This window comes from Anolis carolinensis, chromosome 1 (genome assembly GCF_035594765.1).
Source record: "Anolis carolinensis isolate JA03-04 chromosome 1, rAnoCar3.1.pri, whole genome shotgun sequence".
NCBI lineage: Eukaryota > Metazoa > Chordata > Lepidosauria > Squamata > Dactyloidae > Anolis > Anolis carolinensis.
In genome coordinates, this window is record NC_085841.1 from 126,958,677 (window position 1) to 127,030,765 (window position 72,089).

General features: G+C 40.8%; 2 protein-coding genes across 2 annotated transcripts; one reads left to right on the forward strand and one right to left on the reverse strand.

The window, feature by feature from the left end:
• Nucleotides 1-43,745: 43,745 nt before the first annotated feature.
• Nucleotides 43,746-48,042, reverse strand: LOC134299399 (uncharacterized). The gene has a single exon (XM_062982164.1). It carries the CDS (start codon nt 47,595-47,597, stop codon nt 45,069-45,071), a length of 2,529 nt encoding a protein of 842 aa, XP_062838234.1. The 5' UTR covers nt 47,598-48,042; the 3' UTR covers nt 43,746-45,068.
• Nucleotides 48,028-58,153, forward strand: LOC134299404 (uncharacterized). Its single transcript, XM_062982168.1, has 2 exons — nt 48,028-48,177; nt 55,605-58,153. Exon 2 carries the CDS (start codon nt 55,996-55,998, stop codon nt 57,775-57,777), a length of 1,782 nt encoding a protein of 593 aa, XP_062838238.1. The 5' UTR covers nt 48,028-48,177; nt 55,605-55,995; the 3' UTR covers nt 57,778-58,153.
• Nucleotides 58,154-72,089: the final 13,936 nt, after the last annotated feature.

Sequence of the window (72,089 nt, forward strand, 5' to 3'; positions counted from 1 at the left end):
GCTTGATGAGGCATATCACAAAATGATTTTAAAACCTGCTTATTGAGAAGTAGATTCCAGACAGTTGTTATATTTCTTTCTTAAGAAAATGTAGACAGAAAAGTGCAGATAGTCTATCCTTGTCGAGACTAAACTGGAGCCATCTCAGTACAGATCACTTTATGTTGGTTAGCGGGTGGGTGTAATGTGTTGTTTTCTATGGCACATGAATAGGGTGTGGTTTAGTATAACAATAAAGCAAGGGTTATGAAGGAAGCAGTTTAGTCTAATAAGTTTCTCTAGTTTTGAAATGTAATTTATACAAAATGGCTATCCATCTGATATATTTCAGGACTCTCTATAGTTCTGATTTTGTTGATAGATTAATTAGTTATAAAGAATTTTTAATTTGCAAAGAAAAAAAATATCACTCAATGCACCATTTAGCCAAAGGTCTAAAAATCCCCAAAATCCCACCTACAACCTCTCCAACAACGTGCCCTGTGCCCTTCTCCAAATGCCTGCCTGCAGAAAAAAGTCTTGACCTTCTATCTCCAACTGCTGGCATTTCCCACCTTCCCGGATCTCTTTTTTTTTCATCTTGGAGGGTCGGGGGTGAAAGAGGATCCAGGAGGAAGAGGAAGAGAAAGGAGAAGGAGAGGAGAGGAAGATTGCGAGGGCAGCAGAGTGTGGTCGCCATTTTGCTACCGTCATTGTCTCTTTCACTCCGATCACGGCTGGTAAGGGTCTGCATGGAATGACAGCTGCTGTTGCAGACTATTGTTGCTTTATTCCTTGACTTAGTTCACCATCAGGCCACTGCATGTTCCAATCCTCACCATCGCTATTGAATAGCTTGGAGGGTTTCCAACTTCAAGGCCAACCATCGCCCAGTGGTCAACTCCAGCTTATCGGCTATTACCTACCATCACCCCTGCTCCTGAGAGGCCACCTCGCCGGACTGGGAGGTGGCCTCCATCAGGGACTGCACCTATAGCCAAGTTGGGGACTGCTGCTGGTTATTGAGGGTGGCTTCCTGCACCATACCAGCTAGTGCTGCCACCATCTTTTCTCCCCTTTTTTGTTCTTTCCTGTCCCCTGTTAATTGTTTTTAGTTGTCTCCTGTATGGCTAGGAACACAAGGAAATGTTTTGTTTCCACAGGGAGTCTGAGGGGGGTTTGAGGGTCAGGGGAGGGGGACTTTTACATTGGTTTGTGGTTGGGGTTGGAGGAGATAAGATAGTTGTCTATTACCAGTGCAGAACAACGTCTGTATGGATCTGAGGTGGGAGGGTCTTTTTCCCATGAGTTAAGGTTGGTTAAATTTTAGTTGGTATTTGGAAAGTGTAAGTTGGGTTGAGTATGTGGACTGTTATTTGTGGTTGTTACTACTGGAAAGGTAACAATCATCAATTGATATCACAGGGTAAGATCATAGAGAGTTAAAGGAAAGTGAGATACTGAAGAGTTCCGTGTTAGAAAGCTGCGGAAGGTTCTGCAAAGGTCCTGATTGGTTATGATATAGGGGGCATCTGGATAGGTTGGAAAATGAAAGGTTTACTGGAAACTCATGGGAAAATGACCTACCCCAGTTGTGCAAAATTTGGGGGAAATCATTCAATCTTGTCTTATTACAACTGAAGACATTGAATGAGAAGATAGATCACTTATTCAAAGGAATATCCCTTATTCTGAAACATCCAATATGTTGTGAGTTTTCAGAGAAAGTAGATACTGGGTTTTCTAATCATACAGAAGATGTTTGCGCTTCTGATACAGATGAGAAGGAGGGGGGAAACAAGAGCAACCCTCTGGGAGGGCTATGACAGAAACTAGGGAATACCGAAGAGAAGAAGAGTCGTTTTGGGACATTGGGGGACAACTGAGGCCCGGGCTTGGGAATATGGCTCAGGGCTCACAGAAGGACCTTACAAAGACACCATCTGAGTCTGCAACGTGTCTACCACCTATCACAACTCATTGCCTGTTATCTTCAAACAAATTGGCGTTTGAAATCGCAGACTCGACTCGAAATAGACCCCTGGGGCTCAAGAAAAGCGGTCCAGAAGTCCCTGGCCCAAATATTATTGAGGAGCCTTTCAGAAATTAATATTGAGTCTCTAAATTGGCTGCATAGAGACTTCCAATCATATGACCGCTCTACACATCTTTTGTGCTCTTGACCCTTGCCCCTCTTGGTTAATCAAACTGACCAAAGGAAGTTTGGTAATTTAGTTCGAGAGGATAATAAATTCCTCATTGGAGCATGGGATTTTTCCAACTAGCCTGAAACAGGTAATAACTATGCCCATATTAAAAAAGGCATCCCTTGATTCCTCCATTCTTAACAACTATAGGCTGATTTCCAACCTCCCTTTTTTGGACAAGGGGTTGGAGCAGGTGGTTGCTTCTCAGCTCCAGGGATTCTTGTAAGATACCGATTTTCTAGACCATTCGCAATCTGGTTTCAGGCCTGAACACAGTACTGAGACGGCTTTGGTCACCTTGGTGGATGACCTCCGCAGAGAGCTAGATAGGGGGAGTGTGCCCCTTCTGGTTCTCTTGGACATCTCAGCGGCTTTTGATACCATCAACCATGGTATCTTTCTGGGACAACTTTCCGGGATGGGTTTTGGAGGTACTGTGCTCCAGTGGTCCTGGTCCTTCTTGGAGGGCTGTTCCCAGTTGGTGAAGCTGGGGGATATCTGCTCGGACCCCTGGCCATTGACCTGTGGGGTCCTGCAAGGTTCCATTTTATCCCCCATGCTTTTTAACATCTACATGACACCACTGGGCGAGGTCATCTGGAGTTTTGGAGTTTGGTGCCATCTCTACACAGATGACACTCAACTCTACTACTTGTGCACCAGCTGCGACCTTATCTCATGAAGTCTGACTTGGCCACGGTGGTCCATGCCTTAGTCACCTCTAGACTGGACTATTGCAATGCACTCTATGTGGGGTTGTCCTTGAAGATGGCCCGGAAACTACAATTAGTCCAAGGTTCAGCAGCCAGGTTGCTAATGGGAGCGAATTACAACTCCTCTGTTTAAGGAGCTCAACTTGCTGTCGATTATTTTCCAGTCCCAATTCAAGGTGCAGGTTCTTACCTATAAAACCCTAAATGGTTTGGGACCTGGCTACCTTCATGACCGTGTTTCTCCCTATGAACCTGTACAATCTCTTCGTTCATCCGGGGAGGCCCTTCTCTCGCTCCCGCCTCCATCGCAGGCTCAGTTGGCAGGGACGAGGGAGTGGGCCTTCTCAGTAGTGTCCCCCCGGATCTGGAACTCCCTCCCTAGGGAGATCAGGCAGGCACCCACCTGCTTTTCTTTTAAAAAGCAGCAGAAATCCTGGCTTTTTCACTGCGCATTTGAATAATTCAGTCCCCATGTTGATATAGAGGTTCTTCAGATCCTTGTGGTGATGTGGAGGTTCTGCTGATAGTCACCAGTCACCAGTCATATGTAAAGCATAAAGACACTGCATTAATATTTTTATAGTGAAAACTGTGATTTTTTTAAATAGCTGATTAGTTCTATGATTTATTAATGTAGTTTCATGGACTGGGAAGAAAGATTAGTTCAGTATGGTTATTAGGATTCCCTCTATAGGACTGGAAAAGGTCAGCACTGGGTCTTTATTTCCTCTTGAGGTAGAGTCAAAAGGAGTTTGAAGATTCACAATGGGAGTACAAGTGGATTTTAGGCTTTGTTTTCTTCTTATTCAACAGGGTGTCAAAATTACTGGCCCAGGGCAAGTGATTAAAAAAATGGACTGTGCTCCATAAAGAAGCTGAAACAGAAACCTAGACCATGATCTTTTTTTCTTGGAACACTTACATTATATTTGCCACTTGACAGAATCTCTATTACCAACAGTGCTGTGAAATTCAAAGAAGCAGAAATGGAAGGTGAAAGGGAGAAATGTGTCAAGAGGAAGGTGTGTCAAGCCAACCCTTGTTGGGACTGCCTTCCATTTGGAAATCAATGTCCTCACTGTGAAAGAACACGTGGATAAAGAATAAATCTCTACAGTCACCTATGGACCCATCACCAAGACCCTACACTTGGAAAGAAATCCTACGCAGCCACAAGAGATAGCCTATGATGATTATTTCTGCCCACTTTACTGGGGCTTTCGAAAAGACCTTCAGGCTTCACAAAAACATGATTATTTCATGTTACTCAGTGGTAGTATGCTATGGAGAAATGCTTTTTATAACACTGGAAATTTAGCTTTTATTCTGAGCATAGTAGTAGCTATTAGGGTTGTGATTTCAGTGCGAAAGTAATCGGATGTCAAAGTTTAGCACTACCAAAGAGAGTTCCAATGTTCATGTGCATGTCCACCTCAACCTGTAGAATTTGAAACTTTTGGAGCCATTGCTTCTAATGGCTTAGATGTCTTCTTAAGTATGGCTCAGCTGAAATTCCCACTTCAAGTCAAGCAAGCACTACTGGGAAGCAAAGCCTAACTTTTAGATTTGCCTCTCAGCCAACCATGGCTTCTGTTGGAGGGAGGTGAGGAGTTCTTGGCATGAACATCCACCATTACCCTTTAAAAAGCTGACCACATGGCAGCAATCCCCTTTGCTCCTAGGGAAGGGATGGTGGAGGGTGGCTGCGGCTAGTTGCTTGACAAGGCAGGGTGGGAGGCAGGCAGGCCAGGAGTATAGTGGAGAAAGGAGAAGGGAGAAGGGAGAAGGAAGGGAAGATATTGGGAGAGAGAGAAAAATAAAAAAGATATTGTAGCAGGAGGAGAGGGAAAAGTAATCTCCTCCTCTGCTGGGCAGCACAAATGGGGTTTGCTTGGTTGATGGGTGCTGGCTGGGGTTTTTATTCCAAGAAGCATTCCTTTTTCACCCAAATCTACAATGTAAGTTAAGGGGAGGGAGGGCCATTGCCAATTGGTTGACATCAATATATCAGCTTGTAAAATCATACATTCAAACATGTTCCAGCCTGTGGAAAAAACCTGTTGTTTCTTTGATTTCTCCATATCATTATTACCTTTTCCTATTGTTTTAAAACATCTATTCCAAACCACTCTCCTGTTAGGGGCCACTGATTCCTGTGTCCTGCTCACTTCAAAGGATCAGTCTGAACGCAGATCAGAGATAGCTGCTCTCAAATCCAATCTTTATTGAAGAACACATGACTTTGGAAAAGTCAAGAATGACCCAATGTTTACATACAATCATTTTTATCACCTCTGATGCTACGTAACACCACACGTAAATATCATCATCAATTCCCACCCCCAATATCACATTACTACCATTTTCACACACTAGACCAATTATAATTGTTTATATTTTCAACCCCAAGTTCCCAGGCATATTCTATCTTCTTCTGCCAGGTGCTTCTAGGATTGTTTATGTTATGACTCCCAGTTCAGGGCTTGGTAATTCAGCCCTGTAACTGGGTTCCATGACATGGTGCCCTCCTTTTCTTCGTCCTCCTCTTCGGTTCTTCTTTCATCACAAATCTGAAACAAACCAAACAATAATTCTATGTGTCCATTTTGTCCAAAGTACCCCTATACTTTTTCAGTAAGCTACGATGGAATACAGGGTGTATTTTCCCTAAACTTTTTGGCAATGCCAACTGGAAAGTCACCTCGTTGATAACACCCTGTATTCTGAATGGTCCAATATATTTAGGGCCCAATTTTTTCGAAGGTAGCCCCAATTTGATGTTTTGGGTACTTAACCATACTAGATCTCCTTTCTCCAATTTATCGCCTTCCACCCTTTTTCTGTCTGCGAACGTTTTATACTTTTTGTGTGCTTCCTTTAATGATGCAGTCACTTGATCCCAGCATTCTAACATTTGATTTTTCCATTTCCCTGCCCCTGTTTCCTCATTCTCTGTCCATTTTGGCAACTGGGGCAGAGGTTGTATTTCATACCCGTAAACTATTTCAAAGGGAGTTTTATTTGTTGCTGAATGTATAGTCGAATTAAAAGCTAGTTCTGCAAAAGCCAACCACCTAGACCAGTCATTTTGTCTCATGTTAGAATACATTCGAAGGAATGCTGAGTACTGCTGAGTACGTTCCACTGCTCCGTTTGTCATGGGGTGGAAAGCAGAACTTAGACTCCTTTCTGCTCCCAGCATTTCCAAAAAATTTTCCCAAAATCTGGCTGTGAATTGAACTCCTCTGTCACTGACCACTCTACTGGGACATCCATGAAGTTTGTAAATATGATTTATGTATAATTCAGCTAGTTTCTCCGCTGATGGTAATTTCGTCAGTGGTATAAAGTGGGCCTGTTTAGAAAATAAATCTAATACTGTCCAAATATAACGATGTCCTTTGCTGACCGGCAGTTCCCCTACAAAGTCCATAGCTACACATTCCCAAGGTCTGGTAGGTTCCACTACTGTTTGTAACAATCCCATTGGCTTCCCTCCTCTCGATTTATTTCTGGCACAATCATCACATTGAACAACATGATTCTTTATATCCTTCCTCATTCCTGGCCACCAACAATGTTTTGCTATTGCCTTTGTTGTTTTTGTGATTCCCGGATGACCAGCGCTCTGGTTATTGTGAAAACGCTCCAAAATTTTAATCCTTAATATTGCTGGGATATATAGTTTCTTGTTCACGAACCAAAACCCCCTCTTCTGCTCCCCCTTTTCCGAATTGGATGCGATCCACTGATCTCCCTCATAAGACTGTTTCAGTTCTTTTCCCCAATTATTTTCCCCGTCGAGTTCAAGAATAGCAGTGTTCTCTTTTTGTGTTTGCGCTCTTGTCCTGACCGCTAAACCCCATTGTTTATCAGAGAATATTGTCCCCTCTTTTGCTGCGGCCAGGCTTTCGTGTTGAGGCATGCGTGAAAGAGCATCTGCCAAGACATTTTGCTTTCCCTGGAAAAACTTTAATTGGAAGTCGAACCTGCTGAAGTACTGCGCCCATCTAATTTGTTTGGGGGACAATTTTCGAGGAGATTTTAAATACTGGAGATTCTTATGGTCAGACCAAATTTCAAATGGGATTCCGCTCCCTTCGAGGAAGTGTCGCCAGCATTCTAAGGCTTTTAATATGGCTAATGCCTCTTTTTCCCATATGGGCCAATATTTTTCAGTTTCACTGAACTTCCGGGACAAATATCCACAAGGTTTTAAGTTCCCATTTTGATCCTTTTGCAATAGTACTGCCCCGTATGCACAGTCTGAAGCATCGCAATGGATTATGAAAGGGCTTTTGATATCGGGGTGTTTTAGGATGGGTTCTTCTGTGAAGCATCCTTTTAGGGTTTCAAATGCCTTTTGGCATTCCGGCGTCCAACTCAGTTTGGCGCCAGGAGCTTTCACTTTGGCTGTCTCCCCTTTTCCTTTTGTTTTTAAAAGTTCAGTAAGTGGCGCGGTTATTTGTGCGAAGCCTTTTATAAAGGATCGATAAAAATTTGCAAATCCCAGAAACGATTGCAACTGCCTCCTTGTTTGAGGTACTCCCCATTCTTTTAGGTCTGATACTTTAGACGGGTCCATAGCTAATCCTTCTGGAGATATCCGATATCCCAGAAAGTCAATTTGAGTCTTATTAAATTCACACTTGGATAATTTTGCATACAGCTTCGCTTCCCTTAGTCTTTGTAAAACTTCCCGGACCAATTCTACGTGCTTTTCTTTATCTTCAGTTACGATCAAGATATCATCAAGAAATATGAATACCCCTCGATATAATAATGGGTGCAGTATTTCATTTATGAGCTGCATAAAGCAACCGCCGCCATTTTTTAATCCGAATGGCAAAATTTTATATTCAAAATGGCCGAATGCGCAGGAAAATGCAGTTTTCCAAGTATCCTCAGGTTTGATTCTTAATTTATGATATGCTTCAATTAAATCAAGTTTAGTAAATATGCTCCCTTTCTTCAATACGGTAATTAGATCCTTCACTAAGGGCATAGGGTATTTATTGTCCTTAGTAATTGCATTTAAATTTCTATAGTCAATGCACAATCTTAGGGAGTTGTCTTTCTTTCTCCTAAATAACACTGGGGCTCCGAGAGGAGAATTGGATGGCTTAATGAAGCCTCGCGCCAGGTTCTTATCAATATATTTCCTCAATTCCTCCTTCTCCTGAACAGACATGGGATATACTTTTGGTTTCGGTAAGGTTGCTCCTGGGGTTATTTCAATTTCTACTTCTACATTCCTCTTGGGGGGTAATTTACTCGCCTCTTTCTGATTGAAAACATCCACAAAGTCTCTGTATTCCGGCGGCAATAGCTGTGGGTCTATTTCGCCTGCTTCATCTCCCTCGTCCTCCTCTCCTGCTAATCTACTTATCTCCCATCGCGTCTGTTGTTCTTTAAACGCCAGGCTCTTCCCTCTCCAATCTACTTCAGGGTTTGCCTGTTCAAGCCACGGTATCCCTAGTATCACGTGGTATGAGGCAATAGGGGCTATCACAAAGGATATTCTCCCTTCCCATTTGCCTATTTTACATGGGACCCCTTGCATTTCCTTTGTAGATACTTCCCCAGCAGCAACTGATCCATCTAGCTGCGAAAATGCAATTGGGGAGTCAAGAAATGTCTGCTGGCATTTCAGTGCTTCTGCTAGTTCCGGAGTTATAATGTTCCTAGAGCAACCGCAATCCATGAATGCCCTGCAGGTGGCCCGATTCTCTAGCCCCGATAGGCAGATTGGCACTACTAGCATGCGTTTGTCTCGACTCACCAGCCTCTCCGGAGATTCTGGGGCTTGCACCTCCTCCTCCGCTCGCCTCCCGACTGCTGGCTTGGGCTTTGAGGGTTTTGGCGGCTCCCCCTTCCGGGCCCAACATTCTGCTGCTCGATGGCCCGTCTTCCCACATACAAAGCACCCCGGTTTGGGTTTGTTGTCATCTCCTTTGAAGGGAATCCCCGGCCTTGCTCCGGGCCTTTCCTGCTTCCTCGTTTCTCCTCGACCTCTCGCCGTCGGTCTTTGCTGGCCGCTGCCGCCCCTGAAACGCTTCACTTGGGCTAGGGTGGATTCAACGCGCCCCGCTAGTTGTATCCAGCCCCTTAGTGTTTCTGGGTCGTCTCTATGTGCCGCCCAACTAAAAATCTCGGGGCGTAGTCCCTCCTTGAATATTTCCACTTTGGTCACTTCAGACCACTCTGGTACCTTTTCTGCGAGATGGAGGAATTCCTCTGCGTACTCAGGCACCGTTTTGTCCCTCTGCTTTATTCCTTTAAGCTGGTCTCGAGCCCTCAATTGCTCCAGCCGGTCTCGGAACCGGTTTTCCAGCGCGGCGAGGAAGCGGGGCACTGACCTCAGGCACGGGTCGCTTCTGGCATGTAGTTGTACATACCAGCTGGCCGCTCCTCTCTTTAGTGTGTTGCCGATGGCCCGAACCATGCTTGCTTCGGAGGGGAATGTGTGTGCATTGTCTTCTATATATCCTCTGACGCTAATGAGGAAAAAGTTCAGTTCAGATGATTCCCCTCCGTATTCCAGTTTGAGATCTTCCCTCCTTTGCATCCATTCTACGGCCCGCTGCTGCTGTCTGGGAGGCATGGGGAAGGGTTGCATCGGGTTTCCTTGGACGGCTCCTTTTAACACGCCGCGCCCCACTCCGGCGGTCGTCCTGCGCGGCTCCCGAAATTCTGCCGCTGCTGTCGGTCCTTCCACCCACCCGAACTCGGGCCTCGCTGTAGCCCCCGCATCTCGCCGTTCCTCGCCGTACGGCACATTCTCCTCCCCTTCCTGGATCTCCGGCTCCTCTCCGCCTTCATCTGCTAATCCACTGGACCCAATTCCTCGCCCCAGTGGTCTTTCCACCCCGACGCCCATCCGGGGGGTTGGAAGCTGGACAGGAAGTTCTATTGGAGTCGGTGGTCTCAGAGTTCCCCGAGCGTGCTGGTGCTCCACTTCGCGTGCCATTCTGTCCCGGAACTCCAGTTCCTGCCAGTATTCTTCATCCTCTTCACTCCTCGCCGCCATGGGACTCTGCGTTGAGGCGCGCTGGCCTCTTTGGCTCCAAACTCCTTCCTTACGTGGCTCTGTCTCGGTGCCATATCGGGTGGGTTCCTTCTGGAGATTTTCTTCCAACAGTGGCACCAACCTCCCCACGGTTTCCGACAGCCTGGATAAATTCGTTTCCAGGATGGATAACCGCAGGGCCACGGTCTCCGGCATGCTTCCTCCAGATCCCCAACTGGTTTCTGCCGCCGCCGGAACGCCTCTTCCTCCTCTGGGAATCCTCTGGGTCACGCCGTCCGGCTTGGGGTACCCCGTAGAGGAAGCTATGGCTTGCAACGTCTCTTCCGCCAACGGCCGAGCTCCTAGCAAAGGCCTCTCTGCTCCGTCATGGCTTTGATCTCCTTCTCCACTCATTATCACTTCACTGCGAATTCGCAGGAGGGTGAGAATGGGATTCTTGACTTAATTGTCCTGCTCACTTCAAAGGATCAGTCTGAACGCAGATCAGAGATAGCTGCTCTCAAATCCAATCTTTATTGAAGAACACATGACTTTGGAAAAGTCAAGAATGACCCAATGTTTACATACAATCATTTTTATCACCTCTGATGCTACGTAACACCACACGTAAATATCATCATCAATTCCCACCCCCAATATCACATTACTACCATTTTCACACACTAGACCAATTATAATTGTTTATATTTTCAACCCCAAGTTCCCAGGCATATTCTATCTTCTTCTGCCAGGTGCTTCTAGGATTGTTTATGTTATGACTCCCAGTTCAGGGCTTGGTAATTCAGCCCTGTAACTGGGTTCCATGACATCCTGTTTGTTTGATTAGCAGTTGCATATTATAATCCTATATTGCATATTATAATCCTATATTGCAGTCAGAATTATTTCTTTTTCACCCAGATCTACAACAACAGTTAAGGGGAAGGGAGGGCCATTGCCAGTTGGTTGAGATCAGCTTGTAAAACCAGTCTTTGGATAAATTCAAATGTGTTCCAGCCTGCCAGCAACCAAGTCCAGCATTCCGGGGGGGGGGGGGGACGGGACACTCTTCTTTTGTTTGATTTCTTCATATTATTGTTATTAGCTTTTCCTATAGTTTTAAACATCTATTCCAAACAACTTGATTTTGACTATATAATCCTACATTGCAGTCAAAAGAATTCCCTTTTCACCTAAATCCACTACTTGAGTGAAAAGCCTGGGTCCTACATCTCAGGGGCCAGGCCAGCATTACATCTAAACTTGGGGGTGCTCAGTTCTCAAGATTACACTCCTCAATCTCACTTTATTTCCAATTCCTATTGATTAGAACACCGACTGGAGTGAAAGGCCTGGGCTCTGTATCTCAGGGGCCAGGCCATTGTTACATCTTGATTTAGGAGTGCCCAGTTCAGGATTACCCTGCTCAAACTCACTTTATTTCCAATTCCTATTAACTAGAACTCCAGTTGGAGTGAAAGGCCTAGGCCCTATGTCTCAGGGGCCAGGCCAGCATTACATCTAAACTTGGGGGTGCTCAGTTCTTAAGATTACACTGCTTACACTCACTTTATTTCCAATTCCTATTAACTAGAACTCCAGCTGGAGGGGAAGGCCTGGGCCCTATGTCTCAAGTGTTGTAGTAGAGCTTGTGAGTAACATTACAAACAGTAGTATGAGTGCCAGAAGGGAAAAAAAAGGGTTACTCAGGAGCAGGAATCTGATGATGGTTTGTAGATAAAAGTGGGTTCAGGGGTGAAGGGGTCTTTGCAGAAGGCAAGGTGTTGATGTGTGTTCGTGTGCTGGGTATTGGGAAAGTTTCTTATAGTCTTGCCTGTGCCTGTTTCATGTTTGGATCTGCAGTTTGGTCCTGAACCGGTTTGGCTGGAGACGCTGCTTCTGCAGACATTGGAGCTACACTGATTTGAATTCTTCGTGCTTCGACCTTGGACTTTAGCTGATGACGCTTCTCTTCTTGCAACTCCCTCTGTTAACCATTTATGTACTGTGCCTTTTTGTTTTGCTTTAGAGAACTTTGTTTGACTTGTTGCTTTTTGCATCCAGTTGATCTGGATTACATTTCTGTTTACCCTTTTGAACCAGGTCTGGTTTGGGTTTTTGAGTTTTTGACCAGTGGAACTGCATTTAAGTATCCCTGCATCCTTTTCCTTTTGTTTCAATAAACTCTGTTTTGAAGACACTTTTAAGTCTGGCCCTTTAAGGCATCTGATTCCAACATCAAGAGCCAGGCCATCATTACATCTAGACTTTTAAATGGAAGTGGTAAACCCAGGACCACAAGGCAGATATGATCTGCCAGTAGTTGGATAACATTATAAGGGAGTGGATGCAGCACAGGCAAGAACACATGAAGGCAGGGTTCATGGTGATCAATGCTGGGGAAAAATATGATAAGAGCAATGGAAAATGAAGACTTTACAAATGTTAGCTTACTCCACAACACTGTCAAAGATGGATTTAAGGGCCCTGAAGAGCAGAACTGCAACCATTGACCGAAATTGCAAGATAGCAACTACTTCCACCATAGTAGCAACGCTGCCCAATAACTGTGTGAGAGACAAACCGTGGAGGGGCAACACAAGCTGCTGCAAGACATTTCCACCCACTGGAACTTGATTGTATTGTCAATGGGCAGTCTATCCTAGCAGACAGATTGGCCCTTTATTTATTTATTAGACTTGTATGGCCCAGTTTGGCTTGGAGCGGTTTACAGAAATAGATTAAAACAATACAATTAGCTTTAAAATAACAATAAAAACAATAAAAACAACAATAAAAACAACAATAAAAACAGACATAGCCCTGAGTTTTTCACCCATCGAAAGCTTGTCGGAAGAGAAAGGTTTTACAGGCTTTCTGAAAGACAAGTAGGTCTTGGATAGTTCGAGTTTCAATTGGCAAGGCATTCCATAAATGAGGGGCTACAATTGAGAAAGCTCTCTGCCTAGTAGAAGACAAATGATAAGTCTGTATGTTAGGGACTTCAAGCAAATTTTGGTCTTTGGACCGAAGTAATCTCTGGGGTTGGTAGGTGGATAAGCGGGCCCGAATGGTCACCAGCCACAAATCACATGAAGTTATATAATATCATGGTAAAGTTGCTGTTGAGCAGTTGCTGCAGATCTGTCTCAGGGAGTAAATCACAGTTTAGCAGAAGGCAAAAATAGTAATACCACCATGTCAGGCTGTATTGTCTGTGGACGGTCTCTCCAAGGAGACAATGGCAGGGAGTCCTCTCTATTCCTTCTGTCAGACCTTAATTTTCTTCTAGACAGGTGGAATAGAATGGAACTGAGGTAGTGGCCACAGAAAAAGCATCCCACCCCAGACGCCCAGCCTTTGAGGTTTCCTACCTCCCCATTCCTTCTGTGAGACTTTGCTTTACTCTTAGGGGGTGGGGTGGAACTCTGGCAGTGGGCAGCGGAAGAAACACCCCACTGCAGACTCACAGCCTTAGGAGTCTCCTACCTACCCATTCTTTCTGTGAAACTTTTCTTTACTCCTAAAGGTGTGGGGTGGAACTCTGGCAGTGGCTGGTAGAAGAGGCACTCCGCCCCAGACCCCCGGACATCCTGGAGGTCCCCTCCATCCCTCTCCCTCCTTCCCATTTCCTTCTCTAGGGGCTTGATTGACTCCTGGAGGGGTGCAGTGGAACACCATCCTTGAGTGGTCAGCTGAATAGGCTCCCTGCCACAAAATCCAGATTTATGAATATGTCTGAAAGTTGTGGGGAATTATCCTTGTGTTATTCTCTAGAAAATTAAAGGAGGTAGCTCTTTTATTTTTATTTTTTAAAATGTATTTCATAAAACTTTTAAAAATTCACCAAAACTCAGTGGAGCATCTAAACATTTTGAAATTTGGGGGGCAAAGAGTGGGGAATGTGTTGTACCAAAGCAGCAAGTTTCTTCATGATTGCTCAAAAAAAAAAATGAGGGAGATAGAAGCCCCTGAAGTTTCCCCACTGACAGTGATATTTTCCCTATTGCGCAATCACGCCCACCCGAAGTTTCATAAAGTTTGACATTTTCAGCACCCAAAATTTGGAAGTACTTTAAAAATAAATCACCAGTGCCCCCTAATTTTGGAAGGAGTTTAGAACAATTTTTAATTGATCGCACATGCCTAGTAGCTATCTAAGATTCTAAACCTATCTGAGTGATAGAGTCCAGCACCTTGGATAACTCCTTTAAATCAGGATCAAAACCTGGATCAGATTCAATGTTCCTCTAACATTCCAGCTATCAGCTTCCACTGGTAGGAAGTACGCTGTTCAGGGGGCAGAAGAAGTGTACGAATTTTAAAAGATATTATTGAGATTGCTGTTGCTGTTGCTGTTATGGCTACTGAGTTCGTAACTTGCTTACAATGGATTCTTGGAGGGAATATAATATTTGTTAGCAACACTTAGCAACAATCTTAATGATACAGACAAATGAACAGGTGGGCTTTTATATATAGAGATGACAGGAGATGTTAGAGCTTGAGAAAAATATTTGGAGGAGAGGATCAAAGACAAATGATGGTTGAGGGATTCTGGAGCTGTAGTCCAAAAACATAAATTGGCAGAAGGCAATCTCTCTGATTGTAAACCTTTGGCCTATTTTTGTTAGATTATGGCTTCATTGACAGAAAGGCTGCCAGAATGACAGATTATACCATATAACAAAAAAAAGCTAATTTCTGGATGAAATAATTTTCCATTTGAAGGTGTTACTAATATATTTTATTAAACTTACAAAAAACTAATGATATGTACAGTGTAAGTAGATCATATCACCAAGAAACCATTTCATCATTTAGCAGAATAACATTCTTAGTAAAGGCAATATATCCATGCTAATCGGGATTTCAGTACAGAGGAAACCTGCAGTACATACAAATTGCAACAGTGAAACTTGCCTATGATGGATCATTTGATCAGCAAATCTTAAAAATACACTGTGCTGTAATTGGAAGAAAATTTAAGTATTCCATCTTGACCATCAGCCTATCTCACCCAGCTTTTCATTATTCAGACAAAGCATTGTCAATGAAATGAATTCATCAGTGTAACAGAGATAAATGATCCAACATGGAACAGAAAGAACTATCTCCCTGTTCTTATGAGGAAAATTGTCTCTTTGTACTATATCAGTGACAAAGATGTCTGGACTTTATAAGCATCTCTTTCCATTTAGTGTGCCTTAAATATTAATGACACTGAAATTTAACCTCCTACAGGACGTTCCGGAGGAAATAGTACTTAAAAGTGTTATAGACTATGAGGACTAGGAGAAGCAAGGAGAGTGAAGACCTCAGATTAATTTACAGCTCTGGCACAGTCCTGTAAATTTGTTCTTCATTTCACATGTAAAGGCAAAAAGAAAGAAAAATGTTTAGGCATTGGCCTCTTTCCTGTTCAAAATTAAACATGTTGAACATTTTTTGTTTTGCAAAAATTACTTTTTTATACAATGGGTGGGATTCAACCAAAGATTAGAATGTTGATGTCCCACTGATTTTAACTTTGCTTAACTTGCTTCCTTTAAATTCAAAGACTTTTAAATGTTTAATTTTCATTGGATCTCATTTTCATAAATTAATAGTCTAAGATATCTTTCTTTTCTGCTAATAAATCAGTCACAATATCATTATGCATATTTTTCTCTCATCTCTATGAAGGCTCTCGGTGGTGTGAGATCAAAGTCCTGATTCCTTTATGATTAGTGTTCATCTGGTTTTTTAAAACATAGAACAAATAGTATGATGATTGCCAACATATGTAGGAAAAAATATTTTTTCAGATTTTTTGGAGGAAGAGGGAGAATTTTATTATTTAGAAAAGCAAAAGTTTCAACAGCAGAAGGTTATCTAATACTCAACACAAGACTGTCAACATAGTTCAGTTCAGGATTCACCCATAATTGCTTCCTTGGAATAATCTTACATATTGATGGTCACCATTTGTTCCACACAACAGCTCTGAATAGAGTTCATGTTAGCATTGGGAAACTAGTGGCTCAAGGATCATATGTGGCCCTTGGCTTTCCTTCATATAGCAATTGGCTTATCAAAAGCATTCTGCAAGAAATCAGTTCACTTCTGTGAAAAATGACCAGTTCCTTCCCTATCAGTGGGCAGTGGAAGAGATAGGTAAAGAGTCAAAGTGGAAGAGACAGGGTCATCTCCCCTTTGGCCCTGTAAACAACCGAGTTTGTATCCATTTACCTGCAGTTCTGATGGTTTACCCCTAAACACAGTTGACCATCCTTGTACTATATTATGACAAATAATTGTCTAAATTAGAAATAGTCAGAGGTAACCACTATGCTTTCAAAAAAAGAGCTTGTGTAATCATCACTATTATACCATAGTAACAGCAATGGTGTCCCTCTGTGCAGCTAAACCAGGCGATTTCAACTGGATGGCCCCCCATGAGAATCTTCCTCCAGGGGCAAACCAAGAATGGGCAACTTAGAAGTCCCTGAACAGACTGAGAAGCGGAGTGGGCAGATCAAAAGACAATTTGGCAAGGTGGCACTACATGGAGGAATCCTCCACCTTGTGTGACTGTGGAGCAGAACAAACAACTCCACATATATATGCGCTGCCTCATGCACGGAGGAGGAGTTGTTCAAAGCCACGGACAATGTGGTCGCTGTTGCCCACTTTTGGTCTAAAATTATTTAGCGACTTGTGATTTCCTTTATTTTATCACTTTTAAACTTATTTATTATGCAATGCTTTTGACATGAAATAAATAAAAAATCATCACTATTGAGGAAGAATTCATCTTTATGATTAACATCATAGTGATAAGTGCTATGACAATATAATGGACTGCCTCAGAGGGTTAGATGGCCATCTGGGAATATGTTCATTGCAAATTCCTGCATAATGGAGATTGTGGGCCCCATCAACTCTATGATTCTGTCATTCTACCTTGAAGTTTGCAGTTAAGTACTATAATTAGTAGTATCTGATTCATGGAACATGGAGCCTTTCATAGCATATCTATATGGACCACTTATCCACAGGTTGATTCAAAGTGTTGTCCCAGCAGCAGGAAAAAGTCCATCCTGAACCCATTTTAGCACCACTGGATGGCCATAATTATTCTGTTTGTGTTGCAGCAGCAACCACAGGTCATGAAATCGCTCGTGGTCATTGCTAATCACCAGTGCTGACATGTAGACATGACTCAGAGAGAAGAAGGGGAGGCTCTTTTCCCTGCTCACTTCTCTGATTTCACTGGCACTTTGGCCTACATCTGCACTGGTGAATAGAGATGACCACAAAAAATTCACAACCCATGGTGACCTCTACTACAGGGACAAAATGGTGACAGTAAGTGTCACCCCCTGTTCCTGGACTCCCTAGGCCTGGGGAAAGTGGAAAGTGGAATGGCCAAAATGCAATGAAGCTCGGGGCATTCTCTGACTTTGGATAGTGCAGTACAAGGCCATGTTAAATGGAACTCCTGGGCATTTGGAGAATCAGACTCATGTGTTATATGGGTACCACTAAGTCTATTCAACCCCACACCACCTCATTGGCCTACGAAGATAGGCACTGATATGTACTTACAGCTATATGCATCCAGCCCCCTTCTTTATTGCGGAGAATGCCCTGGACATGGTGTGAAAATTCTGTGTTGTGTATGATTGTTGATCATACACAATCTAGAAATGGCAGTTTTCCTTCCTTAACAGCATCTTAACAGCATCCACCCAAACATCCAATTCACCATGGAAAAAGAAAAGGAAGGAAAACTGCCATTTCTAGATGTTCTGGTCATCCGCAAACCCAATCAACAATTGGGCCACACAGTTTACAGAAAACCTACACACACAGATAGATACCTTCATAAAAACTCCAACCATCACCCAAGTCAAAAAAGGAGCACAATCAAAGCCCAGACAGACTGTGCACAAAGAATCTGTGAACCTCACCTCCTCCAAGGTGAACTAAACCAACTAAACTGGGCTCTACAGGCCAATGGATACTCCACCACAGACATCAGAAGAGCTGCAAGGCCAAGAACAAGCCATGAGAGTCAAGACAAAGACCCACCCAGAGGAAAGGTGTTCTTACTATACATCAAGGGAACCACTGACCGCATAGGCAAACTGATTAAGAAGCACAACCTACAAACTATCTACAGACCCACAAAGAAAATCCAACAAATGCTACGGTCAGCGAAGGACAAGAGGGATCATCTCTCCTCTGCAGGAGTCTACCGGATACCATGCAGCTGTGGACAAGTATACATAGGGACCACCAAATGCAGCGCCCAGACAAGAGTCAAAGAACATGAAAGGCACTGCAGACTAATTCAACCAGAGAAATCAGCCATAGCAGAGCACTTGATGAACTAGCCTGGACACAGTATATTATTTGAGAACACAGAAATGCTGGACCACTCCAACAACTATCATGTCAGACTACACAGAGAAGCCATTGAAATCCACAAGCATGTGGACAACTTCAACAGAAAGGAGGAAACCATGAAAATGAAAAAAATCTGGCTACCAGTATTAAAAAACTCTAAAATCAAAACAGTAGATGGGAACCAACACTCTGAGGGCAGAGGACAGCTAATGACTGAACAAAGGATGCCCCCAGGCAAGAGACAAAACCTTTCCAATGCTAATTAGGGTAATTAACTGAAACATTAATGCTGGCTTCCCAGTGACAAAGGACTCTGGCCACACCCTGGACTCTACACAGATATATATTCTTTCCTTTCCTTACTTAGTTTATCCGTACCTCACAACCTCTGAGGATGCCTGCCATAGATGTGGGCGAAACGTCAGGAGAAAATACTTCTGGAACATGGCCACACAGCCCGAAAGACATACAACAACCCGGTGATCCCAGCCATGAAAGCCTTCGACAACACATATTCTAAGAGAGTTAGTCAGTTCTCTACTTCAGGAATATTTTGAATTGTAACACATCTAGACTATATTTTCAAAAGATAATCCTGCTGTGAATGACAAAAGTGTCACCTCAGACATCATTCTGAATTTTCTTTATGAATATTTATTTGAATTAAGAGCATTTGGCTACACATGTGGAATAGACTGTAGTTTATATGCTAGCTCTTATAGTATATCTTCAGTAGTTATGCCACTATATGAATTGGACATATTGTGTGTGCCCTATATTAGTGAGGCCATGACAGTTTTTATGCTTAAACACATCCCTTCTATGACTCACTCTTACAGACCATTCAATTCTGGCCACTCCATGCTTCTGAGTGAGGGATCCCTCATACTAGGGAAGGGATAGTCCTCTAACAGTGTTTCATCTACGTATCCCTGGCTTCAAATAATGTAAACAGTGTGCTATTGTTTACCGAACTGAGTGCATGTAAATATCACTACTTACTTCAGATACAAGGAATTATTTAATTACTTATAATTAATTGTTCTTAAAACATTAGGAGCCATAGCTTTATGTAAGTGCATACCTATAATATTTCAGGTTGAGTACTATTTGAATATATAATAAGCAAAATGTAAGGCCTTGAATATTAGGAAACAAGTGTTTCTATGAGGCTCAGGTGACTGGTCCACCAAGGAGGCTCATTTAAATCTCATTTCTCATTGTAGGGGGAGATGACTGTTGATTGCTGTGGCTCTTAATGAGGCAAGCCACATTATCACAGAATGTCTACGCCCCACACCACTGGAGAAATTATACTGTTTAGGCGGCATTGCACCACCTGACATCCTCCAGGAAGTAGCAGCCAGCAATGAAATGACCAAGGCATTGACATCTCGAGCCTATCCCCTGTTTGGATATCAGTCAGCACACCAATGCCTTAAATCAAGAAATAGTTTTCTAAGATCTGCAGAGATACTCACAGGAACACCCCAGCAAGCGAGAGTCCACTAGTAGCAGGCTAAAACCTGGAACCTCAATCGGTAGCTGATGCCAGATGAGAAACTCCCTCCTGGGCACACAGAAGACTGGGCGACTTGGAAGGTGCTGAACAGACTGAGCTCTGGCACCATGAAATGCAGAGCCAACCTTAGGAAATGGGGCTACAACATGTGAGTGCGGAGAAGAGCAACCCACAGACCACATAGTACAATGCAGTCTGAGCCCCGCCACATGCACAATGAAGGTCCTTCTTATAGCATCACCAAATGCACTCCAAATGGCCAGCTACTGGTCAAAGGACATTTAGTATAATGCCAAGTTTTTAAAACTTTGTTTGTGTTTTCAAATACATTACAACTTGTACCCTCTGTTCACTTCTGACACAATAAATAAATAAATAGTTGATATCAATGAGATTAATTAGATATGTCCCTGGGTAGACAGCTAGAGGCTGGAGACAACATTTATTTATTTATTTGTTTGTTTGTTTGTTTACATCATTTATATACTGTCTTCCTCCCCTAGGGGACCCAAAGTGGTTTACAACAATGAAAATAGTGTTAAAATTGGTCAAACCCTTATCATTTAAAACATCCCAAGTAAAAACAGTTAAAATCACGCAATACACGCCACCTCCCAAAGCACAAATGTTGGGCTGATATGCAGCATTACAAAACTGCTTAAGCTGTTCCTGGCTGATATCTAATATCAAAATGCTAATAAGAGAGAGGAAGAGAAGACCTCTACTCTAAATATTAGGCATGTGTGATTCATGAAAAAAATGAAAGTATGGGGCACTGGCGCTTCGTTTCTAAAGTCATTTCCGAAATTTGAAGCCAAAAATTCAAAACTTTCCGAAACTTCCGAATCTTTGTATGTACCTCGTTAATGGCGGATGCGCATGCGCATGAAGGAGAACATTATCGTCATTGGGGAAAATTGAGGGGCCTCTCTTTCCCTCATTTTTTGAGCTATCCTAATGAAATTCTCTACAGTGGTAGAACACATAAACCACTGTTAGCTCACCAAATCTAAGAACATGTCACTTATCCTCAGATTTTTGGCGAATTTTCAAAGTTTTTATAATTTTTTTTAATAATAACAAAAATCTGTTCCTGGTTTGAAAGTGTTGTTTCCTGTTTCATTGGGTTGTCTTTACTTTGAAAGCCATTGCTCTACTTCAGAAACTTTGTTTTTGTGGCTGAAACTCTGTTAAATTGGTGGACAGTGTCCCAGCAAACCATAATGTGCTATCATAGCACATAGAATCATAGAATCATAGAATCGTAGAGTTGGAAGAGACCTCACGGGCCATCCAGTCCAACCCCCTGCAAGAAGCAGGAAAATCTCATACAAAGCACCCCCGACAGGTGGCCATCCAGCCTCTGCTTAAAAGCCTCCAAAGAAGGAGCCTCCACCACAGTCCGGGGCAGAGAGTTCCACTGCTGAACAGCTCTCACAGTGAGGAAGTTCTTCCTGATGTTCAGGTGGAATCTCCTTTACTGTAGTTTGAAGCCATTGTTCCATGTCCTAGTCTCCAGGGCAGCAGAAAACAAGCGTGCTCCCTCCTCCCTATGACTTCCCCTCACATATTTGTATATGGCTATCATGTCTCCTCTCAGCCTTCTCTTCTGCAGGCTAAACATTCCCAGCTCTTTAAGTTGCTCCTCATAGGGTTTGTTCTCTAGACCCTTGATCATTTTAGTTGCCCTCCTCTGGATGCTTTCCAGCTTGTCAACTTCTCTCTTCAATTGCAGTGCCCAGAATTGAGGACAGTATTCCAGGTGTGGCCTGACCAAGGCAGAATAGAGGGGGAGCAAGGACTCCAAGAATAAATGACATTTATCACCCAGGAACAGAAATCATAGTATGCCATCAAATCACTCCTAACAGATGGCCATCAGCCTCTGAATAAGGAAATCTGTTCCTGGTCTGAAAGTGTTATTTCCTGTTTCATTGGGTTTTCTGGGGCTGAGAGTATGTTACTTTCCCAAGATCACCCTGTGGGTTTCCATGGCTGAGTGGGGAATGAAGCCCCAATCCTAGTCCAACTCTTAAACCACTACACTACATCATGCTGTCCCAAGAAGGGGCCGCTGTTTCTTCCTATGAGGCTTAGCCCTTTTTTTACTCAGGAGTGGCTTTCTTCCTATGAGGCTTAGCCCGCTTCCGATGTTACACTATGTCTTAGGAAAAAACCTCAGTCTTTTGTTTTTATGAATGCTCCCATGAGAAAATGTATAAGGATGTGGTGAACTACAATTTCCAAAAGTCTTGGGTCAACCCTCCCAAAACTCCCCCAGGATTCACAGCTGCCTATGTTGGGTCTGTGTGCAAAGCTTGGTCCAGATCCGTCACTTGCTGGGTTCAATGTTCTCAAATAAGGGTGAACTATAACTCTCTGATGCCAAGGTCAATCACCCACAAAGCCTGCCAGTATTCACAGTTGGCCATGTTGGTTTTGTGTATGTGCCAAGCTTGGTCCAGATCCATCACTTTTCTTCTTATCCCAGATTATATGGCAGTGGGGACTCATATAATCCAGTTTAAATCAGATAATCTGGAATCAGATCCTGGGATATAGAGCAGTGTAGATTCATCATGAGGCCCCTTCCATACTGCCCCTATATCCCAGGATTGGTTCCAATCCCTACACTGCCAGATAATCTGTGATAAGAAGATAATCTGGGATCAGATCCTGGGATATAGGCCAGTGTAGATCCAGCCTGATTCTTCTTCCACACTGCTCCTATATGCCAGGATCTGATCCCAGATTATCTGCTTTGAACTGGGTTATATGAGTCTACACTGCCAGATAATCCAGGATTAAATAATCAGCTCCTAGGATATAAGGCAGTGTAGTTCTAGCCCGAGGTTCTTTCCACACTGTCCCTATATCCCAGGATCTTATCCCAGGATCTTATCCCAGGATCTTATCCCAGATTATATGGCAGTGGGGACATTTATTATCCTCCTCCTCCTCCTCCTCCTCCTCCTCCTCCTCCTCCTCCTCCTCCTCCTCCTCCTCCTCCTCCCAGAGGAGGCTTGCAAAGCTTTGGAGAACTTTCTGCAAAAGAGGGAGAAAGGGAAGCCAAGGGAAACTTCTTCTCCTTTTTCCCCTCCTCCTCCTCCTCCCTCCCTCCCTCCCTCCCTCCCTCCCTCCCTCCCTCCCTTCCTTTTTCCCTTCCTTCCCTCCTTCCTTCCTTGCTTTCTCCATTGGAGGCAGTGTGCTGCAAGGTCCGGAGCAAGCCGATGCTGCTGAAGCCTGGGCAGAGAGGCTGCAAAGGGAGCTGGACATTGGAGAGGACCCTCTGAGAGCAGGGTTAATTGGAGCAGCAGCAAGCAGAGCACCCTTTCCTCCCTCTTTCCCTTCCACCCATTCCTCACTCCTCGCTCCACGCTGCCTCCACGTTTTGCACACAGGGAGGCACAATCTTGCACAGTGTGCCGCCCCTTCTCTTCTATGCACGGCTTTCCCTGCTTTCCTTCACCCTTTTGTCTTCTTTCCCTCCTTCTCCTCCAGGAGTGAAAATGCTCCAGGCTTGCTTTCTATGGGGCTCTTAAGCCCGATGCAGGAGATTTGTTGAAAACGCTTTCTCATATATCCGAAGCTATTCCGAAAGGTATTCTGAGGATGGGCTCTAATGCTTCAAATTGGAAGGTTAATTCCAAAGGGCCAAACCACCTCGGAACCCTGTTCAATTATATTATGATTATGTTTCCGATATTTTTGCTCATGCCTACTAAATATTAAATAGGCTGCATTAAACAGGGACCACTTATCCAAGAATTGTGATGTCTGTGGAAGAATATTATTTTGTATGGATGCTGGTAATGTTACATGTTCTTGTGTGCTTGTCGCACACAAAAAGCATCAAATCCTCATATGTGCTATACTTTTTAAACAGGGGGCCAGTTCACGATCCTTCGGACCATTGGCGGGCCGGACTATAGTTGGCCACTAAGCAATAATAATAATAATAATAATAATAATAATAATAATAATAATAATAATAAAAGGAAAAAGGTTTGGATCATTGATGTCGCCATCCCAGGTGACAGTCGCATTGACAAAAAACAACAGGAGAAACTCAGCCGCTATCAGGACCTCAAGACTGAACTTCAAAGACTATGGCAGAAACCAGTGCAGGTGGTCCCAGGGGTGATGGGCACACTGGGTGCCGTGCCAAAAGATCTCAGCCGGCATTTGGAAACAATAGGCATTGACAAAATTACGATCTGCCAACTGCAAAAGGCCACCCGACTGGGATCTGCATGCATCATCCGAAAATACATCACACAGTCCTAGACACTTGGAAAGTGTTCGACTTGTGATTTTGTGATACAAAATCCAGCATATCTATCTTGTTTGCTGTGTCATACAATAAAATAATAATAATAATAATAATAATAATAATAATAATAATAATAATAATAATAATAATAATACATCACACAGTCCTAGACACTTGGGAAGTGTTCGACTTGTGATTTTGTGATACAAATTCCAGCATATCTATCTTGTTTGCTGTGTCATAATAAAATAATAATAATAATAATAATAATAATAATAATAATAATAATAATAATAAAAGAGGGTTGGAAGAGAAACCCTTTGGGCCATTGAGTCCAACCCCCTTCTGCCTTTGTGCACCAAAAGCACAAGCAAAGCACCCCTGAGAGATGGCCTCCCAGCCTCAATGTTGTTAACAACAACAACAACAACAACAACAACAACAATAATTAGAAGAGAAGAGGAGAACCCTTGGGTCATTTAGCCCAACCCCCTTCTGCCTTTGTGCTGTGGGGGCCGGATAAATGGCTTCGATGGGCCGCATGTGGCCCCCGGGCCTTAGTTTGGGGACCCCTGCTATAGATGATGCAGATGCTAATAGAATATAAGATGAGTGATGCCTTACAGGTAAAGTCAACATATATAATATGTGCCTAGACACTAAAAAGTATATGTTCCTCTAAAATGGGAGGGTTTATGTGTATAGTTATTATTTCACCCATTTTTATTACATATCTTCAACAACTTACATTCTCTCATGTACAAATCTTGAGATTCTAATACTTAAGGGAGATTAAGTAGAGTCTTGAGGCTAAAGAAGAAGTCTTGAGCTAGATCTATGCAGCTTGGTGAATCAATATGAGCAGGCAGAATCCTTATGTGGTAAATGTCACTTCAAGATACAGGTGGAATACACCATTTGTCAGTATTTCCTTGGTAAACACAAAATAAAAATCAAACCAAACAAAAAATAGAACCAAAAAGAAAAACCCCAGTGGACTGATAGGCATACATGCATGCATGGATGCATAAATAAATGGATAAATAAAGTCAGTTAGAATGACACCTATATGACTAGCTCTCTGGTGTCCTAACTTTATGTTAATTCAAATAGTATTTAACTATTAGTCTGCTGATCCATGTGTCTATCCTTTCATGGGAAAAGTCTAAAAATATTATCTGTACTATATTATGTGTAATCAGAAAGGTTACAGTCTGTTCTAACCTCTCATTCTCACATCAATCTGCTGCCCCATGCACAGGTCACATCTCATACATTTTGCGTAAGGATGAACCAGATAATTCTTTGTCTTGGATGTTTCTCTAGGATAAAATTAATCTAAATTTAAGGGTGTAGGTGAATGTCACCACCTCCTTATGAGGTATTTTGACAGTTTGATCTAAATTATTTTGTCTTCCTGCCAGTTCCCTTCAATTTTTCACATGTTTTGCCTGAAGAGGAATCCCTAAATAAACTTCAAATTAAACTTAGGTAAAGTTTCAGAAGCAATTTTCTTAGCAGCATAATGAAAGGGTTCCAAGTATGAAAGACATTCCACAAAAATCATTATTGGAGCCTTATTTTGATGTTTCTTGGGAGGGGGCAGTTGAAGTAAATCTATCTGATGGATCTTTTCGGTACAGTGTCCCCCAAAGCACACCCACACATATGCCTCTACCATGAAGTTGTATGAAATTGTCATACACAGCTACATTTCATCTGCCTGCCCCGGGCGCTATATAAACCCACACAATCCTTTAGCCTACTTAAGTTTATTTTCATTGTCTCTCTGGGCAACCTAGATTTATCCTTCACTTTTTTTCCCTTGAAGCTGGCTACAAATATATTTAGTACATTTATTCCATAGGCCTAGGGAAGGGAAAAGATTGAAGAAAATTGCATGCTGAAGGAGAAGCTAATATGACAATATTGTGTCTTCTGCTGGTAGGAAATCACCGTTGGACACAACCCCATAAATGTTCAGTTTCAAAAGTGTTTTTCAAAAGGGATTAGATAGCAAATAATTGCATATGTGTTTGTTTGTTTACTCATGAATTAATTCGATTTCTTCTTTTCTAGGGCCTGTCCAGCCTAAATACTTATAGCAGACATCCTCCCCTCCCCAACCCCGCTACAAACACACACTCATCTAAAAATGAAAACATTACAGTCCATGAAGACATTTGCCATTGCTGGCCAAACAAGCTCTCTCTCTCTCTCTCTCTCTCTCTCTCTCTCTCTCTCTCTCTCTCTCTCTCTCAGTCTCAATCTCAATACTTCAATACACATGAATTTGAAATAAGTTAGTGAGTTTTAAGTTGTCCATGTGTGGCAGAAGAAACAATAGTATTAATAAACAGAGGATAGGGATTATTTGAGGAACTGTTCTATGTGTACAAAATACAAGACAAAATAATCTATGTGTACAAAAGACATGACAACACATTAAGAAATGTGTTGCAATCTATCATAATGCAAAACTGAAGCAAAATTAGTAAAAGCCAATCTGCCGCACAACTCCCTTGATTGTTTACCTCTGATTTACTTGCTTATTAATTGAACTGTGATGCTAACCATTATAGATTTCCCAGTTATTTCCCTGCTCTTAGAACATTAGAGATGAAAAAAAAAATAATTAAAGGTCTGGACAGATTGTGATCATCAAGTGCTATCTCGATAGAAAATAATAATGGTTCTGGATAATTTTCATGATGAAGACCACAACAGGATATAATAAGAACAAACTCTGCTTCTTGAGAATCCAAGCAATTTTGTTTCTTTCCCCTACTTTTCTTTAAAATAACAGGTTTCCGTCCTTAATGGAGTTATTCATTAAAAATGGATGAGTCTACTAATTTTGCTTAATTTCAGCTTCTCTTTTTTTCTTTTCAGAGCTATTTGATTGCAAATTTTTCAATTCAAGTTTGTTTAACATATACTTGAAGGTTACTGTCAGTTAATAACATATATTTTGTGTGCATTAACATATGCATTTTGCATACATTAGTTTTGATTGAAGAACCTCACTGCAAATTCTAAAGGAATTCCAAACCAAATTAAAAGTAAACGATAATCTATGTAGTAACAGGCACAATAACCAGTTTGAAGTCTGTATTATGGTGGTGAGAGCTTATAGTACCTGCATCATTGAGTTCAGGGATCCTTTCACAATGCACATTTATAGTGCTATGATTCTGCTTTATTGCCATCCTCCATCCTAGAAATGGCCCCTCTTCATGAGGCCCCAGGGCTCCGTGACTGAGAATTCTAAATATCTCTCCTTGAATTGCAAATGTCTGAAGTCCATAAGATATTCTCAGGGCAGTTCAAATGGAATTGTAATGTGTGGTACAAAAGGGTCCCAGAGTTCATTAGCCATGAATTCCAGTAAGGTTTTTAAAATTGCTTCCTGATTCTGGCAGAGAAACACTGTGAAAAAAATCCAATTCAGCCAGCTGTGCTAATTCTCAGTTTGTAATTAATTTACTCTCCCACACACACCTCTCCGACTGGCAAACAGTTGGATAAAAAGAGCCATCACTGCTTTAATTTGCTTTTATTTTTCAGACTTGGGTGCTCCTGGTTATTCTTCCTCACTCACCAGTGATCTCAGAACTCATGCTCTGTTTTCTTGTAGGCTTTCCTCCTCATAGGGAGGTGTTGAAGCTTTCAAGTGGGCTTGGGGAAAGGAAGACATCTCTCTTTGTACGTATATAACTTGGGGAGAAACAGCTATTGAAACTTTTGCTCAAAATTGTTTGCAGTCTTTTTCTGTATAATTTCCCAAAGAATAGCAAGATAATTTTTGAGAATTTCAGAGGGTTTTTGGAGAGGGAAACTTTCTGCAGTTGTGCAACTTTGAGAGCAGATCTTTAAATCTTCTTCTCAAAACAATTTCGGGGCTTTGAGTCTGCTATAGAAGGAGCTTTTCACTGAATTTCAGAGAAGCTGAGCTCCAGTAGTGTTTTTTTTTTAATCCTCAGAGAGTAGAACAAAGTCAGAAAGTCTGGAGAACCACAAACTAGGTTTCTCAGTTTTCTTGCTCCTGATCTACACAGCAACTGCTGAAATTTCAGAAACTACAGAGATGACAGAATGATATTCCCAATATTTGGGAAATGGGAATCAATGCCCTACTAACTACCTCACATACATGGTCTGAGCTCCTACATCACTTCAATGTAATGTAAATATCCACCAGCTGATTTATGTTATGCAACCCTTGTACTGAAAACCATATAGTACAAAATATGTGAATCAACGGTCAATGCACATGCCTGACAACCTATTATGCAACTACAATGCACAATGGTAATGTTTAGAGACAATTTGTATTTCCATATTACTTTGTGTACTTTAATGTGCTATTGGGACCAGGCTTAGCTCAGCAGGCTAAACTGCTAAGCAGCAGAAAATCCTACTGATCAAAAGGTTGGCAGTTCAAGCACGGGTCAGGGTGAGCACCTGCCATCAGCCTCAGCTCCCTGTCCTCCTAGCAGATTGAAAGCAGAAATGTGAGTAAGTTCAGCATGGAAGATGGAGCAATAGCACTCACCCTCCAGTGGCCAGAGTTGAGCACAGCCTCCAGATGCCAGAAATGGAAAAGATGGGAAAAGCCTTACTTATGTTTATGTATTGTCTGTGTATTGTCTGTCCTTGTTAACTGTATAATGGCATTGAATGTCTGCCTTATATGTGTTCTGTAATCTGCCCTGAGTCCCTCAGGGAGATAGAACAGAATATAAATGAAGATTATATTATTATTATTATTATTATTATTATTATTATTATTATTATTATTATTATTATTGTAAGGAAGCTTCTGGGCCTCTTTTCTCCCTCATTTCTAAAGCTATTGGGATGAAACTATCTACAATTGTATAACACATTTCACACTGTTACCCCCACCCCCAAGTATCAAAACATTTCATTCACCACTGATATTTGAGAATTTTAAAAGTTTTTACAAACAATATATTTTTTTAAAAAAACTACGAGTTATCTGTTTCAATTTTTCTACAATGACACAACATAACCAGGGCATAATTTTCCCCAAGTTTCAGAAAAATTTGCACATCTACTGATTTTCAGGGAAATATTTTTTTTTCAAAAATGTATTTTTAAAAGCCACAACAGCTATCCTCTTGAATTTTCCTATAATGTATCTTAGCTGCTATGGCTGGCTAAAGTGGAGTGGGATGGGGTGGGATGGTTGGCTGTTGTCTCAGTCATAGTAGCAGGTGTAATAACTGAGAAGAGTTTCCTACCCACAGTTACTCCTTAGCAGAATCAATGATAAATTAAAGAATAGAAGTAAAATAAAATAAAAATAAAAGACTCCCAGTAGTCTGGATTTCTCCTAACAGCAGTCAGTCACTCAGTCCTCTTAGCCTCTGTCAATGCAACATAGCCTACTGCGTACCTAGCCTTAGGCTAGCCTGTTGTTCTGTTTGCTTACTCGCTCTCCTTTCTCAGCTTACAATAGAGAGAGCCTTGCATTGCTCCTTAAATTAAAGGGCAACGGCTGTAGCTCCACCTTCGTCTCCACCTCTCTCCCAGCCATAATAGTCTGAGAGGCATAGCATGTTTGGTTTCGCCTCCTAGTACAGTTTGCTTGTTCTGGAAATTAAAACTATGTAACTGAGAGAATTACAATGCTTACACAACTAATGCAAAAGTACTGGATGAGAATTTTAATTCTTAAGTTTTTGGTGTTTCTTTATATTTTGTTGTATGTATAGGTCTTACGAAATAGATCCAACATATGATGCTGATACGACATTTTGCACAGCCTTACTATGAGGACATGATCTCAGGTTGCATATTGGCAAAATGTCAACAAAGGCTCAGATTTTCCTAGAAGATTCAGATCTTTTCACATGATTTTTTAAAATCTGGGGGCAAGCTCAATTAATTGTCTTATCTCAGGGTAAAGCACATTAGCTTATGTGCATCATGTGGACACACTCAGCTAATGTGCTTTCAAACTGCATTAAATGGTGGTGTAAATTCAGTAGGGGTCCCCAAACTTTTTAAACAGGGGGCCAGTTCATGGTCCCTCAGACCGCGGAGGGCCGGACTATAGTTTAAAAAACAAAAGAAAACTATGAACAAATTCCTATGCAGTGCACACTGCACATATCTTATTTTGAAGTAAAAAAACAAAACAGGAAAAAATAGAACCTTAGTTTGGGGACCCCTGAAATGCAGTCTCAGGCCACAGCTGCACTGGAAATGCAGTTTAACTTTATTATTTAAGTTTATGCTGGCCATATAATGCAGTTTAAAAGTGCATTATATGGCAGTGCAGATGTGGCCTCATTTTCTTTGTTTTGCACAATATGTACCAGCCAAAGAGCAGAGCTATTCTTTCTGAGAATTACCTGAGGATTTTAGTTTATTTAAAAGAACAAAAGATATGTAGCAATTGAGACAATTTTGTTCAAGACACATCCATTTAAAGATTTCTTTGTGCAATGCCTAGTTTGGATAGGAAATTCATTTTAATAATACAGTCATTCAAGGCTAGTCAATAAATGGCAACAATTTATTCCATTTATTTTTGCATTCAAACCCCAGTGTCCACAGTTCTAATTAACTAATTAGCAAATAAAAAAAGATGTGAATAAATAGAAAGAAATCCCAAAGACAATTTCAAAAGAGAATGCGTTGGGAAAGTCACAGGAATGCATAAGCAGGCAATAATTTTCCTTGCACCTTACAAATTAACAAAAGACACAATTACTTGGCAACATAGCAACAAACTCTTAGTCTAAGAGAATAGATAGTCTGTTGCGCAGGCTGGTAAACAGCTGCTGCAATAAATCACTCTGACCATGAGGTCATGAGTTTGAGGCCAGCTCATGGTGGGGTGAGCACCCGTCAATTAAAAATAAAATATAGCCCCTGCTCGTTGCTGACCTAGCAACCCGAAAGATAGTTGCATCAAGTAGGAAATAAGGTACCACTTATAAAAGTGGGGAGGCAAGTTTAACTAATTTACAACGTTGGAATGAGGAAGTGAGGAAGTGCCATCAGAGTGGATGATGAAACAGCTGCTCCCCCCTGTGGCTAGAATCGAACATCCCCTCAGGAAAAGGTTAAATTGCCTCTGTGTCTGTCTGTCTGTTGTCTCTGTCTCGGTTCGATGTGTTTATGGGCATTGAATGTTTGCCCTATATGTACATAATGTGATCCGCCCTGAGTCCCCTTCGGGGTGAGAAGGGCAGAATATAAATACTGTAAATAAATAAATAAAATACAATTGATGAACTCTTAGGTATTGCAGTATTTCACTTTTTGAGAATATGCTCTATCTTTTTATTGATTTTTTTTATATCCCAATGATGCTACATGCACAAACCTCCAAGGCAGTCCACTTCCATATGGAGTTTTACGTTTATGAATTGATGTTTTTGCTCAAAAGTAAAGCTTAGAAATATTACTCAGAAAGTAATACATTACTCAATTCATGTTAAATTGAATGAGTGGTTTGTTAAGTCAAAGTAACACCTGATTTTAAATTGATCTCTGACATATTTTAAAAAAAGGTTTAACTAAGAAATACTTAAAATAGCTCCAATTGTATACTTCCCAGTAACAGTTTTCTCATAACAAGCGAATATTACTTTTTACATAGAAATCATTGTTTTCTACTATTCTCATTAAAAAGAAGCCGTGCAATTAATTTTAGAAACATTGTCTCTTATAATGCTCTGCTTAAAACATTGTTAAAAGTTAATGTCCTTAACAGCTAATGATCAGGTATTCCAAAACATAAGCATGGGTGGAAGGTTGCTCTGCAATGGAGATTTGTATTCAGAAAAGATGCCCACACTTGGTTTTTCAAACTCCATTCTCACTGTACTTTGAAAACCTTTTCTTAGAACTATCATGCCATTCTGAACTCACCCATCTTCTCTGATTTTGGAAGTTAAGCAGAGTTGGGCCTGGCTAACACATACACGACACACGGCAAATTAATATTGATATAATTCTGCCTTAAACTCTAGACCTGCTGTCTTTGCCTAGATAGGTGTGTATTTCTGCCAGTACTAATATTTAAAGGTAAATTTATTGATTTCAAATTAAATATTTATTTATTTATTTATATTCGCACCAAAGGCAATTAAAGCATGCATTTAAACAAAGTTAAACTAAAAACCTAATGAGAAAAAGACAACCCACCCCATTAAATGAGTTACATTAAAATACACTAATTTTGAAAAAAAAAGTAGAAACTCCTTCTTATGCATTCCTGTCTAAAGATTCTTGTTTTAGCACAAAATCAGGGGCATATTTGTGAAAAATTGTCCCATCTCCAACATCATGAATATTAGCCCCATCTACAGAGGGCTAATTATGTGTACTTACTGTGTGGTTGATCCTCATTTATATGTCTTTGTGATGTTGCTCCACTTCTAGTAGGTATTGCTGTGTAGACCGGGTTTATTAGTATTGGTGTCATCTTTGTTCTGTGTATTATAATACTTGCACTTTAATCATATTATATTTTATCTCTGTGTTTTTAACCATCTTGTACCCTGCCTCGAGCCATGAGGTCACAAATAAAATGCATTATTGTTATTGTTGTGGTTTAGTCCCACATTAAGGAAAGTTGGGGAATGTGACAGAATTTAGCTGACATTCTGGAGCACTCCTGTGATTTTGGCAAAGTGTGGGCAGCAATTTGCACCCCAAATCCCTAGTTTGTAACAATGCATTTGGCAGCCCCCAGGGCTAGTCTAGAGTCTTTCTGCTCCAAGTTGGCAGGAAATCCCTGGAAACACACAAACATTTATAACCTTTGAAAATGTAGCCACGTGCACAAACATTTCCAAGGAGGAGTCCTGATAATATGGAATATTGTATACATATATACCTTTGTTTTGAACATATAGAAAGATCAGATGATATTTGTGGGTGGAGATTCTTTGTCTGGCTATAGTTTTTGTTTTGTTTTATTTTTTAAAAGAAGTAAACAAAGTGGTATATACTTTATTTTTCCTATGTATTATTGCAAGAGGTATTTAAGCTATGAACAATAAAAGCAGTGTATCAGTCTCAAAAGATCTTCAAAAGAATCAAATTATTTCAAAACAGGACTATGCCTCTATTGAGAAGTGCCATTGCTTTCTATAACACATTATTTTCTCTTTTCTATCTCTGCATAAGAATAACATATTTCTGCAATCCAGCTATTTAATATGATAATACTGAAATAGCTTACAGCCTAATGACTGTCACTTCTTCCACATTCCCCCCACCCCACCCCCAGTCTCCTAGATGTGTCTCCTTTTGCTTTCACAATCATCAGAGCTTCCAGCATCAGATAATTAATTTATAACTTATCTTCAACATCATGTCATGGTACACAGCTGACAGGCTTGTGGCTACTTGTATGGAAACCACATTTTATTAAGAAAAAACAAAACAAAACACCAATCTGATAATCTCACTCTCTGCCAGAATGTGTTGTGTGTGATGATGAAAAATAAAATGCAAACCACATTTGTCCAAATAACCTGAATAAAGAAGTATACTAAATTAATGAATTTCATTTGAGCCTTGTAGCTCAAACGCACAAGGCAGAACTATCACTTCTGGTTTTCCACTTCAGGTCTGATCATATGGTAGAATCTCCCTTATCCAACATAAATGGGCCAGCAGAATGTTGGATAAGCAAAAATGTTGGATAATAAGGAGGGATTAAGGAAAAGCCTAGAAAACATTATGGTTTTACAAATTAAGTACCAAAACATCATGTTTTACAACAAATGGACAGAAAAAGCAGTTAATACATAGTAACGTTATGTGGTAATTACTGTATTTACAAATTTAGAACTAAAACTTTGCAATTTATTGAAAACATTGATTACAAAAGCATTGTAATTGACTACAGATAAAGATAAATTGCATAAAATGAACTTACAGTAACAACATTCTTGGAAGTTAAATCCATAAAAAGTTCAGTCCATGCTGCTTAGAGAAACAGCTGTGGATACAAATGGGAGGCAGAGTGCATTGGACAATCTAGAACATTGAATAAGCAAAGGTTGGATATGTGAGACTCTACTATACTTTCTTTAAATACTTTTGCTTGAGAGGGTTGTGTGTAAGAAAGTTCTCCCCGCTGATGCCATGATCATCTTAAAGCTGTAAACATATGGGTGAAGTTTTCTGAAAGCTTTTCAACTTTTATGGTTGAGTAATTGACCTTGCAAGGACTTTCTGCCTCATCTGAGATTACAGATTTGGTGTAAATAGTTCAAAACATGGCCCTACTTTACCTGCATGTAATGTGCCTCTTTGTTCCTAGTGGGCATGAAAAAGCATGGAATGTTTTCTCTGAGCTTTCCTTTGCCATCTCCTTTTGTGGAGACCTGCAAAGTCAATGTGGCTTCTTCAAAATGGCCATTGCAATGACCTTTCATGTATTGTGAAGAAGCAGTCACCTCTTCCATGTCATGTTCAACCTACGTTCATCCCTTGTTCTGAGATTTGATCATCGATGAGTACGTTGCCACCTTCATGCTTTCTGAAGAGTTTAAGTTCTTCTCTCAACTGCCTCCTTTCAGAAAGACCTTTCCCTAGAATTACAAGTGCTAATAGTTCTCTGGGGTATGCCTTATTTTTATTTTTATTTTTATTGTCAACCTCACTGCATTCAATATGTTCTTTCAAACATCAACAAATTATTCAGCATTTATTTATTTGACAGGCAGGTCTTCTCATAAACCACACACCTCTTTGAAAAAATTGGTTTGTTGCTTGTTGAGCCTATTGTTTATAATATGTTATAAACATATTATGCTTTTAATGTGCCTGCTAGCTAGTGTAAGAATATACTGACTTATATAGCCAGAGGAGAAATCAGAAAAACAAACATAAAAGTGCTATTAGAACAATCATTCCTGATATGAAGAAGATGGATGGTGTCATCTGTGCACATTGAAGGGTAGCATGGAGATGAAGACCTATGAATAGATTGTGTCAGGGTGAAAAAATATCATGGGAGGAACAAACAATGGAAATCCTTCACTCTAAATAAATCTAAAATTCAAGTGCCATGCTGACTAAATCACCCATGATGCCTTCTCAAGTTAAGATATTATGTCACAGACCAAAGAGCTGTTATTTTTCTTAAAGAAGCATGTAGAGTGGTATTTTGGTAGAGTTCATTTAGTTCAGACGCTTTCTTTTTAAGCATTATGCTTACAACACTGAGAAGTCCAATTGTCGGTAATGCAAGTCATGATAGAAGAGACTATTATGAAAGAGAATCTTGTAAGAAGGGGAAGAAAAATACCACAGATCTCATGGGAGAATGGAATACCCATATGGATTAAAGAAGCAACAAAAGAAAAAGAGAATAACAGAGCTATGAGAATTGTATTTCTGTATTGAGCTCTAATTCACCCTTTTGGTATAATGAGAGCATCAGAAAAATTCCATGTAAGCAGCAATTCCAAAGCATTATATGCAAACAAGGGCGTGGCTAGTATGGATCTGCCAAACAGAATAATCTTCATTCACTTATGGATGAAATAAACATTTTTTTAAAATTAAACCAATGATGTAATCTTTCTAATATATTCCACACTCTTTGGCCAAGTTAAAATTGCTATGTATATGACCTTAGGTATGGATGAATTGGTCCATTTTGCTTTCTGTAAATTTTAGGTTAAGATAAAACCTGAATTTCTTTCCATTCTTTTTGTGGAGACATTGTACATTAAACCAATCATACAAAATTTTCAATCTTGTGCATTGGCTGGATTAAATAGTTATGTATCTACTCCCTTTGTTGAGAAAATTATCTAGTGCCTGACTACCATTGTAATTAAACATATTTTATTCTATATCAAAAGATATCAGAGCAAAGTACATGTAAAAGCAATGCAAACATATTAAAACCATTTAAAATAGTCAAAAATAGTTTAAATAAGCTTAAAAAGTCAGCTGCCTTTGAAACATTAAAACAGATTTACAAATTTTAAAACTGTCGTGTGTTACTAGTTTGAGGTAAATCTTTTAGGCTCAAAGGCTTTAATAGACAGCCACGTTTTTACTGGCGCAGAAATGAAATTCAGCTTTGGTAGTAAGCACTAGCAGGCCTTTGATATAATTATATAATATGATTCTGTATATTAGAGATGAGAAACATACTGGGGGGAATAATGGCATTTTACATTATATGGTTGCATTAAGGGATTTGCACATATAAAAGATTTCTGACAGATTCGCCTATTTCTTCTAGTAAGAGAATATTGTTTTTCTTTTTTTTAGACATTTGCAAAAACAAAATTAAGCATGGGAGAAATGAATACCTGAAGGTTTACCCATTGCAATGTAACATTCTCGTATACCCCATATTTCAAACAAAAATTGATCATACAAAACAATAATAATCAAAATGTAAGGAAATACAGGTTGAGTATTATTTATTTATTTGTTTATTTAGGGCTCTTTTATCCCGCCTTTCTCAACCTCGGAGGGGACTCAAGGTGGCGTCACAACATAGGCAATGTCGCACCTCAGGCTAAGTTCACCTTGCTATAGATACCCAGTCAGACACACAGGTAGTCTTTTGAGGTTTTTATTTAGCAAAGCAGAGTATATATCAAGCAAGCAATCAAAAGGTAATTCAAAGTTGTAGTGAAAGAGTCAATAGGTCCAAGAGATTCACAAAGTACATAAATGTCTAATAATCCAAAAGGGTTAGGTCCATAGGTTCAAAGAGCATAGCAAGAACAATAATCCATAAGGCAAAGAATTAGTCCATAGAGTCCAACGCACACGGTCCAAGAATCCAAGATAATCAACAAGGCAAGGTATTAGTCCATAGAGTCCAAAGAACAAGGCCCAAGGATCCAAGAACGCTGGCAAGGTAAAACATCCACACAGATGAAGCGATGAAATTGCACTGACAAAGAATAGTCTGTGAAAGCATGCTTTAATAACAACTTAGAAATGCATTCCTCTTCCCACAGCTAGATTCACGTTTGCACACCAAACGCTCACTTCTACGGACCTGGGAACCCATCCAAGACAAATGGTCCTCTCTAGATAACTCCTCGTTATCTTGCACCTGGTCAGAAGCTAAACCGTCATCCTCATTATTTTCCAAGGCTGAAGTCTCTCCCTCAATATTTCTCATGTCAGCTTGACCATTATCTGTTTCTCCTGGAATCAGCAGCTCATCCTGCTCAAACCGAAACTGCATGTCTGAGCTGACTTCAGCCTCAGACTGCTGATCTTGAATCCCAAACCCAGAATCCCCTTCATCTTCATCTAGCATCTGGCCAGCCTGTGGCTGGGATACAATAATAATAATAATAATAAAACTTTATTTATACCCCGCCACCATCTCCCCAACGGGGACTCGGGGTGGCTTACACGGGGCCATGCCCAAGACAGTACAAGATAACAAAATATAAAAACAACATATCAAAATACAATTAAACAATACAAGAATAACAATGCACAGTACAGAACAAAATCAAAGCAAAAGCAACATAACAAGGGCGGGCCGCATGGACACAAAGTTAAAACTCGGGTTAAGAAAAGATAAGAATAAAACCATGGGAAACAGGGACATGAGATAGTGAAAACAGTCTAGAGGATAGATGTTGGGGGGAGTAACAAAGGAGGTATATAACAGTTACTCTCCGAAAGCACACCGGAAGAGCCATGTTTTTAGATCTTTCCTAAAGGCTAAAAGAGTGGGGGCTTGCCTGATCTCAATGGGCAGCGAGTTCCATAAACGGGGGGCCACAGCAGAAAAGGCCCTCTCCCTTGTTCCCACAAGGCGGGCCTGAGACAAAGGCAATGGCGACAGGAGGGCCTCCCCTGATGATCGAAGGGCTCGGGCAGGTTTATGGTAGGAGATACGGTCACGAAGGTAGGTGGGTCCCAAACCGTTTAGGGCTTTATAAATGATGGTCTGCACCTTGAATTGGGACCAGAAAATAAACGGCAGCCAGTGGAGCTCCTTAAACAGGGGAGTAGATCTCTCCCTGTAACTCGCTCCCGTTATTAATCTGGCAGCCGACCGCTGGACCAATTGTAATTTCCGGGCCATCTTCAAGGGAAGCCCCACGTAGAGCGCATTACAGTAGTCCAGTCTAGAGGTAACTAAGGCATGCACCACCGTGGTCAAGTCAGACTTCACGAGGTATGGTCGCAGTTGGCGCACGAGTTTGAGTTGTGCGAAAGCCCTCCCGGCCACCGCCGACACCTGAGCCTCAAGCGTCAATGCTGAATCCAGGAGGACCCCCAAACTGCGGACCTGTGATTTCAGGGGGAGTGCAACCCCGTCCAGCACAGGTTGCCACCCAATACCCCGATCCAACGCGCGACTGACCAGGAGGGCCTCTGTCTTGTCAGGATTGATCCTCAGCTTGTTCCTCCTCATCCAGTCCGCCACAGCGGCCAGGCACTGGTTCAGCATCCAAGGGGCTTCCTTGGAGTCAGATGGAAACGAGTAGTGGACCTGTGTGTCATCTGCGTAGAGATGGCAACACCCTCCAAAACTCCGGATGACAACAGGCAATGCCTTTAAAAACATAGTACAATAAAAACAACCTCACAATTAAAACAATTAAAAGTATTTGAATCCATACAACAAGTTAAATCATGTGATCCATAGGCATAGTCCAGGGCCGTTCCATTAGTCAATGACACATCTTTCGTCTCTAATTATTGCACTAGATTTTTGAAGGCTTGGTCAAAGAGACACATCTTCACTTTTTTTGTGGAAGGAGGAAGCTGAGCTGATCTCCCTGGGGAGGGAGTTCCATAGTAGAGGGGCCACAACCGAGAAGGCTCTGTCTCTTGTCTCTGCCAATCACACCTGTGAAAAAGGTGGAGCCAAGAGCAGGGCCTCTCCAGATTATCTTAAACTCTGAGATGGTTCATAGAGGGAGATATGTTCATACAGATAAGATGTGCCAGAACCATTTAGGGCTTTATAGGCTAAAGCCAGCACTTTGAATTGTGCTTGGTAGCAAATTAGCAGCCAGTGGAACTGGTGCAACAGGGGGTTGTATGCTCCCTGTACGCAGCTCCAATGATCAATCTGGCTGCCACTCATTGGACCAGATGCAGCTTCTGAACAGTCTTCAAAGGTAACCCCACATAGAACATGTTGCAGTAATCTATTTGAGATGTAACCTCAGCATGGACTACCGTGGCCAAGTCAGACTTCTCAAGGTACAGGCGCAACTGGCACACAAGTTTTAATTGTGCAAAAGCTTCCCTGACTACCGCCGAAACCTGAGATACCAGGCTCATTGATGAGTCCAGGAGAACTTCCAAGCTGCAAACTTGCATCTTCAAGGTGAGTGTAATCCTGTCCAACATAGGCTGTAACCCTATGCCCTGTTTGGCCTTGCGACTGACCAGGAGTACTTCTGTCTTGTCTGGATTCAGTTCCAATTTGTTCATTCTCATCCAGACCATCACAGCAGCCAAGCACCGGTTCAGGACCTGAACAGCCTCCTTGATAACAGGTGGAAAGGAATGATAGAGTTGAATGTCATCTGCATATAGATGACATCGAACTCCAAAACTCCGGATGATCTCTCCCAACAGCTTCATGTAGATGTTAAACAACATGGGAGACAGTATTGAAACCTGCAGGACCCCACAGGACAAAGGTTGTGGGGCCGAGCAGGTATCTCTCAACAATACCTTCTGGCAGCGACCCTCGAGGAAGGACTGGAGCCATTGCAAAACAGTATCTCCAAGGCCCATTCCCACAAGGTGCTCCAGAAGGATACTGTGGTCTACAGTATCAAAAGCCGCTGAGAGGTCCAGCAGAACCAACAGCATCCCTTATCCAGAAATCACATATGCTCCAAAATCCATAATCATCTACATGTGCGACTATAACAACACTTTTGCTTTTTTGATGGTTTAATTATTACAAACTCTGTTTCATGAACTAAATTATTAAAAATAATGTGTGTATAGTTTCCTCCAGGCTATGTGCATACTGTAGATATAAAGCATAAATAAAATTCATTTTTAGATTTGAATCAAATTATACATATGCAATATTCCAAAATCTGAAAAAAATCCAAATCACTTCTACTTCCAACCAATACCTTGATTAATGTGTCTGATGTTTTAATGAGTAATGTCCTGGGGAGAGACACTTAGGAAATATATCCTCCCTCATTTTTTTTCTATTTTCAGATAGTAGAAGACTATAGCCAAATATTTTCCTACTCTTCATATTTGTTTACTAGAACCTCAACAAGTGTAGAATGCAGTAAAAAGTTTACAGTCAAGTTGTTTAGCTTCTCCAGCTGAGAACCTCCTTGGTAACCATTCATTTAACTAATTCCAGCCAATTCAGAAAGCTCCCATATTTAGTGTCAGGAGATCTGGTGCAGAATAATGATATGTCTAGAAAGGAAGTTGGTAATGTAGTACTATATATGTATTTACCTGAGATGGCAAGGGGAGAAGCATGAGTGAGTCTCAAGATAGGAAAGACTAGTTAAGATTTCTATCACAGTTGTATAAAGTAGTTATTCAAACCTTAGACACAAATTCTGGAAACCCCTTAACAATTTCTTTTAATATGAACCTGTCTATCTGTTCAATCAGCTATGGACAATCTGTTCACTGTACCATCCCCTCCAGAGAAGCAATTGTTGGGAATTTATGAGAAAGAACCTTCTAGAGATGGATGAGAATTTTATTCAGTTAAGGTTTTTCTTTTAAAAAGTGTTAAGTCCTGCCACAACCCAACATTCACGAATGTCTTTGTGCATGAAATGGAAATTAATTTTTCAGAAGAGCTGTAATTGGGATAAACTGAACAGATGACATCATTTATTCAGGCAGAAAGCTTGGGTACTACTTAGTTGTTCAGAGCCTGCGTCTAAATTCCTAAGCCTCCAAAGAATCCATATCTGAATCTTTCCATTTTATTTGCTTGCTCTTCATCTTGAACAGGTACATGCATACTAGAAAGATATGTGCCCCTTGATTATATTAACATCAGATTAAAACATCAGTTTGAAAAGTACTGCTCCAGTAAATTCCCCGCTTGTGTCCTCAGCTCTTCCCTCTTCTCCCTTCCTGCAGCGTAGCCAAAACACTGCGCTGCCAGCCATGCCCGCATTGTTGGAAACGGAGGAGAGAGGCGGCAAATTTACTGGGGCAGACCTTTTCAAACTCATTTATCTATATGAAATGTGCCTAGATTTCAGTGGGGATTACGTGAGATTGTAGTATTGGAATGTGCCTTTCAGCTGCATATGGTAAATGATTTCTCCTATGCTTTGTCCTTTTTAAAATCCAAAACGTAACCTACTTTGTGGATAGCCCTCATATAAGGTACTAAGAACAGTAGGAGGAAAGTTAAGACATAAAGAGATGGAAATACATGATATCAATTAAGAATGAAACAATTCTTGAGCTGGGCATGTTTAGCCTGCAGAAGAGAAGGCTGAGAGGAGACATGATAGCCATGATAGCTTCTTATCACAGATTATCTGGCAGTGTAGGGATTGGAACCAATCCTGGGATATAGGGGCAGTATGGAAGGGGCCTCATGATGAATCTACACTGCCCTATATCCCAGGATCTGATTCCAGATTATCTGATTTAAACTGGATTATATGAGTCCCCACTGCCATATAATCTGGGATAAGAAGAAAAGTGATGGATTTGGACCAAGCTTGGCACATACACAAAACCAACATGGCCAACTGTAAATACTGGCAGGCTTTGTGGGTGATTGACCTTGGCATCAGAGAGTTATAGTTCACCCTTATTTGAGAACATTGAACCCAGCAAGTGACGGATCTGGACCAAGCTTTGCACACAGACCCAACATAGGCAGCTGTGAATCCTGGGGGAGATTTGGGAGGGTTGACCCAAGACTTTTGGAAATTGTAGTTCACCACATCCTTATACATTTTCTCATGGGAGCATTCATAAAAACAAAAGACTGAGGTTTTTCCTAAGACATAGTGTAACATCGGAAGCGGGCTAAGCCTCATAGGAAGAAAGCCACTCCTGAGTAAAAAAAGGGCTAAGCCTCATAGGAAGAAACAGCGGCCCCTTCTTGGGACAGCATGATATAGTGTAGTGGTTTAAGAGTTGGACTAGGATTGGGGCTTCATTCCCCACTCAGCCATAGAAACCCACAGGGTGATCTTGGGAAAGTAACATACTCTCAGCCCCAGAAAACCCAATGAAACAGGAAATAACACTTTCAGACCAGGAACAGATTTCCTTATTCAGAGGCTGATGGCCATCTGTTAGGAGTGATTTGATGGCATACTATGATTTCTGTTCCTGGGTGATAAATGTCATTTATTCTTGGAGTCCTTGCTCCCCCTCTATTCTGCCTTGGTCAGGCCACACCTGGAATACTGTCCTCAATTCTGGGCACTGCAATTGAAGAGAGAAGTTGACAAGCTGGAAAGCATCCAGAGGAGGGCAACTAAAATGATCAAGGGTCTGGAGAACAAACCCTATGAGGAGCAACTTAAAGAGCTGGGAATGTTTAGCCTGCAGAAGAGAAGGCTGAGAGGAGACATGATAGCCATATACAAATATGTGAGGGGAAGTCATAGGGAGGAGGGAGCACGCTTGTTTTCTGCTTCCCTGGAGACTAGGACGCGGAACAATGGCTTCAAACTACAGGAAAGGAGATTCCACCTGAACATCAGGAAGAACTTCCTCACTGTGAGAGCTGTTCGACAGTGGAACTCTCTCCCCCGGGCCGTGGTGGAGGCTCCTTCTTTGGAGGCTTTTAAGCAGAGGCTGGATGGCCATATGTCGGGGGTGCTTTGAATGCGATTTCCTGCTTCCTAGCAGGGGGTTGGACTGGATGACCCATGAGGTCTCTTCCAACTCTACTATTCTATGATTCTATGATTCTATGATTCTATAATTATTTTTCATATCTGAATTTTCCTACATCAGTCTTCATCTGGCCTTTCAAGGAGTTACCTTGTTGATCAGTATGTCCAACTTTTGTCCTCTAGGTGTTTGGGACTCCAAATCTCAGAAGTCCTGGCCTGCTTGTCCAATGGTCAGGAATTCTGGGAGATGAAGCTCAAAACACCTGGAGGACCAAAGGTTGGACAGCACTGCTGTAGATTAAAAAGTTCCACCATGTGAGACTCATGGCTGTTCTCCCCCATTCATCTCATAGCACTCACCTTCTTCCTGCATGTCTTCCATAATTATTTTGTGACTGGTGGATACTGAGAGATGACTGAAAAACATCAGATTATATGACTATAGGCAAATACTCATTTTCCTTTCAATCAATGTGCACATTTACAGCTCTGATTTAATCCAGTCTTTGGGGATCTAAAGTCTCCCATATCTGAAGAACTATGATGATGTATATATGGTATATATTTTAGAGAATTGAGCCTCCTTGGTATCTACATTTTGAAGTTTAACATCCATTCCGCCTGTTCCTGCACCCACTGCTATGGCAATACTGGAGAAAGGTAAGCAAAATGAGTGAGATGTTTTATTGAAAGGTCAGAACAAACACCTGTCTTGTCTTGTGCTCGTCTGCCTACAATGCTAATACATGCTGCACGCGGCAGAGGAAACCACTTGAGCTTGCAAGGCACAGCAGTAAGCAAAGTTTCTCCAAGCTGGAGCCATCTGCTCAAATTGTTACAATGTTTCAGTTAGTTACTGAAGAGGACTGAGGTGACAGGGATGGAATCCTTTTGATCCCACCGCTGCCACCAATTGAAGAGCGGTGAGGCAGGGAAGGAATCTTTTTCTGAATCCCACCACGGCCTCCAACTGAAGAGGTGTGTGCACGTGTGAGAGGGAGGGATGGAGGATGTGTGAATGTATGACAGGGATGATTTAGTGGATAAGGAAGGATAACGGAACTGATTGGGTTTAAATGAGTAAAGATGGTAACTTATATAGGAAAGTACGGTAACTTATATAGATAGGTATGGTAACTGCCACCAACGTGAGGTAACAGGCTTACAGAGAGGCAAGGAGACTTATCTTTATGAACAATAACAAAATTCAAGTTTATTTTTGGTACATAAGCGTATGGTTTCAATCAGTAAACGTTCCGGATCTTAAGTTACAATGTAGTCTTTCTTGAATGGATATTTCTTAAATAACTTCTCTTCAACACAGTATACTAAACTCCCCTGGTCAGCTTATATTCCCAGCCTTTCCCCTGAGTGACCATAAGCTGCCGTCCTTAGCTGATTTCCACAGCTCCTAATCTTTCCAAAACCTAACCACAACTTGTCCTTTTTTAAACCCTCACAGCAACTGAACTTTTAAAAAGGGAATATGCTCTAACTGTCATCTTAGCCACGCCCCCTTTTTCCTCCAGAGAGAGGTTACGTTGCCATGGCAACCCGCTGAACACAGCTGGCTTCCATGTGAGACCTGTCTTCATCAATACATAACTCCCCTTTTTCCTTTTAATAAACAAATAAAATCATATCAATAATTCCCATTAACTCATAACATCCTTACACCTCCCCCCTAAGAAAGATTATTTTTGCCTTTTCTATGCCTAGAATGGGCAAAAATAATTAATAAATACATATATACATACACAACAGTATTCCTGAAATAAAACACAAAGTTAGATACAATACATAAATCATAAAATACAAACCTTCACTGTTGCATATACACATAACATGTCCATATCTTACCATTCAACATACAAACCATAAACGTATTGGTCACCTTTCCCACTGTTAAGATTCACAATCTCAAATCAAAAGACATTTTAAAAATACATTTTCCATAAATCATATTTGTAACAGTTTAATTTTCATTCAGGGTTATTCCCCAAGTCTTTATTTATACACTGGACTAAACATCTTCCGATACTCAGTACATTTCATAGGGATCTTCTTCATGCCACCTGGCACAGTTCATCGATGTTTCCTTCTGCGGAGCATTCCAGAGGTTAACATGTTGTTGGGGATAATTACACTCGTCCTTCCCAGCAACACAATGAACTCTCTCTGTCCCAAAATGTTTTTTTGCGAAACTTCCAAGAGTCATTTAAGAAGTCCTGCGAAACATTGTCCAAGCATTTTTGTAGAATCTTGAAAGTAAACTGTTGATGGTTAAAACTACCAATCCCCATCACGTCAGGGTCTTTACCACTCTCTCCATTGAAAAATGACCTCCGCTTGCTTCTTGGTTTGGCTGACCTGTCATAGTAGCTCTTCTGTCTCTGCTGGGCTACAGCTAGATGTTCTTGTGCGATGTCTCTTGCCACTCTCATTGTTGACTGAAGATCGGTCAAATATTCAGCCACTGGAACTGTATCAGCTTCCCGTCCAAAGAACATATCAGATGAGATGACTTTGGCCCCTGCAAACTTCTGCTGAGCTTCATTGGACTCCACTACTGATATCTTGCTCTCTGTCTCTCTTCTGTTAATGGGTCTGTCACCAATAGGCCGGATACTGGAGATGGCAATGTCTGCCTCCTCTTCCCCTTTGTCCATTTCCCAAGAGGAGTTGTCTGTCTCCCACTGTGAGCTGAAGGCATCGCCTAATGAAAAAGGATTATCTTTGTACTTTGGTGGTCCAGATGTGAAGCTTCCGATGTCTTCAAAGAGATCTAGCTGGGACTGTGTGGACTTTGTAGTCACTGGCGTTTCTTGTTCTATCACTTGCATCTCAGAGAGGACAGAGTGAGAAATAGAGCTCCTGGACACCAAGCCCATGCCCAGCCGCTCTGCCTGTTCCCACTTCTTCCCTTCCAGGTTTTGAAGTTTTTTCTCCTCCTTTTTCCGATCAACGTGTAGCTCTTGATACGTCAGTCTCATGGAGGCCACTAAGGCTTCATCTGCTTGCTTCTTGTACTCCGCAGCCTGTTGCTCCTTCAGTTTCTCAGCCACCTGCGCTTGCCTTTCAATTTCAGTGAAACTCTGACTATGTATTTCTGACCTTTCTTCTGATTCCACACTTTTGCTTTCTCTGTAAAACACACCATCTTTTGTGACAAATTTATTGGGTAGTTCTCCTGCTGATTCTGGTAAACTTTCAGCTTGCTTAAACAAAGGCTTCAGGGATTCATCTTCCTCCTGAGCTTGTTTAATTTCTTGAACTCCCCCTGTTTTACTAACAATTTCGGTAATGGTGGAACTAGATTCTGGACCCTGTTCAGATTCCGGTTGAATAGGTAAGCACACTGCTTCCTGAATAGGGCTTCTGTTGTAATCTTCCTTCTCCTCACACAACTTTTTCCAGTTCTTAACTTGTCTAGCTAGGTCATTGCCGATTAAACATTCATGAGGGATATCTGAGCTAATTGCAAAGTCCCAGATCCCTTTCCATCCATTGTATTCAATTGGGAGAGATACTACCTCAGCTGGTACAGCTGGTCCCAAACCCTTTAGATTTATCTCAGAGGTGGGCTTTTGATATTTCTGAGGTACCGATTTTGGGTGGATAACACACACCTGGGATCCTGTATCCCTCCAACCTTGTTTTTGTTGGTTCACAATAGTGATAGGCTCAAAATAATCTTCAGAAAAATCATCGGATAAAATAAATAAACATTGTTTCTCCTTAGGAACAGTCTCAGTACTGCTTAGCAACTTAATATCACCATTAAGAGTATTTTCTTTGGGCTCTTTATTCATAAAGAAGGATGTTTTATCTCTTCTTAAAAGAGGACATTGGTATTTTAGATGATCAGACTTTCCACACTGATAGCACCTTGCTTTTACCTCAGGTTTGGTCTGATTAATTACCTCAGGCCTCCTGTAGGCGGTGTTTTCTATGGCAGGCGTCTTTTTGTATTGTGTGTGTGTTTGATAATTGAAAAATGGCGGTTTATTCTGCCTTCTCTCACTTAGTCCCTCATCGTTCCTAAATCCTTCCCTCAGAGTGATCAATTGATCTGTCATGGCAGCTGCTTCATCGGCAGTTGATGGCTTTCTGTCTTGAACTAACCACCGATAATCTGAGGGCACTAATTGAAACAGTTGTTCCAACTTAATTAATTCCCTCAGCTGTTGAAAATTTTCCACTTCTGAGGTTCTGAGCCAACTATCAAATAATTGGGCTTGTTTTGAGGCTACTTCTGAGAAGCTCTGGGCCTTTTCTTTCCTCAGGGATCTGAATTTTAAACGATAAAATTCAGGTGTGAGTTGCAATTTCTGTTGTACCTGTTTTTTAAAGAAGTTATAATCTCGGTGTAACTCTTCAGGTACATCACCATATATTTCTAACAATTTACCACAAATCTGGGGTCTTAAATAAAGCATCCATTTTCCCTCATCAATTTCAAAATCTCTGCAGCACCTCTCAAAAGAAATCAAAAACTTTTCCACATCATCATCTTTATTAAACTTTGGGAATCTCTTCAGAAGTAGATCAGACGCTTCAGTCCTACCATTCCCTTCTTGGTTAATAATGTGTGGTTGAGACAGTGCCAATTTCTCTTTTTCCAATTCCAATCGTCTCAGTTCTATTTCCTTATCCTTCTCTAGCTGCATTATTTTCAATTCCTTCTCTTGTTCCCATCATTTTTCCTCCCATTCTCTCTCTCTTTGCTTATCCTCCCTTTCTCTTTGCTTATCCTCCCTTTCTCTTTGTTTATCCTCCAATTCTAATTTTCTCAATTCAATTTTATATTTAAGGGTTTCCCTTGTCTCAGGGGTTTGCTCAGAGTCCGAACTATCTCCTTGGTATTCACTAGCCTCTCCTGCTAATTTCTTTTGTAGTCTAGTAGCCATTTTCCTTAAATTTTACCTCACGATTTCTTCCTATGCGGTCTCAAGGCACTTAGTTTGAGATGTTAAACGTATCCCGCCGCTTGGCACCAATTGAAGAGGACTGAGGTGACAGGGATGGAATCCTTTTGATCCCACCGCTGCCACCAATTGAAGAGCGGTGAGGCAGGGAAGGAATCTTTTTCTGAATCCCACCACTGCCTCCAACTGAAGAGGTGTGTGCACGTGTGAGAGGGAGGGATGGAGGATGTGTGAATGTATGACAGGGATGATTTAGTGGATAAGGAAGGATAACGGAACTGATTGGGTTTAAATGAGTAAAGATGGTAACTTATATAGGAAAGTACGGTAACTTATATAGATAGGTATGGTAACTGCCACCAACGTGAGGTAACAGGCTTACAGAGAGGCAAGGAGACTTATCTTTATGAACAATAACAAAATTCAAGTTTATTTTTGGTACATAAGCGTATGGTTTCAATCAGTAAACGTTCCGGATCTTAAGTTACAATGTAGTCTTTCTTGAATGGATATTTCTTAAATAACTTCTCTTCAACACAGTATACTAAACTCCCCTGGTCAGCTTATATTCCCAGCCTTTCCCCTGAGTGACCATAAGCTGCCGTCCTTAGCTGATTTCCACAGCTCCTAATCTTTCCAAAACCTAACCACAACTTGTCCTTTTTTAAACCCTCACAGCAACTGAACTTTTAAAAAGGGAATATGCTCTAACTGTCATCTTAGCCACGCCCCCTTTTTCCTCCAGAGAGAGGTTACGTTGCCATGGCAACCCGCTGAACACAGCTGGCTTCCATGTGAGACCTGTCTTCATCAATACATAACTCCCCTTTTTCCTTTTAATAAACAAATAAAATCATATCAATAATTCCCATTAACTCATAACATCCTTACAGTTACTTACTGAACCACCAGTTACCTGTTTGTTAGTTTGTTGTTAATAAGAAAGATTAAGCAATGAAAGACCCAGGAATCCTAGCCATTCAATTGGATTTCGTCTCATTTAATTTCCTAATCTTGCATGTGTGCACTTTGAACTAAAGTAAGTTCTCCACATTCATTGCAGTTAGTGGCACGGACCCTGTGTAAAGTGGAAAAAAAAACCACAAATAAATAATAACTCTATTTTTTAAAAAATGAAATTCTAGCACAACATTATAGTTGAATTCTGCTAGAAGCTGACTGTAGAATCTCAATGAAGGTTCTAGAGATTACTAGAGAGGTGTTATCTCCAGAGATCACTAAGTCTTCCATCATGGCAGGAGGAAGTTGACAATAGAATCACATTGGAGGATCTAGAGATTCCTAAGGAGAACATTTAATCAAATCAATGAATAATTAAAACTACAAAAGTCAAAACTCAAATATGGAGGATCAACTATAAATTGGTTAGCAATCTCATATGAGATTGAGGCTGGAATCCTGGTGGGTAGTGACTACCATGTATCCAAGAGGTATGAATTTGTGACTGCTTCATACATATGCAAAGGAGGATTTTGACAACCACCTTGTATCTCTCATTAGCAACAGAGATCACTTGTATGAGAGGGTGGGAGCATTAATCAGCTGCTTCCTGATTGACAGAGAAGCAGATGCATGCCAATCACTGCACCTGCTGATTGGTAAGTGGGGATATTTGGGTGGCTCAGGTTAGGATTTACTGCATAGCTATATAACTAGCATGGTTATATAGCAAATTAGTGCACAGAGGATTTATTAATAAAAGCAGTTGTCAATTTTTTTAAAAAAAGGGTTGGAAGTGGTGAATTACTAGAAGAAATGAAAAACGTGTTTCATTGTCGTTATTATGCTTTCAGTCAAGTAGGATTCAAATCTCATGAACCTGTTCCTGGGCAAACTCCTAGTCTTATCAGAGAGACAGGGAAGGATTGAGATACAGACAGAGACAGACTAGATCATCTTTTAATGAACAGACGCCATTCTGAAGACTTTGGGGCCATCCAGACAGGTGCTAAAACACGTGTCCTCCCGCTTCTATATGTGGGGCATCTAGATGACATCCCATGAAAACACAATGCTTTCACCATAAAGCAGGAACACTCTGCTTTGTGATGAAATAATTTGACTACTGGAAAGACACTTTCAGAAGGCTCGTGTCAGACCTTGGAAGATCTCGGACAAAACGCAGGCTCACAAAGATAACTCCTTGGAAGCAACTTTATTGATCCTTCTTACCAAGGTGGAAAAAAAGCTAGTTCTGACTAAATCCACCAAATCACTACTATATCAAACCACCACCCCATGGCCCCCCTTCTACTCTACTCCTAATGGCTAACATTCCATTCCCAGGCAGGCAGGCAAGCAACAAATCAATGGTTCCCTCCTCAGTCCAGATGGCTGTTATGAGTAAGCAGTTCCTTGACTCCCATCTCACTTAACTGGCATGGTGTGAACGGTTCAGCTTGTTGGAAATAGCTGAGATGGGCACATCCTGACAGCTCGTGTCTTTCCAGCTGCTGGGACTGGAACTGGGAATCGTGCCACATGACTTCCAGTGCCCATCTACATAATCTGTCTTGGGTTTCATGGGCTTCTGGAGCCCAAAACCCCCTAATACAGCCCCCCCCTCCCCAAACCTCTTAAAACAGCCTTTAAAAAGTAAAATAACTTACCTGGCAGCTATTTCCCCTTCTCTGGAGTATCATTGGTACAAGCCAGGAGAACTCCAGAGAAGAAGAAATGGCTGCTGAGTGAGTTATTTTACTTTTTAAAGCCTGTTTTAAGGGGTTTTCTTTTCTGTCCCAGTGCCCTGCTGGAAAGCCCAGCAGGGCATGTGGGCCCCTCCCCCCAAAAAGCATGTTTTTTCTGGGGGGGTGGTGGACTTCAATGTGAGTGCAATTGTATTTTTAATACTTAATTGCACTCAAATTAAAGTGTTCTCTGGAACTGCCCTTTATCGGGTCATAAAACACACAATATCCATTCTGAATTGAACCTCAGAATTCATGCCCTAGCAAAAACTATAATATTAGCACCAATGATTTGTGCTTATTTTCTATAAATACTTGCCCAATGACTGAATGATTACAGAGAATAGCACCCAAAAATACAGCCAAACCCAATGAAGAAATTCACTTTCAGCACACATAATGCTATCATGGAGATACATTTATTTTAAATTTTATATTCATATTTACATGTGTTTGTTCTGTTTTGGATTTGTCCTGTGTCATGTTTGATGTTAGCTGCCTTAAATCCCTATATTGGGAGAAAGATGGAATGAAAATAAAGTAAGCAAATAAATAAATAAATAAGGTATCTCCACCTTTCTCCAGATACAGCCCAAAATGGCCTCAACTCATTCCTAAGGCAGGCAAGAACCCTGTGCCCCTTATTTCCATATACATCATTGCACATTGAGAACATATGTATATAACACTCCTTGAAATATGTTTGCTGGGCATATTTATGGAGCACCATGATTGGGACCACATTAGGGTATGGTAGAGATTGCATGGATGAGTAGCAGATGGGAGGCATGCATTTTCCTTCTTTGAGCAATGGGAATGATTGAACATTTCACTTCAACCACATGGGAACATTAGTGAAAATGTTTACCAAATTGCCAGTCATAGTTTATCAGGTGATGTGGTGGTGATAGTATTTCAATTAACCTATTCTCTGCATTTTTTCCCTATAAATGCATTTGAAGAAATGCATTTCAGTTTACAAACACTCATGTTAAAATATTTTCCCCTCCCTACGCCCATTTTTTACATACTGAGAGATACCAACAAAGCTATCTCTTTGAAAATCACAATTCTTGTGTTTATGAGAGATAGGAATATAAAGTACACTTCTCAGAGAGGTCATTTGCAGACAAAAATACCCCTCAAAAATCTTGGTTAGGGAGAAGAATTAATCAATCATTTATCAATTCACTTAAAAGCTTGTTGCGAATTGAAGAAGATTGAATGAATTCATACTGGTCGTTGATGAAATTACTTTGTTTGTACTCAGATGCAGGAGGGTTAAATTTAACATTGATGAATTAGGCCTGGTATTACTTGATGAAAAAGCAATAAAGTATCATTGAGTCACCTAACAGAAATGTGTTGCTAGCAACCTATTCTATTTTTTATGCATGATAAATAGTATCTGAAGTGAAAGAGGAGTAGGCAGACTCAGAAAGAATTATGCAGGAATATTGTGGCTGTGCTTTTATGTGTCTCTTGCATTAAATTGATTTAGCTATCCTCAAACCCGGGGGGGGGGACCGGGGGGCATCAGTGAGGATGGCTCACCATTTATTTTTATAAAATGGGTCACCCATTGCCAAAGCCATGCTGACCTACACAAGACTAACTAGGGAACACCATTGTTCATGTTGACATATTTGGAAGCCAGGCCACATTTAGGGCTTATTTACATGGGCATGAAAGCCCAAACTCACCCTGAATTAGGTCCTAACTCTTTTCACAACGGTCCACCACTTACAGTTAATATTGTAGGTTAAGCAAGGTCAACCTGGCTTTGCTTCACTTCAGTAAAAATCAGGGGATGTTCCAGAGTTTGATTAAAACTCTAGAATATGTCACAGATTTTGGGCTGCATGGACAGCTGGAGTGAGTCCAATTCAAATTGGCCTACTTTCCATAGAGCACTGCCATATTCTCTGTTTCCATACCTTCAAAAGTACCAGGAAAAGGGGGTGGATTGTACTTATGTCAATGCCATTGCTGTTTCCAGGTGGCTAAACACCAATATGTGAGCTCTTGGCCACAAACTCCACTTAAACAAAAATCACTATATTTTGTACTTTATTCTGCTCCTTTTTGGAAATGACTTTATACCCCACTCCAAATCTCTTAGAGAATGTTTCAGCACTTTGTCCATTTATGCTCCTTAATGATATTACAATATATATCTTTGCACCTTTGTCCAGACTGCCCTCCCATTTTATTCACTTTCTCATTTAATTGTGGTCTTTGCATTTTATCATTTTATTATTTTATTGTTTTATTATTGTACTATATTGCATTATTATGTTTTAATGTGTTTATTTTATCTGTTTTAAGATGTTGTCTATACATGGATTTTATTTTGTCTATTGTTTGTTCCTTAGGCTTGACCCCGTGTCAGCCTCCCTGAGTCCCTGCAGGGAGATGGAGGTGGAATAGAAAAATAAAGATGATGATGATGATGATGATGGTGATGATGATGATGATGATGATTATTATTATTATTATCATTATTATTATTATTATTGTGGGAGTCCCATTTTGATATCAACCGAGGCACTTACATGACAAGGAAGAAGGTGGGGAGATGGTCCAGATGGTCCATCCCCCCCCACCCCCACCCACAGTATGTATGTATACATGCAACACACATGCTTGATATTGCATGCCTTTTATTTCTCCAAAACACACATCAAACCTTACAAATAAGCAGAAATCTCTAAGGTGAACTTTATATCAGAAAGGGTTTTGAGAGTTGCAAAATGCACACCTGAATGAGAGAAACCACAAGAATTCTTTTCCATCTTGTGTACTAGCAAGGACATCTTGTTCCAATAGTAAAATCTTCAGGTGAAAATCTTTCTAATTATTTGTTAATGTCAACAAAGATGAATAATAGGAGTATGCATTGCAGGAAAAACCCTTACTAATTTCTATGCCATTTTGTAACATCCCCCAACCATTTTCCAGAATCTTTCATTTTTCAGAATGGGCAATATGCTGTTTTTTGGGATGGCAGCTGGATTTTCAGGAGTGATCTGGCCATAGACAGCAATTGAGAGGTTCCCTTTTCATCATCTTTAAGGCTATTGGGATGAAAGTGGTCACACTAGGAGGACACATTTACCACTGTAAGCCTTCCAAGTTTCAGAATGTTTCGGTCATCTCACCATTTTTAGAGATTTTTAAAATTTTCATAGAATAAAATATCCTTTAAAAAAACCCAGAGCTCCTCTTCCTATTTCCTGGAATGATAGGGAGGAGCAGCAGCAGCAGCAGCAGCAGGGCAGAGAGAAAGAGTGTGAGCCACCTGAGGATACACTTGCGCGCACACACAGACAAGCTAGATGAACTGGAGAAGCAGAGGTCCACAAGCCCAAACAGATAGGACAGGGCAGGGAAAGACATGAGAGTCAAAGAGATGAAGGAGAAGGGCTTTTTTCATTTTTAATATATATATATTGAGGGGAGAAGCAAGGTGAAGGAAGAGTATAAGCAACAAGATAGATGATAGATAGATGATAGATAGATGATAGATAGATAGATAGATAGATAGATAGATAGATAGGGATGGGCAGGGATGGAAAAGGGATTGAAAGAAATTCTCCTGTCAGGACTCTCTTTAAAACCCAACCACAAAGTTAAGACTTAAAGAAACACTCCAAAAGCCTTTTAAAAAAAAGCCCCTCACCAATGCACACCCACCCTCCTCAATTCCCTAGTGAAATAGGGTAAAAAAAAGGAAAACTGATATTAAGGGAAAGTATTGCAGGAAAATACAAGGCCAAAAGCAATCCAAATGAGAGAAGTACAACCAATGAACAGCTCAGCAGCAAAGCAGAGCACTGAAACAAGTAATCTCTCTCACACATAGCCAGGACGCCACTGGAAAATCATGATTGGCTCAGACAGCAGGGCTCCTCTGCTATTTTTTTTCACAAACACACACACATACACAACCTCCTTTTTTCCATGATGCAAATATTTATTAATATTGTTTCTATCCTCAGTTTTACTGATTTAATTTCTAATATAGCTAGAATTGCAGCATTATTCCAATTGGCCTGTAGGTAGAGAGTCAGTGAGTAGGTTGGAGATTGTGTGAACCTGGAAAAAAAACTTATCTTAGTGCTGTGTGTGAATATCTAACATGATCTTATCCCTGCATGTATTTCAAAGGTTCCCCACTCCACCCAGTGAGATGAGCGTAGCCAATTGTAGCAGCATGGCTAAAATTGGCTATGTAACAAAACCACCAAATACCAGGAAGCCCTTCAGTGGTTCCCTTTGTAGAACTGGGGGAAGAGAATGTTTCTCATTTGCTCACATACAGAGCTAACTCCATTTCCTCTTGTGCTGCACTGCAGCTTTGTGGTGCTTGACAAACTATAACAACACTTTTATGGGAATCCATGCACATCAGAAGTGGCATGCAGACAGAGATATGACTTGTACACTCATATTTGCAACCAAATTTTTATTTTCATTACTTACATTACATGCAAGATTACTTTTAACAGCATGCACATTTCAATATGCATGATCAACCATAGGTGAATTGGCAGGAATACATTTTTAAATGGGTTTGAGATTCTCACTGAAAGGCTATTTGTAGAGAAGTTATGTGTTAAACAGCTTCCCTTGGGAGAAAAGGGGTGTGGCTAAGATGACAGTTGGAGCGTATTCCCTTTTTAAAAAAAGTTCAGTTGCTGTGAGGGTTTAAAAAGGAGTGGCTGTTAGGGGTTTGAGAAGAAGAGTGGCTGTTAGGTTTTGGAAAAGATTAGGAGCTGTGAAAATCAGCTAAGGACGGCAGCTTATGGTCACTCAGGGGAAAGGCTGGGAATATAAGTTGACCGGGAGTTTAGTATACTGTTTTGAAGAGAAGTTATTTAAGAAATATCCATTCAAGAAAGACTACATTGTAACTTAAAATCCTGTTTATGTATTGGAACCATACGCTTATGTACAAATAAAGATTGAATTTTGTTATTGTTCACAAAGATCAATCTCCTTGCCTCTCTGTAAGCCTGTTACCTCACGTTGGTGGCAGTTACCGTACCTATCTATATAAGTTACCGTACTTTTCTATATAAGTTACCATCTTTACTCATTTAAACCCAATCAGTTCCGTTATCCTTCCTTATCCACTAAATCATCCCTGTCATACATTCACACATCCTCCATCCCTCCCTCTCACACGCGCACACATCTCCTGAATTGGAGGCAGCAGTGGGATTTAAAAAAAAAGATTTCCCCTGCCTGAGTTGAGTACCACAAATTGGGCTCTCTTCAATTGGTGGCAGCGGTGGGATTCAAAAGGATTCCATCCCTGTCACCTCAGTCCTTTTCAATTGGTGCCAAGCGGCGGGATACGTTTAACATCTCAAACTAAGTGCCTTGAGACCGCATAGGAAGAAATCGTGAGGTAAAATTTAAGAAAAATGGCTACTAGACTACAGAAGAAGTTAGCAGGAGAGGCTAGTGAATACCAAGGAGATAGTTCGGACTCTGAGCAAACCCCTGAGACAAGGGAAACCCTTAAATATAAAATTGAATTGAGAAAATTAGAATTGGAGGATAAACAAAGAGAAAGAGAAAGAGAAAGGGAGGATAAGCAAAGAGAGAGAGAATGGGAGGAAAAACGATGGGAACAAGAGAAGGAATTGAAAAGAATGCAGCTAGAGAAGGATAAGGAAATAGAACTGAAACGATTGGAATTGGAAAAAGAGAAATTGGCACTGTCTCAACCACACATTATTAACCAAGAAGGGAATGGTAGGACTGAAGCGTCTGGTCTACTTCTGAAGAGATTCCCAAAGTTTAATAAAGATGATGATGTGGAGATGCAGCGGATTGAGCTCGCACCACTTTTGAAAATGTCATTGTGTCCAGGGGATTCTTGGTGCCTAATTGATTATAAGTGGTTCAAAAAGTGGCAGAGATATGTGGGTTTTGAAAGTTGGGACCTGTATTATGCAGGAAAACCTGATCACTACCCAGGACCCATTGACAACATGAAACTTTTTGCAGATTCAGAAACCCAGACTTTAAAGATATATTGCATTGAAGGAGTGGACTATGAGGTGATTCCTATTGAGGCCTGGAATAGGTTAGTCAATTGGTATGGCTGTACAGAGGGACAGAGACCAATTGAGAGGAAAGTTGTGGAATATGGCGAATATTTTAAATACTGTAGAGTGGAAGTTTATCCTTTAGCGTGGAAGCTATATCAAAACAATGACTCTACTGATCATATAAGCTCTCAATTTAAACAAGCAGAAGATTCTGCTGAAGATGGAGGAATCGTAAATCTCCAAAAGAAACTATCTGAGTCACAGCTTGAGACTCATTGCGTGGCTGAGGTAAATGAGTCACCAGTGGTTGAGATCCCTGTTCAACACCGTGGTGACACAGGAATAGAGCAAGCTGAGGTAATGGAGGATTTAGAAGTGCCAGCCATTGATGAAGATGATTTGCTTGAGCACTCTAAAGAGATGAATGTTGGTATAAGGAGTCAGAAGTTGGAGGAAGATTGCAGTTGTTCAGGACAGACTTTACAGTCCAGTACTACAAAGGGCAGAAGTCTGGATGCCTCTTCACAGTCTTCAACTGACTCTATCTGCTCAGTAGTTACCACTTTGGTCACCACAAGTATGGAGCATGGTCAGCAGTTGTGGCCAGGAAAAAATTTACCTCAGGAAACCACCAAATTTAATCCGGTTAAGTTGCTGTGTGCAGGAGAGCCTAAAGGACCGGTGGAAACCTGGAAGGAGGACAGAGCAGTGACCGGTACCTCAAAGAACACCATTGTGAGAGGAAAGAAGATGGACATTTTGAGCCTGTGGGTCATCGCCAATCGCAGCGAATCAAGAAGCAAGCGGAGAGTGTTTTTCAACGGAGAGAGTTCTGAGGACTTCAATGCGGCAGAGATTGGCAGTTTCAACTATCATCAGTTTACTTTCAATGTTCCACAAAAGTGCTTGGACTATGTTTCCCAGGACTTCTTAAATGACTCTTGGAAGTTTCGCAAAAGACTTTTTGGGACAGAGGGAATTCATTGTGTTGCTGGGAAGGATGAGTGTGGTCGTCCCCAACAACACGTTAACCTCTGGAATGCTCCGCAGAGTGAAACGTTGAGGAACTGTACTAACTGGGCTGGAGAGGAAGATTGCTATGAGTTGAACAAAGTGTCTAAAAGATGTTTTAGTCCAGTGTATAAATAAAGACTTGGGGGATAACCCTGAATGAAAATTAAACTGTTACAAATATGATTTATGGAAAATGTATTTTTAAAATGTCTTTTGATTTGAGGTTGTGAATCTTAACAATGGGAAAGATGACCAATACGTTTATGGTTTGTATGTTGAATTGTGACAATGTCATAACTGTATGGTAAGATATGGACATGTTATGTGTATATGCAACAGTGAAGGTTTGTATTTTATGATTTATGTATTGTATCTAACTTTGTGTTTTATTTCAGGAATACTGTTATATATGTATATATGTATGTACTAATTATTTTTGCCATTCTAGGCATAGAAAATGCAAAAATAATCTTTCTAAGGGGGGAGGTGTAGAGAAGTTATGTGTTAAACAGAGATTACTGATATGATTTTATTTATTTGTTTGTTAAGGGAAAAGGGAGTTATATATTAGCAAGGAAAAGCCTAGCATGGATACTAGCTGGAAGCAGCATTTGGTAGGTTGCCATGGTAACACAGCTTCCCTTGGGAGAAAAGGGGCGTGGCTAAGATGACAGTTGGAGCATATTCCCTTTTTTAAAAAAGTTCAGTTGCTGTGAGGGTTTAAAAAGGAGTGGCTGTTAGGGGTTTGAGAAGAAGAGTGGCTGTTAGGTTTTGGAAAAGATTAGGAGCTGTGGAAATCAGCTAAGGACGGCAGCTTATGGTCACTCAGGGGAAAGGCTGGGAATATAAGTTGACCGGGAGTTTAGTATACTGTTTTGAAGAGAAGTTATTTAAGAAATATCCATTCAAGAAAGACTACATTGTAACTTAAGATCCTGTTTATGTATTGGAACCATACGCTTATGTACAAATAAAGATTGAATTTTGTTATTGTTCACAAAGATCAATCTCCTTGCCTCTCTGTAAGCCTGTTACCTCACGTTGGTGGCAGTTACCGTACCTATCTATATAAGTTACCGTACTTTTCTATGTAAGTTACCATCTTTACTCATTTAAACCCAATCAGTTCCGTTATCCTTCCTTATCGACTAAATCATCCCTGTCATACATTCACACATCCTCCATCCCTCCCTCTCACACGCGCGCACATCTCCTGAATTGGAGGCAGCAGTGGGATTTTAAAAAAAGATTTCCCCTGCCTGAGTTGAGTACCACAAATTGGGCTCTCTTCAATTGGTGGCAGCAGTGGGATCAAAAGGGATTCCTCCCTGCCACAGTTCTCCTCAATTGGTGGCAGCGGTGGGATTCAAAAGGATTCCATCCCTGTCACCTCAGTCCTCTTCACTATTTGTTGGTTTATTTGTTCCCACTTGCACAAACTGGGAACTGTTTGATGAGACCTAACATTATAATATATGGTACAAAAATATCTTTCCAACAAAACATATAGATTTGAAAAAGGTTTTGAAGTGAGAGGGAGAAAAACTCACTGAAATTCTCACATTATGTATTTGCATAAAATTTGCCACATTGCACACATTCAAATTTGAATATTAACTTTGACAAATAGCAATTAAATTTAAGTTGTAGGTGAAACTTCTATGAAAATATTCCAGGTATCTCCCCCCTAAATTCAATTGAGCAAAAGTTTCAATCTAAATCCAATTACTAGTCTCAATTCGATCAATGAAATTTAAAGAAGTTTGCTTTTCTTTCAGAAACTGATTCAGTGGGACTGCTCCAGATAGGCCTTAAATGTGGGCAACTGTGTATTATATTAGTAAGCACAAGGAAAGGCATAAGGGGGCAATAATGATGTCAGCATACCACTCACATAATCCCAGAAAGCCACAAGACAACTGTTGCATCATCTAATTTAATTGTGTATATCACTGCAGAAATCCTTAAAATTTATGCTAAATCAATGATAACTCAGTAGGGTTTGTGAGAGACAAAAACATATTTCACAGATTAGTTAGCAAGGAACTGTCAGCCAGTGCAACATCACCACTACCAGACATAGGGTCTAGTTGGGAATTAAAGCATATTTAGGACCTTATCACATTGAGGTCCTTGGGGACAACAACAACAACAGAAAAACTTTATATCCCGCTCCATCTCCCCGTGGAAACTCAGGGTGGCTAAAATAGATTTCATAACCTCAATGGTGAGATGTTCTCTAACATGCACTCTTCAAACATAAAGAGAGAAAAAAACTGCAGACTACAAAATGGAGGACAGGCAACCTCATGCTGTATCTACACTGCCATATAATCCAGTTTCAGAACCCAGATTGTCTGCTTTGAACTGGATTTTATGGCACTGTAGACTCATATAATCCAGTTCAAAGCAAATAATCTGGGATCAAATACTGAGTTATATGACAGTGTAGATCCTGTCTCTGACTACACACAGACTAATTGATGTAGGAAGACACAGGGCATAACTAAAGACTCATATACATTAGCTCCAGAAGCCTGTGTAGATGAGTTGTAAGACTAACTATGCCATCTCCCCTTCATCCATAGTACATATTTACTGTCTGCATTTTCTATACTGTATGACTACCACTTTGTTGTATATATTTCAGAGGACAGAACTGAAAAAACTACATCTGAGTATTACTTGACTAAGAAAAGTCTTTGAAATTCATTGGGTCACCATAACCTGATAAATGACTTGCAGGTCGTCTCCGACTCTTAGTGACCTCATGGACCAGTTCACGCCAGAGCTCCCTGTCAGCTGTCGTCGCCCCCAGTTCCTTCAAGGTCAAGCCAGTCACTTTAAGGATACCATCCATCCATCCATCTTGCCCTTAGTCGGTCTCTCTTCCTTTTTCCTTCCATTTTCCCCAGCATCATGATCTTTTCCAAGCTTTCCTGTCTTCTCATGATGTGGCCAAAATACTTCATCTTTGCCTCTAATATCCTTCCCTCCAGTGAGCAGCCGGGCATTATTTCCTGGAGTATGGATTGGTTGGATCTTCTTGCAGTCCAAGGCACTCTCAGGATTTTCCTCCAACACCAAAGTTCAAAAACATCTATCTTGCTTCGCTCAGCCTTCCTTATGGTCCAGCTCTCACATCCATAGGTTACTATGGGGAATACCATCGCTTTAAATATGCGGACCTTTGTAGCCATTGTGATGTCTCTTGCAGGTACTTGCAGGTACATACTCACAAATCAATTATTTGCATACTTTCCCCAGTGTTTGCATATTTGTAACATTTTCACCACTGTGTTGTTGAAAGCTTTCATGCCTTCACAACCTCTGGAGTTGCCTGCCATAGATGTGGGTGAAACATCAAGAGAGAAGGCTTCTGGAGCATGGCCAGAAAGCCCGAAAAGCTCACAGCAACCAATTGTCACCACTGATCAAAGTATTTTCTTGTGCAAATTACACCACAACTGATGCAAGGTAAATTTCATCTCACTTTGAGTCTTGATTGGCATGAACTGGTAATTTAACTGAGGACACTTTTCTTACCTTTGTGTTCTACCTGAAGCTAGAAAACAAATTTCAGTTATTTCCTAAGCCAGTTATTAGGCACACTCCATATCAGAAATACCTATGGACCTTATCACATGCCGTCTGGGCTCCGTTTCCATGTGCTTTGTAAATGGAGTCACATGACGTAAGGGCACTTCCGGTGAGACTCTTTGGTACTCCATTTCGAAAGCACATGGAAACAGAGCCCAGCATTCATCTTCAGGAGTCAGGTGCTATCTGACTCAAAACTGAGAATAATGGGAGAAAATGGGGAAAGCCGGGGAAATGACATGAGATGGCTAGCCATCCCAGAAAATGGACCTCAGTGGTAGGGAATGAATAAGATGGGTCCCTCCACTTCCCCCCCCCTCCCCGCTCCCACTGATAAGGTCCTATAATAGGAATTCAGCAGCATTTCTATAAAGTACAATCCTTTAAAATATAGTGAACTGGCGATGGACTTTACTGCATGAAGCCACTATCCTGCAGCGTTCCTGTGACCAGAGATAGCAACTTACTGATTTGATGACCTTTGGTACTCATGCTGTTGAACATGACACTATTTTTACTTTTTACAGATCTTTGATCACACTTCTAGATAGAAGGGGAACTTCATCCCACAGTTCTGCTGCTTCAGATATATATTTTTAATTTAGTAGAAGCAATTTTGCAATTGCTGCAAAGTTTAGGTTAATTAAAAAAATAAAACCATGCATTTAATTAAGTATAGTACAATGAAGGGCATGGAGGAGAATTACAGTCTCTCCCCCTGGGGGATTGGAGGAACATTACACAGGTACATTGTGGCATCATGATGTGATCAGTGGTTACTAACAGGTTTTTCTTATCAATAGCAAGGGACAGCGTTGTCGTGGGGAGGTGGCAGAGCAGTAATGGATAACACGTGTCATTGTGCAATAGGTACCATCACCAAAGTTACAGTCCATCTTCTACACCAGTTAGCCACGAAGTATTAAAAGGTCTTGACACCACTAAAAATAACTGAATGAAATAGCTAAAGTGGAGTTTCTGATTTTCCTGGTCTTGAGTCTGATGCAGAACTAAATTTTAAAGAAGGCCCTTACTTTTTGGGCAGTGAATCTAGTACTAATCCATGTGAGTGTCCTCAATGAATTTGACAATATTTTCCAATTTCTTATCACATTTCCCCCCTGAAAAGGAGATGCAAATGCTTATGCCCAATCTGCAATACACAGTACAGACCAGTTAGTCCCTAGTGTGTGAGGCTTATATATCCGAGTAGAATTACACTTCTAACACAAGTATTCCAACTTGTGTACATTCAGCTGAAGTATCTATCAATTCACAATTCTCTCATATCCCACTACATTGCAATTCCTTTTCAAAAGGTTGCATCATGGTAAAAAGATTAGATTTCTAGAATATGGGATTCTCAGAGCCTCCACACTCCCTCCTGCATCTAAGTTACCACTTCAAAGCATTTGTACTCTTGGCACAAAGAATGCCTGCCTTTCCTGAAAGTCCCCATTCAGTCCTTCCACTGGACATTTGCCAAAATGAGTCTAATTCTTTTCCTTTAAATGCTTCCGCTCTTAGACATGCATGTGCGTAATCGGTAATAGATCTGAATTTAACTTTACATGCCAATGAGTTTGGCGTATCTGTCTTCCTGATCCATTAGGCGCTGGAGAGCAGAGAGCAGTGTTGCAGAAATGCTCGGTTGATGCTTTTCCCCGTTTTCCTAATACCCTGCTTTTAACTGACATCAGCATCACAGGATGAAATTATTTCCAGCCTCATTTAAAACAGTTGCACATTTGAGCAGACTTTAAATGATGGGCTCTAGTAATTTGTTGAAGCATAGGTTTGAGTCTGCATTAATTAACCTGGCCACAAGCCAGTTTTCTCTTGCAATGCTATCTATCAAAAATGTATAATTTTCCCCAACCACAAAGTTTGTCCCTACCACAAAGGGCATTCGGCTGAGCTACACAATCTCTATGTTGAAGGTACTGAAATGAGGATACAAGCACTGACCTAGCCAAAATTGACAATTGTCCAACTTTACTTTCCTCAGTGTTCATGTGTGGGTTTTTTTGTGAGTTTGTGGAACAGTCACCTCATTTTCAGACTCATTCTACAACAGTAGAAAAATCCACAAAAGTTTCCCTCCTATTCAGTAGTATCTTTTGTTCTGTAACCCACCACTTTCATTCACATTCTGCTCCTTCATTGTACTCAGGTTTGTGCCTAAGAGAATATTACTCTCCTACCATAGAAATAGAGGTAACCTCCATAAGCCTCCTAGCTTTCTGACACTTAAAATGCAATGGCAAGAATACAAATTCATATGACATCAACAACAGCATTGTAAATTCAATAGAGAGAGGAAAACAAGTGTGGTCTCTGCCTCTTTTTTAAAAATAGGAATTATCTCCTACGCAACTATTGGAATCATCATGCTTGTACTCTGAGATAGATTTCATTCTGCAGAATTGGCAAATGAAAGTGTAGGAACTCTGTAAGAAAATTATTCCACCTTTTTAAAGGAGGAAAAGGGAGAGGCTACTTAAATGGAATTTATGAAAAGCGAGCTTGCTTGTTATTAATTTTAGCAATGATAAATGCTCCATCTAGTGGCCTCAGAGATCTCTCTAGTGAAAACTATTACAGGTTGCATAGCGGTAACAGCATCAATAAATGACTGCTTTGTTTATGCAGAATGCTATGCATTCAGGTAAAAGAAAACACAGGCTGCTTTCCTTATATGTTATCTATAACTTTAGGCAATGATTATTGTATCATAAGGCATTGCAGGGCATTATTCCTACTGCCAGATAACACAGTTATTCAGATAGTTCTTTGTTGCCATGGCAATATGTCATAAATATCTATCAACCACCCAAAATAGCTGCAGATCGCAAGGTAATGGGGAGATTTTTCATGAGTTTTCTCATATATATATATATATATATATATATATATATATATATATATATATATTCCTCTTTTTTGCCTTCCAAAATGAATAAATCAATCCCTATTTTGTAAACAGTCAAAAATTGCTATGAAATTATGATTACCAAACCAATTTTTATGGCAATCTCTTTTCCCTACGCACAAGTGAAATGTTTGCTATACTTCCTTTAGTGCCTTATCAGAATGCCTTAAAATTTACATATTGCTTCATCGTGATCATCTGAGCTTTTTTTTTTTTTAAAGCTTATCTGTCTTTCAAATGTTTTGGAAACTGTAACATGGCCTATGAATCTTATTTGCTCTCCCTGTTGTGGTTTACATCACAATGCTTCATCCAGCTTGACGTAGCAGAGGTGCAAATGCAATCATTGTCACTGAAACCAATAGTAGCAAATGTATTTTGGATATCTAGGTAACCTTTTATCTGTTTGCACAGCAAAGAGTCCCTTTAGGGTAAGACCACCTTTCCTCACCTATGGTGTCATCTAATTATTAGTAAAGGGTATTTTTTTCTAACCTCCAGCAACATGACTTTCTGTGACAGGAATCTCAGCAAGAACTGACAGCTCATTCTTAAAATAGTGTCATAATGTGAGTGGGAAAATTGGAGGCAGCAGGAAATTATTGTCTAGGGAGACATTCATATTTTAAAGGATGGTGGTTCACAGGGTGAGGGAGAAAGTAACCATTGGTAACTTACATGTCTCCCCCCCCCTCCCCAGTTGAAATAGAGACATTCTTATTATTATTAATTTGGTTTCCACCTATCCCCCACCCTCCTTTGAGTCCGATTCACTTCCATGTCTTTTGTGTCGAGGAATATATTTGTGCCAAATCAAAGAGTGTATGTTGTTATGCTTTCATGGGAAATCATTTTATCTTGTGATTACAAAACAGCATGACTGTGGCTTTATCGTTTAAATTCAGCTTTGATACATATTCATGGCAAGCAGGAAGAAGCACAACAGTGGCTTATCAGGAATGGCTGGGTTTTTGTGAGGTAGTGCAACCTAAAATTTCCAGGACAATTAATATTCTGCTGGTGTCCTACACATCCAATGCTGCAGGCTTTAAGACATTAACAGGATTTCATGTCTTCAGGGGAAACCAAGCCTTGGGGTGTTGGTGATGGCTCTGATTATTTATTAAATTAGTTTTGTTTGTGGAAGATGAGTTGGCATATCTAGGAACAGAGAAAACTGTACTATTTGTGAGATGAATATATCTATTCCCTCCCTCTTAATTTCAACCATTTCATTTCAGGGCAATCTTCTCCCACCAACAATCTGGTCAGATTATACATTCCTCGGCACAATTCAAACTATGAGCTTTTCAAAGGATACCATTCTAATTTGACTACCATGGAAACCGCCTAAGGAATCCTGGAATTTATAGTGGGGAGGATTAAAATTCTTCTCTAGTTTCTCACTAAACTACAAGCCCTGAAAGTGCACAGGAAGCTCCGACCATTAAAGCGGGATCATGGTGATAAAACTATGTAGTGTGAAATGGAATTTTCCCATTGAAGCCCCATCTACATTGCCACATAATGCAGTTTCAGTATTCACTGCATTGAACTGGATTGCATTTTACACTGTCATATAATGCAGTTAAAATGCATTCTGAAACTGCATTACATGGCAGTGTGGATGGGGTCTGAGTGTAATGGAACTTTAGTGAATACAAATAAGATTGGAGCTCTCTATGACCCCATCTACACTACCATTATAGTACAAACTGAACTGCATTATATGGTCAGTGTAAACTCAAATAATTCAGTTTAACTGCATTGAACTGCATTATATAACCATATAATGCAGTTCAATCTGCATTACAATGGCCGTGTAGATGTGGCCTATGTTAACTTTATGTTCAAAGTTAACTAGATCTATTGGGTTGGAGAAAGCAAAGCAGCATAAATTTAATGGTGGGTTTCGAGTTATTGATATTATGCTTGTTCTTAAGTGGGGGTGGAATTGAAAAGAGGAGGAAGAAGTTATTGCATGATTCAAGTTGTTGCTTGTGAGTCACTAGCTAGCTACGCCTGTTGCTTACTTGTCTATCTACAAGTGTTAGATGGGTAGTCACAACATGGAAGACAGCAAGCCAAACAGGCAAAGCTGCACCCAGCATGATGGTGGAAATCATGCAGACAAAATGAAGAGATGGGGATCAGGAGACAAGAAGTGAGTACGGGTATGGTAAGAAAAGAGAAAGACAAAAAGGACTGGTCCATATGGTTTGTGCATGAAGTAAATCACAAGATGACACCTGCTTCCCTCTTGAATAGCAATTGCTTTGAAAAACTCATTTTTGTTCTGCAGGGAAGGTTTTAAAATTAAATTCAATGATAATTAATAATGAAACGATTAGCTCTACCAATCAGTGTTAATAAATTGTTTTTTTGTACTCTCAAACTTTTAATGAAATGAACTCAACTTTTTGTACAAATATTAAACTCTACTTCTTCAATTAGAAGTGGCAGCCTTTCAGAAGCTCCATCACACATTTCTGGTTTTCATATAGTTTGGCTCTCATTAAGTAGTCTTAAGTCCCAAATTCACATGAAATTGATTTTTAAAATGCTGATTTAATGCAAATTTGGAGACCCCAAAATACTGGGGACAGAACACTGCCTTTTTAGCGAGGGGGTGGCCAGATAACCACCCATACCAAACCAGTGAACCATGCCAACACCCACCCATGCTGAACCATTAGATGGTGATTCTGAGATGCAGTCTCCAAACAGGCTATACCTGGGAAGATGAAGACCTTCCTGGAAGGTGCACATTGTCCCAGTTTAAAAAAAAATAAAAATAAAAATTGAATAAAGCCTCATGATACTGCACCCACTACATCACATTGTGCAATGTAGATGGGGCCTTAGAAATTATGGCTAGAATACATAAAGACAGTTACACATGCATATGTGAAAGTTTCACTTTTGTGACTCTTTCTTCCTCTCAATCCCTATGTACTACTTATCAAAACTCTTCCAGCCCCTACTTACTGGGCAGCGGCTGCTGGGAAAGATGGAAGTTTGTTCCTCTGTAATTCTGGAAGCAGATGGCTCTGTCATTCTGGAAGCATATAATGAACTACTCTAGATTGCCAGACAGGATTTGTGAACCACATTCAAGGAAGGTATTGAACTGTTCAAACACATTACATGATACTGAACATCCCACTGGTAATGACCAATCCATATAATACAGTTCTTAATTTAAAAGAAATTAAATCCAGGGAGAAGCCCAACAGGGAGAAGTGCAACAGGTTCTTGCGACCCTGAGGCAAGATAGGCTGGATAGCCAACATGACTGGCCGCCCAGACTTAAGGTTTTGCTGTTAAATGCCAGGTTCATAAATGGTAAAACAGCGGCCATCCAGGACTTGATTCTGGGTGAAAAAGCGGACTTGGCTTGCATCACTGAGACCTGGTTGGAAGATCTGCAGTGGGGGGAGGGTAACCTTATCCAGCTTTGTCTGCCGGGTTTGGGGTGCACCAGCAGGCAATGTCTGGGTGGTGGGGAGGAGAGGTTGTGGTTGGCTATTGTGATTCCATCCCTCTGATCAGATGCCCTTTTCTGCCTTTTACTGTGTTTGAATGTGTCCATCTAAAGGTGAGTTTGCACATCATTTTGCAGATAAAGTCATTCAAATATGTTCTGACTTAGATGCCAGCTTTAGAGCAGTACCAAAGGATGTAACTGAGGCACCCGTCTGTCTGGTTTTGATGGATTCATTTTAGCTTGTTCAGCCTGTTGACGTCAACAAGATCCTTGGAACGATGAGAGTGACCACATGTGCTCTAGACCCTTTCCCCTCCTGGCTTATCAAACTTGCCAGCGGGAATTAATCAAGTAGTTTGCTAGGATTATAAATGCCTCACTGGATCAGGGACAATTACCAGCTAGCCTGAAGCAGGCAAATGTAAGACCTGCCCTGAAAAAGCCATCCTTAGATTCCTTGGTTCTCAACAACTACCGGCTAATTTCTGATCTTCCCCTTTTAGGCAAGGTTCTAGAGTGAGTGGTGGCTTCTCAGCTCCAGGGGTTCTTGGATGAAACCAATTATCTAGATCCATTGCAGTCTGGTTTCAGGCCTGATCACAGTATGGAGATGGCTTTGGTCGCCTTGGTGGATGACCTCTGTAGAGAACTAAACAGGGGGAGTGTGCCCTTGCTGTTTCTCCTGGAAATCTCAGTGGCTTTCGATACCATCAATCATGGTATCCTTCTGGGACGGCTCTCCAGATTGGATCTTGGGGGCACTGCTTTACAGTGGCTTCGCTCCTTTTTGGAGGGTCGCTCCCAGTTGAAGCTGGGGGAAGCCTGCCAGGGCTCTTGGCTGTTGACCTGTAGGGTCTTGCAAGGTTCCATTCTATCTCCCATGTTCATTAACATCTACATGAAACCACTAGGTGAGGTCATCTGGAACTTTGGAGTTCGGTGCCATCTCTATTCAGATGATACTCAACTCTATTACTCCTTTCTGTCACATTCCAAGGATACCCCCCCAGACCCTGGACCAGTGCCTGGCCGCTGTGATGGACTGCATGAGGGTTAACAAACCGAAGCTTAATCCAAACATAACAGAGGTCCTCCTGGTCAGTTGTGAGGTCAAGTGTGGTATAGGGTGGCAACCTGTGCTCAATGGGGTTACACTCCCCTTTGGACACAGGTCCACAGTTTTGGGGTCCTCCTGGACTCAGCAATAATGCTTGATGCTCATGTGTCAGTGGTGGCCTGGAGGGCCTTTGCACAGTTAAAACTTGTACGCCAGCTGCAACTGCGAGCTGCCTGACTTGGCCATGCTTTGGTTACATCCAGATTGGATTACTGCAATGCACTCTATGTGGGGCTGCCTTTGAAGATGCCCCAGAAACTGCAATTGATGCTAAGGTCGGTAGCCAGGTTGCTAACTGGAGCTAGTTACAGAAAGCAGACAACACCTCTACTGAAGCAGCTCCACAGGCTGCTAATAAACTTCCAGCCCAATTCAAAGTACAGCTTATCATCTATAAAGCCACAAACGGTTCGGATCCTGCTTATCTTCATGACCCCACCTCCCTCTACAAACCAGCGCAAGCTCTAAGATCTGCAGGGGAGGCCCTTCTCTCACTCCCACCTCCATCACAAGCACGGTTGGTGGGGACGAGGGAGAGAGCCTTCGCGGTGGTGGCACTCGGCTCTGAAACTCTCTCCCCAGAGAAATTAGACTTGTCCCCACTCTGTCCATCTTCTTGAAAACTTGGATGTTCTAATGTGCCTTTGAATGACAGTTTAACCACTGATTAGGTTCTGCCCAGCCCTAATTTATGGTTTGGTTTTTCAGTACTTTACTCTCAATCCCAGCACTATAGTCTTTAGGCAGCCCTTGTCCTGCCCTCTCAAATTGGAACATGCTCAATTTTCCGACTACTGCTTATGATGTTGATTGATGAGTTTTTATGGTGTTTTTACTCCTCTGGTTTTAAATAGTTTAATTACATTGTTTATTTGTTATATGTTTTTAACTGTGGTTTACCTTGAAATTCTTGTTTATACTGGGCTTGGTACCCATGTACCAAGGGCTTGGTATGGGGAGATGGTGGCGGGTTATAAGAATTATTATTATTATTATTATTATTATTATTATTATTATTATTATTATTATTAAAATGACAACAATTCAAAATCCTGTGGGGAGCAAACAAAATGCAGACTTGATATTACATTTTTCTAGCTTGGTCACAGAACCTTTTCTACATACCTGGCCAAATTACATCATCAAATGAAATATAATGGATGGGAGACAATTCTGATGTAATGGCATCATTAATCAACTCCCTTTTGGAATAAGAGTGGTGGTTAATGAGCCTAAATTCTCCTGAATCCTTTTTAGGAACAATTTCCAATGGGGAAACCCACAAATTGGGGAACAGATGAACTACAAAAGGGGCCAGCCACCTTTCCTTCTAAAACTCCTTTGCTATTTTTATTGCACAATAGGTGTTCCATACCCAAAAACAGACGTAAGATAGTGAGCAAAGTAGGGGCTTTGCTTCCCCTGAAATGGTATGTGAAATCCTTCTGAAAACAGAACTGCAGACCCCAATTTGGGTAATCCTGCAAAAAGAACCTTAAATGTCCCAAATCATTTGGGTTGTTGTCCTTTTGGAGGTATGGGAGGACCTCCTTTCTTATCTTTGTTGTTGTTGTCCCTAAGCTGGGGCCCCACTTGTCCTGAAATAGCTGGTCCAAAAGTCACTGTATAACTACATTAATTATAGTAGTTCTGTAGCTGATAGAGCATTCTTGCCAATATTATTTGCTAAAAAGAACAAATGACGATATACTTCAACAAAAGATTATTTGAGTCAGCATCACCATCATTTTTGTAAGGACATCAGAAAGGTTTTTTTTATTTCTTGAGACTCAATTTAATTCCTTGAGGAGCAACATTTTGGGCTTGTTGATTTTAAATGTATACATCTTTGACTTTTCCTTACCTCCTTCTTCACCTTGACTTTAACAATACTACCAACTAAAATGAAAGAGGGTATTCTGAAGCACTTTTATGAGTTTCCTTGAAGAAAATACATTCAATTCCAGAATGCCCATAGCTGGATCCTTTAAAAGAAAATTAAACTACAATTCAGCTTATGTAATTTGAAATTCAGTGCTTTAAAGACCAATCTTAATTTGCCAGGCCTCTGTAAAAAGAATAGTTCACAAACTGCTTTCATTAAAAGCAAAACAAACATGGTATAAACTGTCTATAAGATTCTTCCTCAGAGTCTAAAGATGTGGAAAATGGTAGTAAATTAAACATAATTATACATATAGCAGGCCCTTGATGTCTTCTAGGGTTTGGTCCCAGGACCCTCTGTGGAAACAAAAATGTATGAGTGCTCACGTCCCATTATATAAGGTAAAGGTAAAGGTTTCCTCTTGACATCAAATCTAGTTGGGTCTGACCCTGGAAGGTGGTGCTCTTTTCCATTCTAAGCTTAAGAGCCAGTGTTGTCCATAGACGCCTCCAAGGTCATGTGACTGGCAATATAGCCAATGTCATAATAAAATTGTGTCTCTTATATAAAAGGGCAAAATCAGGATTTGAATTTTTGTCCCTTTAATATTTTCAAGCTGTGGATGATTAATGCTGTGGATATGGAGAGCCGGCTTTGTTTTCTTTATTGGAAATGAGAGGAACTTAATCAAAAACTTCATATGATCAACATGCCCTCAAAGAGCTGAGTCAGTTCTTATTTCCCAAAAGCTGACAAATCTCTATCTGTAGTTTGTCCTTAGCTTTATTTCTTGTGAAAGCCTTGTTAAAAAGAATTGTTATTGCACACAACAAACAGAACAGATGGAATATGGCCTTTAGCAGTGTGTAAAAGGAAGGGAGTTGAATGATAATCCTTAGTATGAGAATAGGAGTGTTAGAAATATGCCTCTGTTTTTAATCTATGAAATGTTGTAGGGCATGGAGTTTGAAGACTTTAGAAAAGACATTGCCTAATGAATGGAAAGTTCCACTCATGTATTTACAAGTATAACAAAATAGTAAGCTCTTGCTGAGAGCAGTAGGAATCAGTGAGGTGGTTTTAGCATGCCTGATAAAGGGTATTGGGGTAGAATACTGCTTTCCAGATATGGAAAACTAGGCCCTTTTCCTTCCAGGCATATATATATATACACTACTACTACTACTACTACTACTACTACTACTACTACTACTTAATGTGATCTAGGATCATGGCCTTGTCCTGGAGGATAGTTAGAATTTTGACTCAGAATTAGGAGATTGGCTTTCTTTGCCATCCTGTGTTTCCTGGGCTCAGGAGGTCTGGGAACATGGGATGGTATCTACCATCTACCATCCCCTCCCATTCTCAAAGACTCAGCAATCTTTGGATGTGACACATGTCCTATCATGCTTATAGTGGTGTC

Bases quoted from the DNA above. Each gene is read 5' to 3' on its own strand.
- LOC134299399 (XM_062982164.1), bottom strand. From the start codon at position 47,597: ATGCAGCTAGAGAAGGATAAGGAAATAGAACTGAGACGATTGGAATTG.
- LOC134299404 (XM_062982168.1), top strand. From the start codon at position 55,996: ATGGCTACTAGACTACAGAAGAAGTTAGCAGGAGAGGCTAGTGAATAC.